The sequence below is a fragment of the Malania oleifera genome, chromosome 10, assembly GCF_029873635.1.
Source record: "Malania oleifera isolate guangnan ecotype guangnan chromosome 10, ASM2987363v1, whole genome shotgun sequence".
In the NCBI taxonomy this organism is placed as follows: domain Eukaryota; kingdom Viridiplantae; phylum Streptophyta; class Magnoliopsida; order Santalales; family Ximeniaceae; genus Malania; species Malania oleifera.
In genome coordinates this window covers 88,079,088-88,141,166 of record NC_080426.1, presented here as the reverse complement: position 1 = coordinate 88,141,166, position 62,079 = coordinate 88,079,088, and the positions used below count along the sequence as shown (strand labels likewise).

The 62,079-nt window shown below is 36.6% G+C and overlaps 1 protein-coding gene across 2 annotated transcripts; it reads right to left on the bottom strand.

The window, feature by feature from the left end:
- Positions 1–23,348: 23,348 nt before the first annotated feature.
- On the bottom strand, positions 23,349–58,650 carry LOC131165482 (uncharacterized). 2 transcript variants are annotated; one of them, XM_058123339.1, is made up of 3 exons: positions 58,055–58,650; positions 24,217–24,341; positions 23,349–23,664 (listed from the first exon to the last, which is right to left on the bottom strand). In XM_058123339.1, exons 1-2 carry the CDS (start codon positions 58,440–58,442, stop codon positions 24,250–24,252), a joined length of 480 nt encoding a protein of 159 aa, XP_057979322.1. In that variant the 5' UTR covers positions 58,443–58,650; the 3' UTR covers positions 23,349–23,664; positions 24,217–24,249. The 2 variants fall into 2 exon arrangements, with proteins under 2 accessions (XP_057979322.1, XP_057979323.1); XM_058123340.1 differs by having other exon boundaries at positions 23,349–24,341; positions 58,055–58,531.
- Positions 58,651–62,079: the final 3,429 nt, after the last annotated feature.

Below are 62,079 nucleotides of genomic sequence, written 5' to 3'. Positions count from 1 at the left end.
ACAGCCACAGCCACCCTTCAGTTCCAGCAGACCTGAGACACCATCAACCAGAACCAATGGCCGAGCATAGCCCCTTCTCCGGCCAGCCCCCCCTCGGCCACATCCAACAGCCGCTGCAACCACCGTAAGTCCCTGTGTAAGTCCTTCTGCTCATGCACACTGCAACACAGTCCGGCCACACACAACCACACGCACTCACGCACACACAGCACACACATGTTTTTTATTTTACTTTATTGTACATGCTTGTGTATTATATTGTGAGATACTGAAGGATTCTTTACTTTTGCAGGCATGTATATATGTATATACCATATTAGTATTATTAGTTGTACATTATTGATTAATAATATTATTTATACATTATTGGTTATAGTATCATTGTCATGTGAATATCATTATTAATAGTGTTGTTATATTATTTGTATATTACCATCAATAATATTATTATATGGTTTGTATATTATTTCTAATATTGTCATCATATTATAGGTTTATTGTTATTATTAGTATTATATGATTTATATATTATTATTAGTCATATTATTATGTAGTTGGTTCATTATCATTAGCATTATTATTATATTAATTATATTAGTATTATTACTATATTGTTTATATGGCATTATTGGTAAGATTATCATATAATTGGTATGTTACTATTATTGGTTATATCATTGTTAATTTATTAAGTATTACTATTAGATGAATTGTGTTAGTATAAACGTTTTATTATTTGTACATTATTGGTAGTATTAAGTACATTGTTTATGTATAAATACAAGCATATTGTTTATTATTGTTAAAATATTATTACTATTATCATCATTATTATAATTAGCATGTTATTGATGTTTTTAGGGTTTGATTGCCTCTATATAGATTGTTTATTAATTTTAGGGTTATGAGTATGTCCATATTATTATCACATTTTAACTTTAGGAGTTGTTACGTTTCCAAATTATTAGTATATATTTTTTAGGATTTTTGATTTGTTTCCATTTTATTGCACGTTTAATTTTTTTAGGGTTTGATTATTTCCATATCATTGTATATTTATTTTTAGGTTTGTCTAAATGCTATAATTTCGTCTTATTTGTTTCTATGTTTGTTTATATTTAACTTTTAGGGTTTGACCTATTGTCATATTTCCTTTATTGTTAATATTAGGGTTTTGTTAGTGTTATGTCAAAGTTTTGATTATTTATAATTAGGGCTTTTGCCTGTATTGGTTAAGATATGTTATTATCATATTGTATAGTTATTAAAATTATGATATATATGTATTATTAGTCTAGTAGTAGTATTATGGTATAGTATTAATATTTACGTGTTATGATATATATAAAAATTAAAGTGGTATTATAATATTGTAATGGTATTTATGTGTTATTAATATTGTGAGATGTATATGTGTTATTATTATAGTAGTATTATTATTACCGGTAATGTATTATCATTATAATATATTAGGGCTATTATCATCACATATTTTTGGAATTTTCAACTATATCTTATGTTTATATTTCATATTGTGGTATCCTAATATTCTAATTTATTACTATTTTTTTATCTTTATTATTATGTTTAAATTATTATATCTATTATCCAAAACCTCCCAAACTAGTATTTTCATACTTAGGAAAACCCATAAAATTTCTAAATTTTGGGAGTGTATTTGATAAAGTATTTTTGATTTTTAATCCCTATGATTTTATTGTGGGGGTATGAGCTTTCGAGCATCACGTACTTTAAGCTTTGAGGGAATCTATATGTATATATTATATTTATTTATTTTTCATATGTATTTATAAATTCATAAAAAGGAGTAATTTAAAGACTTATTAGATTAACTTAGGGATAATTTCATATTAATTAGGTACCGTTCGTAAGAACGGGCACGTAGGGGTTGTTTGTACCTTTTCCTCACGTAACCGAACTCCCGAGCCTAACTTTGGTAACATAGACCCATTCTACCCCTAACGGGGTAGTAATCATGTGTTCTAACCACACTAAAAGGTTAGTGGCGATTCCGACATTCCATATTTTCCTTGAAAATTAAAATTGATTTTTAATTTTGCCGCCCGGGGCATACGCGCTCCCGGGACGTCGCGACAGGTAGTAGTAAAAATTTGATCATTAGCAGCTTTGAAAAATTGAGTATGGGAAGACCAACAATCTGATGGTAGGATTTTTGGATTGATCATGGTCTTATGGGATCCTATATCAATGAATGCAATAGCAAGAATGGGTTTACCGTATTTTTCAAGAAGGAGCTGAATCTGGACATGAGGACTGATATGAGAATATTGAGAGAAGGGAATAGGTTGGAGTGGTTGGACTTGAAGAGTTTCATCTGAATAATAATCAATGTCTGAATCAGAATCTTCTGAATCAGTAAGAACAAGAATAGTTTCTTCAGTCATCTTTTCTTGTTCTAAAAGAACAGATTATGCATCTGCATCGAGTTCTTCATTCTGTAATTGTTGGGCAAGCTTTGCAGACTTTGTCCTATTCATTGGGCATTGCTTTGCATAGTGCCCTTTTTTCTTGCAAATGAAACAGCGAGAAGATTTGTTATGTCCTCGTTGGTTCTTCTTTTTGAAGAATCTGAATCTTTTCTTCTTTCTGTGGTCTTTTTTGGAAAGCTTGTCAGAACCGTAGTCTTTGAAATGCTTCTTCTTTTTAGGACTACAGATGCAATTCTTTTCTTTGCATTTGATCTGCAAGTAAGGCTTCTTGCATTGCTTTGTGAACTTATGATTCTGCTTGATCATCTTTGAAAACAATTGATGAGTATCACATAACTTTTCAAGAAAGGTGAGTGCCAGCTGATGAATCTCTCCTAACGAGATTTCTTTGAGTGGTCGCGAAAGAGAAGCAATTTTTCTCTGTAAATCTGGCTGCATATCTTCTGGCATAGAATTAATGTAAACTTGTCTGAGATTATCATCATGAAATCCATCAAGAAGATAGTATCTCTTAGACATCCTTTGATAATGAAAATCAAGATCCTTTCTTTTTAAAGAACAACATCTCATTTCAAAATATTCTTGTCGAACTGTATTGGCATGATGTCTGGATCACCGACGAATTCTCTGTAAAGTGTACCCAAGGCAAAAGAGGAAATCTGGGATTGAATGAACGTAACTTGTCTGAATTTACCAAGACTTTGAAACCAGTCTCTTAATGTTCCAGTAAATCTAGATGTGAATTCAACGAGAACTGATTGTAAAGTGTTCCCGGTCTTTGAGAGCTGAAAGTCAATCCATGCACCAAATTCACCAATTCGATCTCTCCATTTGGCTGGAGGTAATCCATCAAAAGAGAACCATGAATTATTATTTGAATGGTGTGGAACCGAATGAGAAGTAGTCGAAGTGGCTTCAGGAGGTTCTTCCACAATAGGAACTATGGTATCGGTCTCTTCATGGAATTCCTGGGTTCTGGATGATCCTGGTTCTGTGGGAGATGCCATCATCATATTGGTGAGATCTGTAATCTCTTGATCTGAGGAGGAGGACGATGTTTCGATTTCAATGGAAACATCACTGTTATCATCAATGGGTATTTCAGGAACAGGGTCAGCAAGGAAGGATGGAGATTAATCAGGTGATACAAATAGACTTTTGAGCTTTTGATCAGCAGGTTTAGGAGGCAAAGGTTTTGCCGGAATTGAAGATCTGCGAGCAATGGGAGCTGATGGAATAAGAGAATGTCTCTTAAGAATTTCAGCAGTGGACTTGAAATGCTTGGAATAATCTGGTTGTTGGTAGGATGAAGTCGGTGTGACTGAGGAATGAAAGAGTATGATGGAGCATATGGAAAGGCTTTTGGTATGTAGGTTAGTGAGGGAGTTGGACGATATTCTCGTTCAATTTGTGATACTTGGTCTTTGAGTCTTCTGATTTCTGTTTCCTTTTCATTGAACATTGATCCAAAGTATCCTACAGAAATGAATTGTCTGAGTTCAGTATCAAGGCAATCAATTCTTCTTTTGAGATCAACATATAAAGCTTCAATTCTGGAATCAAGGTTGTCAAAACGTTGGTTCATCTGAGCGCCATGCTAGATGAGTTTGTCAACTTTGTGATCAATGGCAGTCAACGTTGTATTCTGGGTTCTAGTATTCTGAGTTTTCCAGTTTAGAAGTTGTTCAGCTTGTGATGGAAGCTTTCTGGAACCTTCTGGTTGAACTTTAAAGGGTTGGATGAAAGGTCTAGTATGAAGGTTAGAGTCTGTGTATGATCTTGGTTCCAAGGGTGGAAACTGTTTGTCATAGGGAGAAGCCATGAAACAGGGAATTGGCTGAGATTGGGGTAGTTTGGAAACTGGAGTTTGGTAAGGTTCTGGTTTAGGTTCTTATGGAGGAAGGAGTCCTTCTTCGCGAAGAATCTCAAGGGCTCTATCATAAATCCATAAAGGCTTTGGTTTTGGATCTGGTCGTCGGATGCCTATCCATGGGCTGGATGGGTCATCAGGTTTTCTGTGAGGAGAAAAAGGTTTACAGGATGGTTTTGTTTCTCTCTGGTAAGGTTGGCGGCAAGTGCAGTCTGGATCGCACATAGCTGGATCAACGTCCCATATGAAATGTCCTTCAATTTTGTCGGTATAGATGGGGGATCCGTCTACTTCAACCTGACTGACTGGAATGTCATCTTCGAAAGTAACAGGCTTTATCATTAAAGATTGGAACACCGGAGGAGTGCTAGATGAAGCCGTATCTTTTGGGTTGAACACCGTCTTTACCGTTCCATTTGGAAGTCTCTGGAACTTAGGATCTGAGAGATGGATGGGTGAAGATTGCTGATGAAGTTGTTCATAGCTGGAAATCCACTCCAGAGGAATAAGTTGTTTCAGTTCTTCTCTAGGGATCTGTCGTGGGATCTGAAGAATGGTAGGAACATCATCTTCTCGTTCAGCAGTAATTAGGATAGTGTCCTCAAACTGTCCTGGAAGGGGGAGATTAACAGCATGATCTTGAAGTCTGTAAATGAGTTGATGATGCAGGGTAGCCATGTAGGCTGATGAGACTTGTGGAGCACCAGTAATCTGCAGTTGAACCTTTATGCAGTTCCTCAGGTTCTTGTCTCTGAGAGGAATATTGAAGTTGGGAAAGAACGTGAGACAAACGCTACCAGCTTGGAGAGTGGTAAGCGATGTGCCAATTGGTGCATGCTCATACTGCGTGTAGGTTGTGTTGAGTAAAGTGATCCTGACTGTAACAAGAAGTCCTTTACGGCCATGGAGTGTCAGAAAGAGTCTAACAGCACTAAAATGGAGATGGGTGTAGCCTTCTCTAATCCACTGGTTGATGAGATCTTGATCAAGCTCAAGATCGACATATTGTTCTTTGGAGGAGGCTAGAATGAGACACTTGTCAAGAGCTGTAGTCTAAATGAACTCCTTGACTTGAGGTCGGTTATGAGAGATGAGAAGAGTACGAACTTTGTTGGCTAGAGATTTCTTTCTTCTGAAAATATTATAGGGATTTACAAGAGGAAGAGAGGTTTCCCGAATTTGAGCAGAGTCAGGAATATAGGAATATTCTACTAGGTTGGTAATTTTGGAAGAAGTAGTTTTCTTGATGAAGGGAGGAAGAGAGATGGAAGAAGAAATTCGAGCAGGTGTAATTTCTGAACTTTGTGAATGAGAATCTATGGTTTGCAAGTTTCCCCTTTGAGCTATTTGTACCTCGTTCTTCTAAAATTTACTTATATGACCTTAACTTTCCTGGACTCCAGGGAAGGACATGGCTCTGATACCACACGAGAGTCAGGAGCCCCAAGACCTTCCAAAGGAAAGCAACCAATCTATGTGTTGGAGATGTGGTCCTTGATTGGTTGCTTTCCTTTGGAAGGTCTTGGGGCTCCCAACTCTCGTGTGGTATCAGAGCCATGTCCTTCCCTGGAGTCCAGGAAAGTTAAGGTCATAGAAGTAAATTTTAGAAGAATGAGGAACAAATAGCTCAAAAGGGAAACTTGCAAACCATGGATTCTCATTCACAAAGTTCAGAAACTACACCTGCTCGACTTTCTTCTTCCATCTCTCTTCCTCCCTCCATCAAGAAAACTACTTCTTCCAAAATTACCAACCTAGTAGAATATTCTTATATTCCTGACTCTGCTTAGATTCAGGAAACCTCTCTTCCTCTTGTAAATCCCTATAATATTTTTAGAAGAAAGAAATCTCTAGCAAACCAAGTTCGCACACTTCTCATCTCTCATAACCGACCTCAAGTCAAGGAGTTCGTTCAGACTACAGCTCTTGACAAGTGTCTCATCCCAGCCTCCTCCAAAGAACAATGATCTTAAGCTGGATCAAGATCTCATCAACCAGTGGATCAGAGAAGGCTTCACCCATCTTCATTTTGGTGCTGTCAGACTCCTTCTGACACTCCATGACCGTAAAAGACTTCCTGTCACAGCTAGGATCACTTTACTAAACACAACCTACATGTAGTATGAGCATGCAGCAATTGGCACATTGCTTACCACTCTCCAAGCTGGTAGCGTTTGTCTCACGTTCTTTCCCAACTTCAATATTCCTCTTAGAGACAAGAACCTAAGGAACTGCATAAAGGTTCAACTACAGATTACTGGTGCTCCACAAGTCTCTTCAGCCTACATGGCTACCCTTCATCATCAACTCATCTACAGACTCCAAGATCATGCTGTTGATCTCCCCCTTCCAGGACAGTCTAAGGACACTATCCTGATTACTGCTGAACAAGAAGATGATGTTCCTACCATTCTTTAGATCCCACGACAGATCCCTAGAGAAGAACTGAATCAACTTATTCCTTTCGAATGGATTTCCAGCTATGAATAGCTTCATCAGCAATCTTTACACATCCATCTCTCAGATCCTAAGTTCCATAGACTCCCAGATGGAACGGTAAAGACAGTGTTCAACTCGAAAGATATGGCTTCATCCAGCACTCCTCTGGTGTTCCAATCGTTGATGATAAAGCCTGTTACTTTCGAAGATGACATTCCAGTTAGTCACGTTGAAGCAGACGTATCCCCCATCTATACCGACAAAATTGAAGGACATTTCATATGGGACGTTGATCCAGCTATGTGCGATCCAGATTGCACTTGCCATCAATCTCACCAAAGAGAAACAAAACCATCTTGTAAACTTTTTCTCCTCACAGAAAACCTGATGACCCATCCAGCCCATAGATAGGCATCCGACAACCAGATCCAAAACCAAAGCCTTTATGGATCTATGATAGAGCCCTTGAGATTCTTCGCGAAGAAGGACTCCTTCCTCTAGAAGAACCTGAACCAGAACCTTACCAAACTCTAGTTTCCAAACTACCCCAATCTCAGCCAATTCCCTGTTTCATGGCTTCTCCGTATGATAAGCAGTTTCCACCCTTGGAACCTAGATCATACACAGACTCTAACCTTCATACCAGGCCCTTCATCCAGCCCTCTAAAGTTCAACCAGACGGTTCCAGGAAGCTTCCATCACAAGCTTAGCAAGTTCTGAACTAGCAAACCCAGAATGCTAGAACCCAGAATACAACGTTGACTGCCATTGACCACAAAGTTGACAAACTCATCCAGCATGGCGCTCAGATGAACCAACGTTTTGACAGCCTTGATTCCAAAATTGAAGCTTTATATGTTGATCTCAAAAGAAGGATTGATTGCCTTGATACTGAGCTCAAACAATACATTTCTGTAGGATACTTTGGATCAATGTTCAATGAAAAGGAAACAGAAATCAGAAGACTCAAAGACCAAGTATCACAAATTGAACGAAAATATCGTCCAACTCCCTCACGAACCTACATTCCAAAAGCCTTTCCATATGCTCCATCATACTCTTTCATTCCTCAGTCACCACCGACTTCATCCTACCAACAACCAGATTATTCCAAGCATTTCAAGTCCACTGCTGAAATTCTTAAGAGACATTCTCTTATTCCATCAGCTCCCATTGCTCGCAGATCTTCAATTCCGGCAAAACCTTTGCCTCCTAAACCTGCTGATCAAAAGCTCAAAAGTCTATTTGTATCACCTGATTAATCTCCATCCTTCCTTGCTGACCCTGTTCCTGAAATACCCATTGATGATAACAGTGATGTTTCAATTGAAATCGAAACATTGTCCTCCTCCTCAGATCAAGAGATTACAGATCTCACCAATATGATGATGGCATCTCCCACAGAACCAGGATCATCCAGAACCCAGGAATTCCATGAAGAGACCGATACCATAGTTCCTATTGTGGAAGAACCTCCTGAAGCCACTTCGACTACTTCTCATTCGGTTCCACACCATTCAAATAATAATTCATGGTTCTCTTTTGATGGATTACCTCCAGCCAAATGGAGAGATCGAATTGGTGAATTTGGTGCATAGATTGACCTTCAGCTCTCAAAGCTCGGGAACACTTTACAATCAGTTTTCGTTAAATTCACATCTAGATTTACTGGAACATTAAGAGACTGGTTTCAAAGTCTTGGTGAATTCAGACAAGTTACGTTCATTCAATCCCAGATTTCCTCTTTTGCCTTGGGTACACTTTACAGAGAATTCGTCGGTGATCCAGACATTCATGCCAATACAGTTCGACAAGAATATTTTGAAATGAGATGTTGTTCTTTAAAAAGAAAGGATCTTGATTTTCATTATCAAAGGATGTCTAAGAGATACTATCTTCTTGGTGGATTTCATGATGATAATCTCAGACAACTTTACATTAATTCTATGCCAGAAGATATGCAGCCAAATTTACAGAGAAAAATTGCTTCTCTCTTGCAACCACTCAAAGAAATCTCGTTAGGAGAGATTCATCAGCTGGCACTCACCTTTCTTGAAAAGTTATGTGATACTCATCAATTGTTTTCAAAGATGATCAAGCAGAATCATAAGTTCACAAAGCAATGCAAGAAGCCTTACTTGCAGATCAAATGCAAAGAAAAGAATTGCATCTGTAGTCCTAAAAAGAAGAAGCATTTCAAAGACTACGGTTTTGACAAGCTTTCCAAGAAAGACCACAGAAAGAAGAAAAGATTCAGATTCTTCGAAAAGAAGAACCGACGAGGACATAACAAATCTCCTCGCTATTTCATTTGCAAGAAAAAAGGGCACTATGCAAAGCAATGCCCGATGAATAGGACAAAGTCTGCAAAGCTTGCCCAACAATTACAGAATGAAGAACTCGATGCAGATGCATAATCTGTTCTTTTAGAACAAGAAGAGATGACTGAAGAAACTATTCTCGTTCTTACTGATTCAAAAGATTCTGATTCAGACATTGATTATCATTCAAACGAAACTCTCCAAGTCCAACCACTCCAACCTATTCCCTTCTCTCAAGATTCTCATATCAGTCCTCATGTCCAGATTCAGCTCCTTCCTGAAAAATACGGTAAACGCATTCTTGCTGTTGCATTCATTGATACAAGATCCCATAAGACCATGATCAATCCAAAAGTCCTACCATCAGATTGTTGGTCTTCCCATACTCAATTTTTCAGAGCTGCTAATGATCAAATTTTTACTACTACCTTGATTTCTAAAAGGAAAATTGGGATTAAACTCCTTCCTAATTGTATCATTTGGACTCATGTTATCGGTAGTCCTCTTCCTCAAAAAGATGTTCTATTAGGATGGGACGTTTATTGTCTTTTAAAATCCTTAAGGATTCTTCCCACTGGAATTAAGTACAAAAGAGAATTCAAGCCTTTTACCCAGACAAACAAAATCTATTCTCTTTCGTATTCTCCTCCAGATTTTCAGCCCATTTCAAAACAAACTTCTGAAATTATGTGCAGAAAGTCATGATCTGTTCATTCATGATCATCCACTCTGGAAAAACCCACACTTTTTCATCCACATTCCCTTCAAACTCAATGAAGATGTTAGTCCGACCAAGGCTACCCATCCGGGAATGACTCCATCAGACCTCAAGCTATCCAGAGAAGAATGCTATTCTTTATTAAAACAAGGTCTCATTGAACCAACCAATTCCTCTTGGGCATGTCAAACATTTTATGTTAAAAAAAGATCAGCAAAGATCAGAGGAAAAAAGAGATTAGTTATTGATTACAAGCCGTTGAATATGTTCATCAGGGATGATAGGTTCCCTATTCCAAAAGCCAGAACACAATTCATCCATCTTGTTGAGGCAGAAATATTTTCAAAGTTTGATCTAAAAGGTGCTTTTTGGCAACTCAGCATTCACCCAGATGACAGATACAAGACAGCGTTCTGTATTCCGAATGAACAATTCCAATGGACAGTTTTGCCCTTCAATTTAAAGATTGCGCCGTCACTGTTTCAAAAGGCGATGACTAGGATTTTTAATCCTATCCTGCCCAGTACCTTGATTTACATTGATGATATATTATTGTTTTCAAAAAGTCTTGCAGAACACCATCACCTTCTTGAACATTTCCACTAGCTGGCATCACAGTATGGGATAATGTTATCAGAAAAGTAAAGCGTGATTGGACAAAAAGAAATTGATTTTCTGGGGATGAAAATTTCCTACGAAACTATCTGTCCAGGTCCACATCTCGCAGAGCAATTATTGCAGTTTCCAGATGCTAATCTTTCTGGCAAAGAAATTCAACAATTTCTTGGCATAATTAATTACATTAGAGATTTCATCCCGCATGCGAGTCATTATACCAGCTCCCTGTCACAACTGTTGAAAAAGAAACTACCCCTATGGGGCCCTGGCCAGACACATGCTGTCAAGTATTTGAAAAAAGTTGCCAAGGATCCACCGCCTCTGACTATTCCATCCACCGGCAATCTTATCCTCCAGTCAGACGCCAGTGACCATTATTGGGGTGCCCTACTTTTTGAAGATAAGGATAACAAAAGAGCATATCGTGGACACGCAAATGGAGAATTCAAAGATTCCTAGAAGCACTTCACACTGTGTTTAAAGAGATTATTGAGGTGAAAAATGAAATTCAAAAATTTGACTTCTACGTCAGATCAAAGCACTTCACAGTCGAAATGGACAATTCATCTTTCCCAAAGATGCTTGAATTCCGAAACAAGATTCTCCCTGATCCATAGATTCTCAAACTGAAAGACTGGTTTTCCCGATATGACTTCTCTGTGAAGCATATAAAAGGCGATAATATTGTCCTCGCTAATGTGTTATCTCGCACCCGAAAAACAATCTTCCTCACATCTAAACACCAAGCCATACCACTGATTTTCATGGCCTCATTCTCATCATCACCTCCAGATATCCTCTACCTCAGTGCTTCTACCCAGATACATTTCCCACCAGAAATACCTCCAGAAACCACTGATGTCTCCAAAATCAAGTTCTGTGCAAAACCCTTCAGTTACCACTATGCTCAGATTATTGGCCATCACCAAACCTTCCCAGCATATCCATTCCTTAATCCCTACGTCATCAAGCCGTCATCCTTCAATACTCATGTACTATGGTATCTATGGTATCTTTCTGTTTTGCATGTACATGCTGTATTCCTCCCTCTACAAGAGACGTATACCCATCTTCATGATCCAGCCAACCAGAAGTCCCTGTTCTATACCTTCCTCTAGCTGTTTGATCCGCTCTTCACATGGAGAAAGAAACTAGCTACCCTCATGGGTGACCATAACCTCTGGAAGATGGGCCTAACTGATGCAGCCGCAGTACACAGTATCTTCATTCTACATAGGCCGTATTTCTACAATCCGATCAGAAGCCTCCTATGGTCCCAGAATCAAGCCTATGAATGGGATACGCTGTACAACCTTTCTACATGACCAAGCTACAAACCCTCACTGCTGAACCATCTCTACGAAATGAATGATCTGAAGTTATGTTCCGAGCTCGTCACGGCAATTCCAGACGAGATTCCTGCTCCAAAGCCACCTAATAAGGACCCTCCTAATCTAGATCCTATGGATACAGATGATGAAGACAACCCATGGAAGCAGAAGACCTACTACCATCCGATCCATGGACAGATCACGGATGAAGACTACATCAACCTCAACCTCTCGCCATCTCACCGAAGTCTATAATGGCAGGCCACATCTACTTTATGTATTATTATCTCCTAAAGTCCACAATGTTGGGCTGCTGTTGTCTACTTGTATCATAAGTTTGCTTGTAAGTTAGAGTTGTTGGCTTAAAGTCAAGAGTTTGTTGCATAATTAAAGGTGGTGGGTCACTCCCGCCAAATGCAGCCGCCCATGTGCTGTCACCTTTATTTATGTCTGTTGTCAGTCATCTTTGTCAGTTGTCAGTCGACGCCAAAAAAGTCTTCACTGACTTTGCTTTATGTTATCGTCCATCTTTATGTCTTTATTATGTTTGCTTTATGTCTCTTTCGATGTTTGCTTATCGTGTAAGCTTCGAGGTCTCAGAACCTCTATATAAGGGACTGCCTTCCCTTTTGTAAGGCAGAACAAGTTTGGAGAACAAGTTTGGGAAAAGCAGAGCTAGTTTGTAATAAACCCCTCTTTGTGTTCTTATCCTCTATGGCTTTCTAAATTCCTTCTTCCCCTAAAGGCTATTTGTCCGAAGGACTTCTATCTTCTACTTCTATGAACTTGTAGTTTCTTTATGATATTACGAGGGATATCTTTACAGTGGATACCCGTAACCTGCCGAGTCACTGTGCTGGAGCAAAGCAAACTTCTGGTTTAACGAAACTGTAATGGGTTCCTTGGAATGATCATAACATGGCACCGAGTATGCTCTGTGCTTGTCTCTAAGAGGATCCTGCACATCAGAAAGGTTGTACGGTCCCCGAAGACCTCCTCTGGTAAAGCATTTGGTTGAAGGACCCGAGTTCTCTGTTTGAGTGGCCGTGTGGAAGGCCTGTGTTGGAGATGTGGTCCTAGATTGGTTGCTTTCCTTTGGAAGGTCTTGGGGCTCCCATCTCTCATGTGGTATCAGAGCCATATCCTTCCCTGGAGTCCAGGAAAGTTAAGGTCATAGAAGAAAATTTTAGAAGTAATCATTTTATTAATAAAAATAGTCAAATTAAATAATCTTAGAAAGATAAATTTTTATAAGCTCGGCCAAAATTATATAAAATTATATTTAAACTATATAAAAACTAAAATTTAAAATTAAAATAAAAAACTTCAATTTAGTTAAAAAAATAAACAAACATTATATACATACATACATACATACATACATACATATATATATATATATATATATGTTTATTATACTAAATTAGCAATATAAAAAAGTAAATTATTCTATAACAAAAAAATCTAAATGTTTTTAAAATAATATGAAATATTTTTAATAAAATAAATTTTATACGTAATGTAAATCATTTTATGATAAAAATATTTGAATTAAATAATCTCAGAAAATTAAATTTCAATAAACTCGGCCTAAATTATATAAAATTATATTTAAATATATAAAAATTAAAATTTCAACTTAAAAGGAAAAACTTCCATTTAGTTAAAAAAAAAATAAGACAAATTTTAAATATAGATATCTGTTTTATACTAAATGAACAAAAATTAAAAAAAAGTAAATTATTCTATAACAAAAATATCTAAATGTTTTAAAATAATATGAAATATTTTTACAATAAAATAAATTTAATCAATTTAGATAAACTTATATTCATAAAATATAGTTTAGATATGTTAAAGTTTAAACCTTTTAGTGACAAAAAAAAAAGGTAGTGTATGCATATCATATATAAAAGTTAAATAGTGTAGAAAATTTTATAGGCAAAAAATTATTATCTTTTATAAGTAAGACAAGTACTTTCAAAAAAATTAAATTCAATAATGTTGGATAAATATATATTTAAAATTTCTATTTTGAATTGGTCGAGCTTTGGACCTAAAAACTCAGTTCACTCAAAAAATAAAATAAATGCCATGGTACTACAGATGTTAAATAAAATGTACATCCCAAGATAAAATGGGTAAATTCATCTAATGTCCTCTAAAATTATTATAAAGTGTCTAATATCATTTAGGTAAATTTTTTAAATGGACCTGTAAAATTATAAGTACTCTCCAAATAATGAATTCTAAATTCATTTAAATTTTAAAAAAATCATTATTTGATCATTAAATAAATAAATAAACCATAATATAAGTTATTAGGTAGCAAATTACTTTAAAATTTGTAAAAAAGTTATTAATATTTCTATAATAAGGAGTCAACATTGAGATTTTTTAAAATAAAAAAGAATGACAAATCTAATTATTATTTTTTTACGTATAATGTTAATATATATATATATTTTTTATTAGAATATTTGTATCATATTATATCTTATATTTTTTTTATATTTACATTGTCAGACACCCCAATTTTAACTAGACCATTTTCGAGAAAATCCGGTATAATAAAAGTTGACTTCAAATCCCAGAAATGGGAGGATCCGATTGAGTCCCATTTTATGTCGAATCGAGTCCTGTTTTATTTTAAATTGGAGTCCCGTTTTAAAATCGAGTCCCGGTTATTTTCAAAGATGAGTTCAGGATATTTTTAGAATAGAGTCCTTTTAGGTTTTTAAATCGAGTCTTTTAATTTGGAAATTGAGTTTTTAATTAAGGTCCTTTTAAATTTAAATTGAATCTTTGAATTTTCAAATTGAGTCCTTCAATTTTTAATTGAATAGGAATTTTTAAACTAAAAATTTTTAGAATGAAGTTTTTAAACTTCAAATTGGGTTTTTGAATTTTTCAATTGAGTCTTTTATTTTTAAACCGGGTCTTTCGATTTTAAAATCGAGTATTTTATCGAGTCATTTTGTTTTTTGAGTCCAAGTGTTCTCAAACTTTTGAGCTTTCAAAATCTTAGAGTGTTTGAAATTGGGTCTTAATATCAAAATCAATTTGTGTTTAGGTATTAAAGTCATATCCTGATGACCGCGTTTGTTTTGGTTGAAATTGGTCAAAATTAGTCAACTAGTTGGTCAAAATTGATCAACTGATTTGGTCAAAATTAGTCAACTGATTTGCTCAAAATTGATCAATTTATTCGATCAAAATTGGTCAACACGGGAGTGCATACATCATTTATTCAGGGAAGAAAGCACGTGTGTGCACATTGGTGATTAAGGTTTGATAAATAAGTGATTGGTTTGTGGTTTCAATATATACATATCTCAAAGATTTTTCATCTTTCATACTCATATATCTACTATTTTTATTGAGAAGAAAAACCTTAGTTCATTACTTGAAATTTTTATTTTAGAAAGGATTTTACTAAAGGTTGAATATTTCTCGATATTCAAGTTTTTATTTTTATTTAGAGACTTAATATTTTGTTATTGCAAAAACTTTTTGATTGAAAATTCTAAGAGCTCCTAAATACATATTCCTGGGGGATATTTTCTGAAAATTATTAGACAAAGTCTTTGGAGCAAAACTGATTTACGTATATTCTTACAAAGATCATCAAGTTGGATTAAATCTTTGAAGTTGAATAGTCATATTTATATTTATACAAAGATTATAAAAAGGATTCATTGACCACATCGCATAATCTCATTAAGCTTCATGTTTTATCATATGATTATGTATTAGGATTTATCTTGTACTCACTAGTTTGGTTAGAAGCATTCTGAGTTTTGCAAAAATTGTATTCGTTATATTGTATTCACGGTTCAGGTTGTGAACCAGGGTTGAGGAGGAAGCTACTCCTCTTGTAATTAGTGGACTGTAAAGGGAAGCTCCGTCCCAATTAAAGAAGTAAGGATTAGTGGAATCATTGAGCGGGTTGCTCAAGGCAAGGACGTAGGGCGGGTTGGTTGAACCTCGTAAAATCACGTTTGCATCTCTCTTAGCAATAGCTCTTTTAATTTCCGCGTACATTTATTTATGTGAATATTGTGAATGTTTTGAATATATAGTAGATCTACAACGTAATTGGGTAAAATAGGTTGATTGACAAAATCACTCATTAGGTTGATTAATTGAAAAACATTGAGGTTGTTGTAAGTAGCTTGCAAGTTTGTAATTGAAAGTTTTCAAAATTAGAACTTAAAGGACTTAATTTTTAAAATACCTAATTCATCCCTCCCCCCCCCCCCTTCTTGGGATAACATCGAAATTCACATTTGGTATCAGAGCGAGGTTACATAGACTTAACCGTTATTTTTGTAAAAAAATCACAATGGCACACATCGATGTAACCCCATTCGGTGAGGGACATCCGTTCACTAGACCATCAATTTTTTGCGGTGTAAATTACACCTACTAGAAACGAAGGATGAGTATATATCTTTTAAATGTTAATTGGAAAGTGTGGAGAATAGTTTCTAAAGGAAATCATGTTCCTAAGAAAGTAGTTGTTAAAGTTAATGTACCTAAAACTGAAGATGAATATACAAAGGATGACTGGAAATCTGTTCAAATAAATGCTACTACAATAAACCTTCTATACTGTGTACTAGACGTTAATGAGTTTAATAGGGTGATGGCTTGTGAAATTGCTAAAGAGATATGGGGAAAATTAGAAGTAACGTATGAAGGCACTAAAGAAGTGAAATATGGCAGGATAAACATGTTTACTAGTGAATATGAGGCATTCAAAATGAATGTTGATGAATCTATTCAATCCATGTACACTAGATTCACACAAATCATGAATTCATTAAATGCTCTTGGTAAATCTTACCCTACTTATGAGTTGATTAGGAAATTCCTTAGGGGACTACCACCAGTTTGGGAAGCTAAAGCTACAGTCATAGCTGAAGGAAAAAATCTAAAAGAAATGTCAGTAAATGAATTAATCGGTTCACTCATCACTTATGAGCTAGCAATAAATGAGAGGAAAAATGAGTAGAATAAAGTAAAGAGAGTTACAGCTCTTAAGGCATCGTCTAGCAACTCTAGTGAAGGAAGTAACTCATAATCGGAAGATGACATGGCCTTGTTGACTAAGAAGTTCGGAAAGTTCTTGAAGAAGAATAAGAAGTTTGATAGAAAATTTCGAAACTTAAAATCAGAAAAGGGAAAGTTAAGCAAGAAGAAATAGAATGATGATCTGCCAACTTGCTACACCTGCAGAGAGGTTGGACATATCGAGCATGAATGTCCTAAACTAAAGAAAGCCTCCAATGAAAAGAAGAAGGCTCTAAAAGTCGATTGGGACACGCACAACATAAGCAGTTTAGACACTGAGTGCAATGATGATCAAGTAGTCAATCTGTGTCTAATGGCACATGATGACCTTGAGGTACAATCATCTTTCTCAGCATCTTCTTATTATTCTAGTGATTCTGAAAATGAAAATAGCATGTTTTCTTATAATGAATTGCAACAGGAATACTTGTACACTCTTAAAATGCTTAAGAAAAAAACTAAGAAAATTTCTAATTTGAAATGTAAAGTAAAAGATCTCTCAAAGCTTATTGAAAAACAGAATGAGTCTCATGCATCTGTGATAAAAGAAAAAGATTTAAAAATTGAGAAATTGGAAAGAAAATTGAAAAACAATTCTAAAATTATTCATAAATTCACAGAGGGTCAGAGTAACTTTGAAAGGCTCCTTGGAGCACAAAGAAATTCCTTTGATAAAGAAGGACTTGGTTTTAATGGAAAGGAAAATTTGAAACAAAAACATTTTTACATGGGTTATTTTGTAAGAGAATCAAAAGCTTATACTCCATCGAAAGACTCCTATAAATATATTACATGTTTTAAATGTAAAAGGATAGGTCACATAAAATTTGATTGTCCTTTTAAGAACAAAGATGTTAAAATTAAAAAGGTATGGAGAGTTAAAGGAGATTCAAGCACTAACTCCCATGGACCCAAGAAAAAATGGGTACCAAAAATAGTTACTTAAATGCCTATTGCAAGTATGCTTGAGATCATCCTCCTCAAAGGATAGATGATATATGGACAGTGGATGTTCACGACATATGACTAGGGATAAAGCTAAATTCGTATCCATCACTCCAAAAGATGGAGGATTTGTCACTTTTGGGGACAACGCAAAAGGCAAGATAATAGGAGTAGGTAAAGTTGGTAACGATCCATCACTTATTATAGATGATGTTTTACTGGTTGAGGGTTTAAAACATAACTTATTAAGTACAAGTCAACTGTGTGAAAAGGTTATAGAGTATCCTTAAAACATGACAAGTGCATTGTTGAATATAAAACTGATAACAAAATTCTATTTACTACTGACCGTCATGAAAATGTATATACCACCAGCTTTGATAACTTAACTTCTCAACGTGTGATATGTTTCTCTGTTATGAATGAGATTAGCTGGATTTAGCATAAGAGACTAGGACATGCAAGCATTGACTTAATATCTAAACTAGCTAAGGGAGACTTAGTTAAGGGATTGCCTAAGACAAAATTTGTGAAAGACAAAATATGTGATCCATGTCAGTTAGGAAAACAAACAAGATCTAGTTTTAAGAAAAAGAAAGTAATCTCTACTACTAGGTCACTTCAAATGCTACATTTAGATTTATTTGGTCCAAACCCAATTTAGAGTTCAGGAGGAAAATCATACGCTTTTGTTATCATTGATGATTATTTTAAATATACTTGGGTACTATTTTTAGGTCACAAAGAAGAAATGTGTGAACAATTTATTAAACTGTGCAAGAAAATTCAAAATGAAAATGGATATATAATCACAAAAATTTGGAGTGATAGGGGTAGAGAATTCAAAAATCAAGGTATGGAAGAATATTATGATTCATTAGGAATATCTCATAACTTTTCAGCTCCTACAACATCACAACAGAATGGTGTAGTTGAAGGAAAGAATAGGTATATGCAAGAAATGGTCAGGATCATGCTTAACGAACATGAGCTACCTAAGTACTTTTGGGCTAAGGCAGTGAACACCGCCTATTATGATCTAAATAGAGTTATGATTAGACAATCTCTAAATAAGACTCCTTATGAATTATGGAATGACCATAGACCAAACATCTTATATTTTCATGTCTTTGGTTATAAATACTTTGTGCTTAGAGACAATGAACATTTAGAAAAGTTTGATGTGAAATCTGATGAAGGTATTTTTCTAAGATATGTCTTAGATAGCTAAGCCTGCAGGGTATATAATAAATGAACATTAACCGTTGTAGAATTCATTCACGTAGTATTCGATGAGTCAAATCCATTTGCTCAAAAGACTTATGAGGATGAAATTGAGATAAATAAGGAATTTGAAAATTGTCCAATTGAAGATAATTTAGATAAGAGAAATGAATTTAAGGAAACATCTTCTGAAGATAATCAAGTTGAAAAAGAAGTTAGTGAACTACCTATAGAATGGAAGTACATAAAGAATAGATCAAATTATAGGAGAACCATCACGTGGAGTAGCTACACGATCCTCACTTAGAAATGTGATTAGTTATTTTTCTTTCTTATCACAAGAAGAACCTAAGAATGTGAGTGAAGCAATTTAGGATGAATCTTGAGTGATATCTATGCAAGAAGAATTAAACCAATTTGAGAGGAATAAAGTCCGGACATTAGTTCCTAGACCTAAGGATAAGACAGTTATTGGAACAAAATAGATATATAGGAACAAGAAAGATGAACATGGAATAGTTGTTAGAAATAAAGCAAGACTTATAGTTCAAGAATATAACTAGGAGGAAGGCATAGATTTTGAGGAAACATTCGCACATGTAGCTAGAATGGAAGTCATTCGAATGTTGTTAGCTTATGCTGCTTTTAAGGATTTCAAACTGTATCAAATGGATGTCAAAAGCACATTTTTAAATGGTTACATAAGTGAAGAAATATATGTAGAACAACTCGCAGGCTTTAAAAACCATGAAGTATCCAAATCACGTTTATAAATTGACTAAAGCCTTATATGGTTTAAAGCAAGCTCCTAGAGCTTGATATGAAAAGTTAAGCGGTTTTCTACTAGATAATAAATTTATCAGAGGGAAGATAGACACAACACTTTTCATAAAATTTAAGAATGATAACATGCTCCTAGTACAAGTATACGTAGATGATATCATATTTGGAGCAACAAATGAAGAGTTGTGCAATGGGTTTGCAAGTTGTATGCAAAACGAATTTGAGATGAGCATGGTGAGAGAACTTAATTTCTTCCTAGGACTTCATATCAAACAAGCAAATCATGGAATTTTCATAAATCAATCGAAGTATATTTGAGACTTGCTCAAAAGGTTTAATATGGAAGATGGTAAAATTCTAGGAATGCCTATGAGCTCTTCAGTAAAATTAGACAAAGATGAGTAAGGGATACCAGTAGATGTTATGCTCTACCGTGGGATGATTGCTACTTTACTATATCTGACAGCTAGCAAGCCTAACATAATATTTAGTATATGTTTGTGCGCAAGATTTCAGACTACACCTAAAGAGTCCCACTTATTAGCTGTCAAAAGAATACTTAGATACCTGATTGGAACCATTGAACTTGGATTATGGTATCCTAAGTATACCTCCTTTGAGATTGTTAGCTATTCGGATGTTGATTTTGTCGATAGCAAAGTAGATAGAAAAAGTACGAGCGACACATGTCATTACTTAGGACATTCTTTAGTATCTTGGTTTTCAAAGAAGCAAAATTTAGTTGCTATTTCCATAACTGAAGCTGAATACATAGCGGCTGAAAGTTGTTGTGCTCAATCGCTTTACATGAAGTAACAACTTATGGATTTTGGATTACACTATGACACAGTTCCTATAAGATGTGACAATACAAGTGCAATAAACGTCTCAAAGAATCCTATATCATATTCACAAACTAAATACATAGAAATTAGACATCATTTCCTTCGTGACCATGTGCAAAAAGGAGATGTGACACTTGAATTTGTATGCACAAATGAACAATGGGCAGACATATTTACGAAACCACTTTCGGAGGATAGGTTTATCTAAATTAGACATGAATTAGGTTTTATGCATAGTAGAGAAGTTGCCTAGAGTTACATTAGACTACATAAGTAAGTGGGAGCAACTACAATTAAAATTAACATTTGGTTAAAATTTTCACATTTGGTTAAAATTTTCACATTTGGCTAATTTTTTTTTTTTTTTTCACATTTGGTATGTAAATTAACAAATGGTTATTTCCTGTTAATTTTTTTTTATGGATACATGACACATGTTGATGAGCACATAAATTTTTGGACTTTAATGGACTGATTTGCTTATCCATATCTATGTAAATTGAAATGTTGTGTATGTTCACATTGAAATTTGATTCAACAACACAGATATACCTTAGAAAGGGGGAGAAATAAGTTGAGTACCACAAGGGGAGATATAATCTCACAGTACAATTTTGACACATAGGGAAAAAAAAATTTACAAAGATAAGATATATTTATGTTAGAACAATTTTTTATATACCTTTTTGTGGATGTCAAAAGGGGGAGAAGTATATAAGTAAATACTAGCAAAAAGTAGTTTTGAATGAAAGGGGGATAAGTTATACTAGTAAAAATATTGCATATTCTACAATGTGTATGAACTTCATTGTGTGTGAATTATATTGCTAAATTCTAATTTATGAATTATCTTAGGGGGAGCCTTGTTAGGCATAACCCATTTTTTGCTTGTGTAATTGTCATCATAAAAAAGGAGGAGATTGTTGACTCTATGAGTCCAATCTTATTTTGATAATGACAAATCACTTAGTATTTGACATGTGCAATTGAGTTTATGAACAAGATCATAATTTAGAATGAATGAACCGTAAGCTTGATATGGAAGTCACGAGGAACCTAAAGTGCATATCACTTGATTCAATCCATGGAACTAGAAGAGTAAAAGGATGAAGAAGTAAGCTTCAAGTTCAAGATCTTCAATCAGAATGAGTATTTAGAATTGAATGTATTTACATATTTCATATAATATTATTCGAAACTCAAATACATCCTAGACTGACCTTAGGATTCATGTATTTCATGAAAGATCCATTTATATTAGTTCTAGGTTGAACAAATTTTTAGAGGCAGATTTTAGAGGCCTCATCGACGAATCCCATGGTCTCGTTGACGAAAGCATGAAGGCAACTCGACGACGAACAATCTGTTCTATCGATGAAAAAATACCGAGAGCTCAAAAATCTCAGAAAATGCTCTTGTCAACGAACTTATGTTCACGTTGACGAACGAGTGTTAAGCACTCATCGAAAAACGTGTTTCTCTCGTCGACGAGCTCCTGGCGCAGAACAGTGTTTCAGTGAAAATATGGACAGATTAACATTTAATCTCCATGATCCAACGGCCAACAATTAATCTGACGACGAGAACATTTTTTAAGCATTCCCAAAACCTTGAAAATATAAGAAGCAAGATTTCTAGAGACCTATTTTCACATCTTGTGCTAAGTGTGCCTGCCTCCATTCAAAGATTTTGCCAATTCTTTACTGCATTCATACTTTTGGGCAAATCATCTCAACTTTTCATTGATCACATCGCATAATCTTATTGAGTTTCATGTTTTATCATATGATTATGTACTAGGATTTATCTTGTACTCACTAACTTGGTTAGAAACATTCTGAGTTTTGTAAAAATTATATTCATTATTCTGTATTCATGGTTCAGGTTGTGGACCGAGATTGAGGAGGAAGTTACGCCTCTTATAAGCAGCGAACTGTAAAGAAAAGTTCCGTCCCAGCTAAAGGAGCGGGGATTAGTGGAATCTTTGAGTGGATTGCTCAAGGCGAGAACGTAGGTCGAATTAGTTGAACCTCGTAAAATCGCATTTGCATCTCTTTTACCCTTAACTCTTTTAATTTCCACGTACATTTATTTATGTGAATAGTGTGAATGTTTTGAATATATAGTAGGTCGACAAAGTAATTGGGTAAAATAGGTTGATTGACAAAATCATTCATTAGGTTGATTAATTGAAAAGCATTGAGATAGTTATAACTTGTAAGTTTGTAATTGAAAGTTTTCAAAATTAAAACTTAAAGGACTTAATTTTTAAAATACTCAATTCAAATCCCCCCCCCCCCCCTCTCAGGATAACATCAAAATTCACAAAATGATTATCCATCTTAGGATTCACACAACCAGATATATTTAACTTAGGCTGCATTTGGAGCATAAATTTCTAACATTGAATTTAAATTTATACAGATTAGATAAAATTTAATATAATTTTATAATACACTTTATTCAAATCCACATAAATCAAAATCAAAATTCTCCCCCCCCCCCCTCCCAATAAAAATAGAAAAGACAAAATAATTTCTTCTTTTAACCTCAAAAATTAAAGAATTCATATTATTTTTTACTAAGTAAATTTTTTTAACATGAAAAAAAAAAAATTCAAGAAAAAAATAAGATAATAATTGGAACTTTCCTAGATTAAGAGAGAATAGATCAGATTTTCCAAATTAAACCCACCCAAGCTGTTGAATTTTCAAAAACTTAAGCTGATAAAATGAATTACCACTATGCTACAATAATATCACAACTTGACATAAAAACCACAACAGTAGTTGGAACATAAAAGCATCCATTGTACATGACGCGCGTAACGCAAAGAAGAATGGGTAGGTCACACAGACTTCCCTCACCCAACACAAAACACTACCACCAACAGAACAGACAGACAGGTTAAATTCGTATGTACAGAACAGTATTACATTGACCCAGTCTCACCTGCCTTCCGTTTTGGCTAAATCAATAAGCTTCTCCGTTTCCTTTCCCAATATCTACAAGGGCAATCGAGCCTGCAATTCCAATCACCAAACAGCCATCACATTTAGAAAATTAATTATATCTGATAACTGGGGTTGCGTTGTATGTGCAGTGGAGGGAGGCCAAGTTTAAAGGAGAGGAAAAGAGAGAATGGAGGGAAAATAGGAGACAATGAGCCGTTGAGTAGGAGTATAACTGCAAAACTTTTAAAGATAAAAATATGAAAAGAGTAAAAAAAATAATAGTTTCGTGAAAAAATTGTGGAGGAAAGATGATGGCTCAATAAGATAAGACCCTACAAACTTCAACACAATTCAGCAAGTGTTTCATGTACTAAAATTGGAAATTTGCGCCTGAACCGTGTATGTTGAAGCTGTACCCCTGAAAGCACACCAAAGCTAGGAAGTAACTTTCGCATTTTATGTCCTGCCAGTACCCATATTATATAGGTCCAATTTATGATTGAACACAGAATGGGTCATTGCAAAGGAACTCATTTCCCTCCCCTTATGTCCTACCTGTACCGTAATAAAAGTTAAATTCAGGACTTGACACAAGAACTGGCGATTGCCAAGGAAACTCACCCCAGCAACCAATTTTTATCAAAAAGGTGCAGTTCATCCTTCCTGGTCCTTTGACTGACTTATGCTCTCTGAATCACTCTGCACCTTCACCTCAACCTCCATCATTGGAACTGGGGGAGCAAAATCTGCAACAAATATATATACACACACACATATAAATGTTAGTTAAAGTTCAAAAACATTAACAAAATATTAGCATGAGCTTAAATTTGGAGCTAACTAGCTAGCAAAATAAGCCATACTCGAGCTGAATTGTACTCCCCTCACAATGCTTGCAAGCTGACTCATTTAAATATCTCGCTAACCAACCCATTAAGAGATCAATAGTAGGCTCATGATCTAACTCAATAAATATGGTCAATATTAGGCTCACAAACATATTTGATTTTAAAATTTTAAGAAATATTTTCACTCAAATTATCTTCATCATATTTTTAAAATTATTTTTGATAAATTATCTGCATCACATTTTTAAAATTATTTTATTAACTTATCTTCATCATATTTTTAAAATTATTTTAATTTTATGTTTCATTCCTTAATTAATATTTTAGAATTACATACGACGCATCCATCTTAACATTTACATTTCACAACTATTACTTTTTAGATATGCTTGTTTCTCACCCAACATTCTAATCCATACAGCAGAGGTAGAACAACCATCCTATACAATCGTTCTTTTAAATTTAATAATATCCTCTGATCACACAAAGATGCTGAAGCACTTCTGTATTTTACCTAACCTACTTTTAATTCTTATGTATTACATCTCCATCAATTTCTCCCACAGCTTACATAAATCAGTAGCGCTGCAAATTTCTCGACCATAAAATTTAATTATTTTCTCCAATATTCCTCCTAAAATGACTAAAATTACATCTGATCTCGACTTGCTTCTACTTTTCTATAACTTCCTTCCATAATTGCATCTTAGATTCCACTCCACCTCTGGCTTCATCGATCAAGACAATACCAAACACCATGCATGATCATGTTAGATATGCCTAGTAAATACATCCGTAACTAAAGCAAAAGGGATGAGGACAAAGCAAGCCCTTGATATTGGAAATTTCCTATACTCTTCACTTATTGTCCTAACACTCGTTACCTAATTGTAGGGGCATTTTCTTTGCATTTTTTCAAAATTCTTAGGAATGTAATACCCCATGGCATACCAATTCCCACGTTTCTTTTGGGACTAGAATCTAATGTGGCAGTAATTCTCACATTCCTCGGAAACAGAAATTCTCACCAAAACATAGTAATCTCATTATTCCCCATGGATAAGTTTCATGAGATCCTACTTTCAAGACAAAATGCCCCTATAATATATATATATATATATATATATATATATATATATATAGAGATAGAGAGAGAGAGAGAGAGAGAGAGAGAGAGAGAGATAGAAAAAGAAATGTATTAAGGAAGAGGAAAAGAGGTACAGGCTAAGGAAGGACAAAAAATCCTCAAAAATAAAAGACACAGCTGAAGAAGGAATAAAACAAAGGAAAAGATTGGGGGGGGGGGGGGGGTGTGGGGGAGACAGGACTACCAGGGCTTAATTAAGAAAGCCCCCTCAACCAACTGCTCAGCTTAGCCTTTTAGTAAACACAAGAAAACCCCCTCAATAATCCCCTGCCATCACAATTCATAACACCACAAATTAGCTAATTCCTGCTATCCTTTCTTTGGCACCCATCCAAACAAACTTCATTACTTCTAGTGTCAAACAGCCATAACCACATCTTATACAAAAGTTGTTCGGCTGCTGCATCCATCCCATTAATTTTCCTCTGCAGGAATAGGCAAAACCCCATTCATAGACTGTTACTCTTTTCCCTGACCATCTTCCCCAAAAACAGGAACCTCCAGACCCTTCATCAGAGATGTAGGTACATAAATCAATCCCCAAATAAATTAGATGATTCAGACATATGCCGGGTTGTCCCCAAATTTCATCCAAAAGCATACCATCATCACACACAAACTCACTTGCTACATCACTTCCATCACTCGACATATCTCCTCATTGTTTTCTCACCTCACCCTCAATATCCTTGTCTTTCAAATCCCTCTTTTGACCATTAAACATCAACCTGCATTGCTGACAGGCAAGTACAACCTCACTGCTCCAACCCTTATATTGCTGATTCCCTTCTCTCTTAGTCTCCCCCCCCACCTTCCCGCTCCCACAAAAACACGAAGATTAACCTAAACATAATCCCTGAAAACTTCCTGAGCCTTCATGACCCTCTACCCCCATTGATATTGGGCAAAAGATGGTCACTATCTGATCTCTTATCATGCCTACTTTTCTCACCCATAAAATAGTCAAAATATCATCTAACTTCCCAGATCTGACTCGAGCATACTGGTTAATCCTTCATATATGTTCCAGTTCCAGTTCCAGTGCCAAGTCTTTCCCCAAATGAGGGGATGACTGATGGAAAAAACATGCAAGCCATATATCTTAGTCACATTCCACAAGGAGTACACTTCATTCACCACTGCAGAATCAGTCCACCTCCAAAAGAATACCACAATTATGTTGCCTCTCCCAGGGTCCAATGTGGAATATTGCTTCGATTTTGACGTTTGATCCATCAAGACACCGCGACATTGACAGTAGTCTGCTTAGAAAGAAAACTATGCCAACTCAATGAAATATACACAAGCCCAATACACGCAACCCGAGCCTAGTACCTGCAAAAATCTTAACAGATGAAACTAATGGGTAGTCTTAGGTGACCATAGCCCCTCATTACTTGGGCATACCTAATGGAGATAGCCCTCCAAACATATTTTGACATGGTAATTGATGAATATCCACAAGAATCTTGTGAGAAAATCTTGCCATGGTCTTGTCCTTGTTATCAAAATTGGAGATTCAAATTCAAAAATCGTTTAAGAATTCAGTCTTCCTTTTGCTGCATTTCGCTCAAAGGGTTGAAGGGAGATAGTGCATCAAGCTGTTAGCACAAGGAATCTTGTAAAAACTTATGCTTTGCCAGATATAATGATTTTTCAGAAATGATGTTCATTCAGAAATGATGCTACAACCATCTTGTGCCCAGTTTGTGTGGTTGTGTGGTCTTATCCTCTGTCAGAGGACAATGCTTGAATTACTGCATCTGCACTCAATTTTTAGGACATGTCAATCATTATAGTGACCAAACCTTGGAAGAATATTTGAAGATGAAATGTCATTCCATCAAGAAGGATATAAAGAAGCACCATAATCGCATATCTAGAAGATTCCATGCCATCAATATTATGGACAATATAAACATAAAGTCAGCATTTCTCAACTGCCTACCCACCTCACTAAGAGATGAAACATCAAAGCTTATTAACAACAAAGGATTTGCACTCCTAACCTGCTCACTTCGAGAACTTCTTCCAGAATTCTCTAATTACCTCATAGAAAATGTGCAACCAAAAGAAATTCATCAATAATATCATCTCTACAAGGAAAAAGCTCAGTGCAGCATATGAATGTTCAAATCTCCTCAAAAATTGCCAGGCTGGCAAAGACTGCTCTTGCCCAAGTAAGAAGAAATGCCAGTTCAAAAAATTCAAGTTTGAAAAGAGGCTGAAGAAATTCAGGAGAATCCTCAAAAAGAAAAAGCTCAAAGGCAATACTGCAAGTAGGTGTTTTATTTGCAAAAAAGGGGAAAAAGGGAGGTTTTTCCAAAGATTATCTGAACAAGAAAAAGAGATACAAGGTTCTCAACCAAGTCTCTGTAATTCTTGGCAAAGAAATTTCAAATCTTGAATTAGTATGTTCCATCCAAAGTCCTGAGTCATTGGCAATCAACTAAGACTCCGAAGATGCTAAAACAGAAGAGGATGGATCACAGTCCCAGTCCTCCTTCAAATCGGATAATGAACTACTGCAAATGATGCCAGAAATCCAATTCACATTCTCAGAGCATGTTCCAACAAACACTTACAAAAAGCCTTTGCTCGTTATCGCCTTCTTTGACACAGGCTCAGCAGCCATCGTCCTGAACCCCTCACTCCTCCCCAAATCATTATGGCATCCACACTCCAAAACCATAAGAGCAGCAAACAGAGATAAGTCTGTCATTAACTAGATTAGCAAGTCAGTTCTCATCAAGCTTTTCCTCAAATTAACCATAAGCACCAAGTCTTTGGATCCACCCTACCGAAAAAGGACCATATACCTACTAAAAACACTCCCAAATTTCAAGTACAAATGTTCTAATCCACTTGGGTAAAATCCTGACTTCTCTGCCAAATTGCCTTTCAAGAAGAATGAAGATATTAACACAAAGGAAGCCACATACGCATGAATGAAGAATAGATGAAACCTTGTCACCATGGGCATGTGAAGCTTTCTACATGAATAGGAGAGGAGAACAACTTTGTGGAAAATTAAGACTAGTTAAGCCACTAAATTGCTTTCTTAATGATGACAAGTTTCCTCTCCGACAGAAACAAGTATTATTCCAACAGTTATCAAATGCAAAGATCTTCTTTAAATTTAACCTAAAAGTACAATTTTTGCAACTAGGTATCCATCCAAAAGAAGGCCAAAAACGATTCTAGATCATCATTATCAGTGAATGATCACGCCCTATGACCTCAAGACATTCCATGATATTGTTCAAAAGGTAATGGGGAAAATCTTCGAGCTAATCACCCAAATCTCTCAAATTACATTGACAATACCCTCTTCTCAAAAGATGACCAAGAACATGAGAAGCTGCTCCAGCAATTCCACTTTTTGGGGCAACAGCATGGAATCATTCTCTTAGAGAAAGAGATAGAACTTGGTCAATACACAATTGAATTTTTGGAGATGACTATATCGGGCAATATGCTCTTCAATCTCACGTCACCTCTCATTCAGATAGCTTTGCACATGAATCAAGCTCTCTAAGACAAATTCAGCAATCATTAGGTATTGCAAATTACATGTCAAGTTTTATTCCCCATGTGGTCCCAATCAAACCAACTCTTTTTGCCCACTGGAAGAAAAACCCTTCACCGTGGAAACCAAGCCACACTAAATCAATCCAAAACCTCAAGAACATTGCAAAAAACCATCTCCCCTCCAATCCCATCAAACGAAATTAGAATCCTAAAAAAGATGCCACTGCTGAATATTGGGTTGCATGCTTGTTTAAAGAAATTCAAGGGAAATTATGCCGTTACAAAAGTGGATCCTTCTAAACCTTCAAACAACACTCATTCCACATTCAAGGAAATCTTGGCAATCAAAAAAATCAAGAAAATTCCACTCCACCTACTGGGACATCATTTTTGCATAGAAATGGTTGTGCCCTTTCCTAGGGATGCTACAGCTCAATACAAAATCCTCCCACATCCTCAGTTGCTCCAACGGGCAAATTGGTTTTCCAAAGGGATTTCAAGGTCTAGCTATTCAAGGGAAAAAGAATGACCTTGCTGACTTCTTTTCTAGGCCAAAGATTGTCCCTCACATCCTTCCCATTATCTACATGCTCACCCCCCAGCTCATCAAGTTTTGGGAATCCCAAACAGTTATAGGACCTCTTGAATAAAATTCAATAATTGTCCAGTACTCCCTTCACATAAGAAACACAAAAAGATTCAAACAATTCGTCCTCCTCTAAAACCACGGAGCTTCTTCCCTCTTTTAACCAAAAGTTTCATCTTGAGTACACTTATCTAAACATATTCATAAGACCTCTATGAGTTTGGCAAAAGCCTCTTATGGTATCTTTTTGAGTTATATACGGTTTTGTGTTCCATGCACCCAATCTTGTAGCATATCCATTCCAATGCCAAGATAGTCTAGTCATGACCCATTCCCAACTTCATGTTAAAAAATGGCTACCCTAGTTCCTTTCCCCAATGAGTGTATTACTTTAATGGAAAAAGTACACAAGCCATGTATCTTAGTTGAGTTCCACAATGAGGAAGATTTGCTCTCTAGAACAATTAGTCGACCTCTAAAACACCACAATTACATGGACTACAATCCCATGTGTCTATGAGAAATCTTGCTTCGATTTTTACATCTCTAAACCATCAAGACACCATGAAATTGATAGTACTCTCATTAGAACAAAACTATGCCAAGAAAAGATCCAAGCGCACAAATCTTCAAGAGAAGAAACCAATCAGTAGTCTACAATGACCATGGTCCCCCAATTACTTGGACATACCTAATGAAGGCAACGCTACAACCAACCTTGTGTATTAGCAACAACACCACCAACCAAATGAAGAAGGAATCTTTTCAAAAAATATATATATTTTTATCAGCAAAGACCCTTTATTAGAGAAAAATTGGGCATCAAGAAGATGCCTTTCAAGAATAATGCAAAAAAAAACTAAAACAAACACGTCTCTGAAGTACATCCAAGAAATCAAGAATAACAGGGAATTCCATCTCAAGCCACCCACTATACCAACTAGAGATCATAGAAATCTAGTTATTTTTGATAGCCTATAAGGAAGAGACCGTCCCATCGAAAGCCCTTCTATTATTTTCTTTCCAAATGGCCCAACAAAAAGTTGAGCAAGAGAAAGGATCTTTTGAGCTTGTTGGCTCAAATCCCTTTCCAAGCCCAAATTTTAGTCTCAACCGAAGCTGCAATGACCCATTTCTACTTGACCAAGGAAATGGCCAAACTCCAAAGATTCCTAATCTAGAGGCAATGAAGAAGGATGTGATCCACAAATTCCGCTTCTTCGAGGCATAGGAAACACCTACTCACAGTATAGATGCCTCTCTTTGAAGGTGGTCGAGGGTGAGATCTTCCCAAAGAAATCTCCCATGTGAAAAAAGCAACCTCGGAAGGGGCTGTCAAGGAAAAGAGTTGATGCACTCAATCGGGCAACTAAGGTGGGAGATAGGAACACCAACTTTTTCCACCACATGGCTAATGCACATCAAAGATATAATTTATTGACAAAAGTGGAAGCGGATGGTGCGCTCCATGAGGAGGGAAATATTAAAAGTGGTATTTGCAATTTCTACAAAAATATATATAATAACAGTGCCTTTGAAAGAAATATGCATTGGTACCTAACAGTTTTAACAGTGCCTTCTTATGCCCTTGAATCAAAGATATAGCCACTGGGGCTTAACAGCTTTAATACGGAATCTTTCAAAGGCAATGGACCTCCAAGAAAATAATGTCATTCCCATCTCTTGCCTTCAACCAAAATAGTAGTCATTAGATCTTTTTGAAAAATAATGTCATAGTCATGTCCTATTTAGCAAAAGGAATCTTGCAAAAAAATTAATGTTATGGTCTTGTCCTTGTTGGCAGAAAAAATCTTATCAAAAAAGATGTAATGCCAAAGATAACGCTTTGTCAAAATTGATGCTTTATAAAAAAATAATACTATAGTAATCTTGGCGCAAGTTTGTGTCATCTTGTCCTCTATCAAGGGACTACTTTTAGTGGAAGCTTTTATTAATTTAAATAACTTTTTTGAGACCAAAATACACTATAAAAGAGGGGGTGTATAGTGTTTGAGGCATGACTAATGAGTTTGTCTCAACCTCTATAAAGTGGTTTAGTCTTGAGTCCTTATTTGAAGCCCTCCTAGTTCGTATCTCTATGTTTTGACTAAAAGCCTCCATTCTTAAGTTGTCATTGTTTTCCTATTTGCCTTATTCTTCGAAAGACCAAATATGCCAATTTCATTGATCAAGTGTTAACACTACATGATCGCTAATAACTCATCTACAAAGATGCCATGCATTGCAATGTATTTTCATTCATGGATGGTTATAGGGAATTGGGAAAGAGCGAAGAGTGGTCATCATTGACTATTAAGACTAGTTCTTATTATCAATCCATAACTCAAAATTCACAATTATGGCTTTAGAACCCATCACAATCTTGTGCCCCCCTCCCCCCCCGCGGGGGCGCGAGTCTTTGTCAAGTAATATTTCCTATATGAAGCAAATTATGCCCCACAAGATAGCAAAATTCCAATCACCCATTTTCCATAATCAACCCCAACAATTTTTCACACAAGGTCCTTCCCTGCTCTTCATGTAGACACTGAAAAAGCTCATTGGTCCTTCCTGTCCCAAACATGTAAAAGAATATGTCTAAGGGGGTTGCTTAAACATCTCACGATCTAATGAAAATACCTTCCTCTCACTCTCTTTCCCCAACTTATTCCAACAGCATCGGGAACTAAGATATACCCACATCCATTTTAAGGCATTCAAGATCTAGCTAACACTCCATAGGAACTTCCAGTAATCTCTCACATTGCTCTTTTGGACTCTCACCTCCAACAATATCAAAATGTATGGATTGGCACCATGGAAACCAAGTTTAATGTCGGGGTATATTTCTAACACTCCATCCCAATTTCAACATGCCTTTGGATGACCCCCGAGTTGTTATATGCCCTTAAGTCCAAGTTCAAATTGCAGGCACGTTGATCATTCATGATTCATATGCTGCTACCATCCATCACCAAACAAGCATTAGGGTCTAGGATCATGCATTTAATCTTGTCAAGCCTACTCTAGCATGTTCCCTACCCACCCATTTTCATTCAAGTGGCTTCAAGCTCTCTCCCTAATTGCAAATGTGTTCCCCCACAACTTTCTAGAGAACAATTTGTAAAGCTCCTCCTAGACAAGTGGATAACAACTTATGAAAAGCTTCACTATGCTTGCTAGCATATGCAAACCTCTAATCCTTCTTTCATCAAAAAGAATGTTGTGTTTCCAACAACATTCGCTTAGAGATCAACGGAATCAATAGTGTAGCAGCCCCAATCAAACATATTGATGCTAACTCAATCCCGATCTATTACTTCAAGGATTCCAAATTAGGTCATTATTATAGGGACGTAGACTATACAAGCAGAGCATGCCTCAATGATAAGGAAGATGATGATAATACTCCGTGAAAAAGGAAAAGAAGTCTACTTGGTAGAAGTCAAAAGAAAGGTACAAGGCATGAGACCTAGAAGTTGATATCAAAGTAATTGATTGTTGTCGTCGTTCTCTACCCAAAATCCAAGAACAAATCAGACCTTCCTTTCGCTCTATGCAAGCCACCCCCTAAAACCTCATTTACCTTCCATATTACCAACTAGCCTTGTCCATCATACATAAAGAAGGCACCCTGGCCACCGCCAGTTCCTTGCAAGCAACCCGAACCATCCTCAAGACATCCAATCTTAATGAACCCAAATGCTTTTTTCCCTAAAGAACTTGAGATATCAAAAACGAAACATCAAGTATGTTTGGAAGATCAAGAACCCAACCCAATTAGACAACGTAATATGAAGATCAAGAATCAAACCCAATTAGACAACTTGAAGGGAGTATGAGATCTCTCTTGCAACACTAAATTGGCAAGCAAAAATTCACATTGCCCGCAACAGACTTCTTTGGCAGGTAGCCTCAAAAGCAAGACAACCTTTGCAAGAAATGCACAAAAGCTCTTCACATTTGGTAACTATTGGAACAATGGATGCTTCTATGGAAGAGGAAACTTGTCATTGACAAGAAATTCATTAAGAGGCTATGGGTAATAAACAAAATTAAGTTTCCACGAGCTTGTTCTGCTCTCTTATCCTCATAGAAAGCTTTACATGCCAAAATGCCTTAAAAGTTATTTAATGAATGCAAGCCGCCGACACGTCAGTGCAATATGTAACCCTAACCGGTCAACGAAAGCCGTCAGCGATCTACCCTCCCACAGTCGCTGGTGCACTGCCTGTATTCCACGTAATGTAGCTGCTCATTCACACAACCTAACCTGCTATAGCTTTCGTTCAATCACCGACTACCTGGAACTGTTCTCCACTCGCAAGTCCCTCTCGCTATTGTGCTCCTAGATAGACCACCTTACGCTGCAGTTACCACTCATTGTCAAAGCTGATGTTTGCCACTCATCATCAACATTGACACCGCCGCCCATAGTTCGTCGTTACTGTACTTCTTCGCCGCTGAGCTTTGTCTTCGTTTGCCGCTGCCGTTGCCGACGCTGCAGCCGTTTTCTTTCATAACTGCAGCCATCCAACCGACAGAACTGACCGCTGTCGTCTCCTCCACTCATTGGGAGACTCGTTGCTACCGTTCACCATTGCCGTTGAGATTGTTGTCACTGCTGTTGCCGAAGGAGAAAATCATTGCTGCTGTTTGCTGTTGCCGTGGAGATCGTTGCCGCTGCTGTTGCCGAAGGAGAGAATCCTGTCGCTGCTGTACATAGTCGTCGTTATAACATATCTTTGCCGCTGCCATTGACTTGGATGCCGCTGCCGTTGCTGCACTGCAGCCGCTGTCCTCAGAACTGTAGCCTCTCCAACGGACGGAACTAACTGCTACCTTCTCCACCATTCACTGAGATACTTGTTGCTGCTATTCGCCGGCTGCTCTTGACAAAGGTTGGGCTTTTTTTCCCTCTTTTTTTCCCTTTTCTCTTGTCAGATGTGTGGTTGAATCCGCTGTCCAAAGGGTTCGGACATGGAGGCTGCCCCTACACCTATATGGCACCAGCCGCACCACCGCTGGTGGGGGTTGCCGCTGTTAAAAAAACCTTTGTTTAGGCTATGGCTAACACGTCTAATTCATCTTCAGGTTTTAAACCACCTATGAGACATCCAGTTGAGATTCATGGTGAAAAAGGATTTGTTTTTTCTGAATCTGAGATGATTAAGGCTGCTGATGACTTTAAGAACGCTTTGGTGATTAAATTTACAAGATTGAGACCGTCCATTGATGTTGTTCGTCGAATCGTGGTGAAAACTTGGGGTTTGTTGGAGGTGCCGACTGTGAGTGTGATGGATGACTTTCATGTGCTGCTACAGTTAAGAAGTGAACGTGATTTTATGCATGCATGGTCTCAGGCAGGAAGAATTTTGGCAGGGGCATCGTTTCATACATTTCACTGGACAAACGACTTTGATTTGCAGAAGGAACCTCCTTTTGCAACCCAATGGATTTTTCTTCCAGTTTTGCCCCTTCATCTGTACAGTTCCGACTGCTTGCAAATATATGCGACTAGGTTTGGAAGGTATTTGGGTACCGATCATGCAACATTGTACAAGACCAGGGCGTTGGGAGTTAGGATGTGCGTGGAAGTGGATTTATCAACGGAACCAGTGCAACGATTTCCCATTGTTGTTTCGGCTAATGGATCTATTTGGCAAAAAGTTAAGTATGAAAAACCTGCGTTCTATTGTTCCAATTGCCACAAGCAGGGGCATACCTCGCAAGTTTGTAGGATGGGATTGCGTTATTCTGTTGGGAAGGAGGAGAATATGGATAAACCTGCTTTGGCTCCAAAGAAAATATGGCAGGAGAAACAGAGCATCAAAGGAAAAGAAGTGAGTCTTTCGGAACTAGTTCCGCCTACAAAACTTATTATGAGGAATATAGAGTTTGAACAAGGAGGGGCCTTGACTTCAGGTGGAGTTAAATATAGGCTAGCGGATACTATTGTTGAGGAGATGCAGGAGACTGTGACTCAAGAGCTCGGCTCTGAAAACTTGGATGATGAGGAAAAAGCTGAGGAGATGGAATGTGAAGCTGATCCGCGGAGTGCTGTCATTGCTTTTTAAACTATATCTTCAAAGATAGTTGCTTGTGATGTTGCGGTTGATCATCGTGCCGAAAATGCGATTGCTTATATGGTGAGTAAAGGCCCGACAATGGATGTGGAAGATGGTCAGTGTGGTATTGTTTCAGAAGTTTTGGCTCTCGAAGGTGAGGGAATGATGGTTGATAAAGGAAAATTAAAGTTGAATGAATGTGATTATTCGTCGGATAGGGAAGAAACTAGAGATGAAAATTTGATGAAAGCAAAAAATTATGAGACGGATCCAGGAGTTTTAAGGTCGTCAAAGAGAAAGAATTAGGGGAAGATGGGGAGTGGTGCTTATCAGGACACACGGGTTGTAACCCGTTCCTTAAAAAATTCTTTATGATTGACACCATTTTAGTGTGGAACATAAGAGGGTTGGGTCGTTCTCGGAGTCGACCGAAAGCTATTATTCGAAAGTTTCATGTTGCAGTGGTTTCTATTCTTGAACCGTTTCATAATTCGGTTGCTATGCCGAGGTTAGCTTCTTTTTTGGGTTTTCAAAATTTCTGTTGCAATGAAAATTCAGGAGGGAAAAAAATATGGATTTTGTGGAAAGAAAGTTATCAGGTGGAGATCATTCACTCTTCGGACCAAGCCTTGTCGGGTTGGGTATGTTTTAAGGCCAGAAAAACTTTGGTTTCTTTTGTCAATGCTAAGTGTTCTCATGTAGAGCGATGTTTCCTTTGGGAGGATCTTCAGAGTTTATGTGATGGGGAGTCTCGATGGTTAGTGGTTGGAGATTTTAATGCCATTCGTAATGATACTGAACGTATTGGAGGTAATCAACATCCTATGGTGGTGATGTCAGAATTCAATAATTGTCTGCAATATTGTGGACTTCTTAAGATGAGATTTCAAGGTCGTATTATGTCCTGGTACAATGGGCATATAGGGAGGTCTCGTAGTTGGGCAAGGCTTGATCGTGCTTTGGTTATTGTTGCTTTTGAGAGATTATTTCATTCAACTTATATGGAACATTTGCCTAAAAAATCTTCTGATCATTGTCCAATGGTGGTTCATTTGTGGGGCCCTCAGGTTCCATATGGTCCGTCTCCTTTTAAATTCCAAAATATGTGGTGCTCTCACAATTCTTTTTTGGGCTGTGTGGAGAAGGTGTGGAAGTTGCCGAAAAATTCATGTGGTTTATTTAAACTAGTGGCAAAGCTTAAAAAACTGAAGAATGTGTTAAATACTTAGAATAAATAGACCTTCGGCCGAGTGAATCTTAATATTCAGGCACTTGAAGAAAAGTAGAGTTTTTTGAGTTTCAACTACAAGCTCAATTCGACCCGCACGTTGAGGCTAAATTTTTTAGTACCAAAATGGAGTTGGCGGATTAGGAGGCTAGAGAAGAAGCTTATTGGGCTCAGAAAGCTAAGAAGAAGTGGCTTCTTGAAGGAGATCAAAACTCGAGGTTTTTCCATGCTTCTGTTAAGCAGAGATGTATGCACTTGGAAGATGAATCTATTCTGTCTTCTTCGGAGGAAATTCACCAAGGGGCTATTAATTACTTCCATAATTTTCTGATTGAGCAAGAGGTTATTCATGCGGAGTTGGAGCCTCTTATTCAACCACTCTTAACTAGAGAGGAAAATTCCATGCTCACTACGAATCCTATAGTTGAGGAAGTTCGTGCTGCGGTTTTCTCTAATTCCGAAACATAGCTCCCTTGGTCCTGATGGATTTGGGTCTGGTTTCTATATAGCTTGTTGGGATATTGTAAAAGATAATGTTGTTGAAGCAACGACTTTAGGGGGACGGTGCTTCCTAGGTTCTATTCGTCTTCTTTTATTGTGTTGATTCCTAAAGTGTTGGATCCAAAGATTTTTGATAAGTTTAGACCTATAAGTTTGTGTTTTGTGGCATATAAGATTTTTTCGAAGATTTTGGTAACTCGGTTGACAGGGATTTTGCATAAGATGATATCAGGAACAAGGAGCTTTTAGTCCAGGGGCATAGTATTTTTGAAAATATTACTTTAGCCCAGGAGATGATGCATTCGATCCATAGGAAAAATTAGGGTGACAATGTAATGCTCAAGATTGATATGGCCAAGGCTTACAATAGAGTTAACTGGGGTTTTCTTTTAGACGTCCTTGTAGCTTTTGGTTTTGAAGATAAATTTTGCAGGATTATAACAAATTGTATTCAGTCTCCTTGGTTCTCTATTATGCTTAATGGCACCTTCAAAGGTTTTTTTAAATTAACGAGGCAATTACAACAAGGGAATCCTCTCTCACCTTACCTCTTTATTTTGATGGAAGAAATCCTATCCAGATTGTTGCAACATAATTATATGTCTAGCAAGATTGGAGGATTTTTTCATCCAATTGGTGCTCCTATTGTCTCTCATCTTCTTTATGCAGATGATTTATTGATTTTTTATAATGGAGATGCAAGGTCCTTTCGGAATTTGTTGAAGACTCTTGAGGTGCATGAAAAATGATCGGGTCAACATATTAGCAAGGAAAAATCTGCTGTTTTTTTCTAAGCGCATCAATATTTCAAGGCGTCATGAGATTATGAGGACCTCAAGTTTTCTTGAAGGATCCTTTCCTACAACATACTTGGGAGTTCTGCTTGTGTCTGGTCAGCTTAAAGCAAGAGATTAAGATCCTTTGGTGGATAAAATCCAATCAAAGGTGGCGGGTTCGAAGCTTAAGCTTTTGTCGTATGGTGGTAGGTTAATTTTGTTGAAACATGTTCTGTCATCTATACCATCTCATTTGCTAGTTGTGTTTGATGTTCCTTGCTCTACCTTGAAGAAGGTAAACTCTATTTTATCATCATTCTTTTGGGGAGAGGAAAATGGAAAATTTAAGCGTAAATGGCGGGCTTGAAAGAATTTATGCGTTCTTTAGTTGGAAGGAGGTTTGGGAATTAGAGATTTTAAGGTGCGAAGATCTCTTCATATGGAGTTTGTTTGGCATTTATTGAAAATGTATAATTTATGGACACAATTTTTTAAGGCTAAATATGTTAAAAAAGGTCATCTTTCTCTGGCTAGCAACAATACAGTTTGTTCGAGATTTTGGAAGTCCTTAATGAAGGTTTTGCCGAATGTTTGTGAGAATACCATTTGGAGAGTTCGTGATGGACAAGTTTCTTTTGGTTCGATTGCTGGCTAAATTCTAGACCTCTTTGTTTAAGGGTTGAGAACATTTCCTGTCCTCTTATTCAGGTAAGAGATTGCTGGGATGAGAATGGGTGGAATTTTGAGAGAATGCAAGATCTTATTGGTCCTGAGTTGTTGGGAGACATTTTGCTCTCGTTGCCTATTAAGAAACAAGGTCTAGATGTTCTACTTTGGAAGCCAACCTTGGATGGAAATTTTTCATCTTCTAGTGCTTGGGATATTATCAGAATAAAGCCAGACAAATATCCAGGTATGGAGTGGATCTGGCATAAGTTTCTCCCAAAAAAATTTTAGTGTGCATGTGGAAGGCACGGTTCAATTGTATGCCGATGGACATGTGTGTTCAACGTTGTGATATTTATCTTGCTTCAAGATGTGATTGTTGTCTTAACAAGAAGATTAAAACACTTGACCAAGCGCTAAGTTCAGGGGAGGTGGCTTTGTTTGTTTGGGAAAGAGCTGCTTGCATTTTGGGCTTACCGAAATGCATTGCGGGAACCTGGTGGGGGCGTGTCTTTCATTGGTTTTCGTTAGCAAAAAAATCTTCTCAACGTGGCATTTGTATTGGGTTGATTCCCCCTTATCATCACTTGGCGACTTTGGCAATTTCGGTGCAAAGCCAGGATGGAAGGTACGGTGGAGTCTAAGGAGGTGTTTTGGCATTCCATTTGGTTTTGGATTAGGCGTATTTTGGTAGAGCACTCTGTTCTGCAGTCTGAATATGGGGGGTTTGAGTTATTGGATATTCCTTGAATAGTACCTCATAACATTAGAAGACAGTGTACAATTGTTTGGGAGAAACCACAAACAAGTATTGTGAAGTTGAATGTAGATGGAAGCTATAGAGGTAATCTGGGTCCGTGTGGGGGAGGTACCATTCGGGATTTCTCTGGCAAGCTCAAAGGTGCCTTTTCTTCTTATTTTGGCCAAGGTATGAATAATGAAGCTAAGCTTTGTGCTTTGCACATGGGAGTGTTGTTATGTAAGGATCTGGGTTTTTATAACATTATGATTGAATGTGATTCTAAATTGATTGTTGATTGGTTCAAGAAAGATAAATGCACAATGTGGTAATTATGGGATTTTTGGGAGGAGATTATTTCGAAACTTGAAGGTCATCAGTTCTCTATTCAACACATTTATAGAGAGGGTAATCAAGCTACTAACTACCTAGCACGTCAAGGTGAAGAAGGTATGATATTTCAATTTGAGGAGGGGGATGAGCTTTCGAGAAAGCTTAGAGGTATATTAAGACTTGATAGTCTTGGCTTCCCTAACATTAGATGTTAATGTTTTGTTTTTCGCCCTTTCTTTCAATTAGTTTTATGCAGTTTGCTTGGATGTTTGAGTTAGGCTTGTTTAGTTTGGTCTTTTGGTTAGTGTTGTTTAGTTTGATTTCGTTCTGTTTTGGTTTATGTTTGTGGTTTGTTTTTGGGAGAGTTTTTTTTTTCCTTATTTGTAATCTCCCAAAGGCTTTGAAATGTAACCACGGTTTTCCTCCGCCACAGGTGAGGGTTTATTAATAAATTTGGGATGGGGCCACTATGTGGGTGACTACCGACTCTTTGTTTAAAAATAAAAAATAAAAAATAAAAGTGTTTTACACGCCCATGGTGGTGTTGTTTCTTCCACCAACTCTTCATTCTAAAGTTGCATCATTGTCAGTTTCAATGCCAAGTTAATTGTTCCTTCAAGAGGAAAGAACAATTTTTGGCTTGACCATACTAGCTTTGATACCAAATGGAACAACAAAAAGACAATTACAACTCAAGAATGAAGGCTTTCTATTCACACAATGGATAAAATACAAACTAGGTCTTCAAACAAGGACTCAAGACTAAGATAATAAAGCTCAAGACAACTCCCAAATTATGCCTCAAAAACACTGGCTGTCCCTCCTTTTTATAGGGGTGTTCCCAGCTCCAAGGGTTATTCTAAATACTAAAAGCTTCCACTCCAAGCATTGTCTAATGGAGGATAAGACTGCACAAGCACACCAACTGCCACAAGATCACTAAAGCATTATTTCTAATAAAGCACCATTTCTTCGAGACGACTCCCCAATTATGCCTCAAGAACACTAGCTCTCCCTCCTTTTATAGGGGTGTTCTCAACTCCAAAGGGTTATTCTAAATACTAAAAGCTTCCACAACAAGCATTGTCTAACGGAGGATAAGACCGCACAAGCACAACGATTGTCACAAGATAACTAAAGCAATTATTCTAACAAACCATTTTCTCTAGAAAAGCATCATTTTTGACAAAGAATTATCTCTAGAAGGAAAAATAAATAAATTGCATGTATCAAAAATTTTCAAAAAAAAAAAAAAAATGATTCCATTAAGGTGGGTTTGAATTGTTGGTTTTACTTTACATTTTGCAATAAGCATGAGCATGTCTCCATTTATTTATTTAATTGTTTAAATATTTGAATTTTGAACAACACTTGAATTTGATGCTACTATATTATCTTCTTTGTAGATCATGAATCTAATGACACATGATTTTCATAAAGTAATTTTCACTTAAATTACTATTTTTTTTTAAAACAACCAAATTCAATGGCATCATTTTTTTTCTTTTTGTGAAATAGCAATATTAGTTTTTCAAAAATATATATGACATAAAGTTCTAACAATTCAAGGTCGGACTGAGTTTGCTACCATTTTTATGTGATTAAATTATATGTTTGCTCCTTCGTCATTATGAATTATTGAGCCCATTCTATGTAAGTTTTATCTTTATAACTAAAACTTTAATTTATAGTTCAAAAAAAATTGATTACGTTTATTTTCTAAGTTTTCTTAACTACACAAATTTTGATCTTATTCTTACTTTCTTGCATGATGAGTGCATGCTTGAGTATTATATATTTTGAATTTATTTATTTGTTTCTCAAATTTCTTGTCTCTAGTATAGCCATGTTAGAGATATGTTAGTTGTGTAGCAATATTTTACTGAACTTATTTAAATATTGTCATATTTGGAAATATATTAAAGTGTGGGAGTTACAATGTTATAATAGTTATAATATTGTTTGAGATTTATAATATTTTGTAAAAATTGTAGCTTGAACAATTGAATTAGAAGGTTTTTTCTGCTCCCCATTTGTGGTCTTGACTTGTTTATTTAAATGGGAGATGTATATGTGCATATATGAAGCTACAATATTATTTTTCACTATTTTCAGTAGATAACATTTGAATATTTTATTCTATTTCACTACATATATAGAAAAAAATCTATCTATTTTTCCCCAATTATATGATTACGTGACTTTTGTAAGGCACAAAAATTTATTATCTTCAATTGTGCGAGTATTCTATTCATATGTGAAATAGACAGCAATGCATAGATATGTAATACCCACTCACTTTCTATCTTTATTTCCTATTCCTGCTGCTGTGGCTAACCGTATTGAGAAACTTCAAAGGAATTTTTTATGGGGTGGCATTGGTGATGAACCAAAATTCCATTTGGTTAAATGGGATACTGTTTGCTATCCCATTCCTTCAGGTGCTTTGGGGATAAGGAAGGTAAGACAGCTTAATGAAGCTTTGCTTGGGAAGTGGTTATGAAGATTTGGGACAGAGAAGGCTGCTCTTTGGAGGCAAGTGATAGAAGTGAAATACGGCTGTGAATGGGGTGGTTGGTGTACTAGGCCTGTTAATGGTCCACATGGTGTTGGCTAGTGGAAAAATATTAGCCGGGGATAGTCTTCTTTTTCTTGCCACGTTCTATATGATATTGGAAATGGGTCTAAGGTGAAATTTTGGCAAGACCATTGGTGTGGTAGCTAATGAGGTTGTTGAGGATGTCAAAAAGATAAGAGGGGCCTAGTTTTGAAATTGGATTATGAAAAAGCTTATAACCACCACGTTAGTGGGGATTCCTTGAGTAGAATGCTGGACAGAAAAGGTTTTGGAGCGAGTTGGAGGGCATTGATTAAGGGGTGCCTTTCACTTGTCATCTTCTATGTTCTAGTGAATAGGAAAGCCAAATCCTAGTTTAGTGCCAATTTAGTGTCTCTCTAGGGCATTTGATTTGTAACATTTTTCAAGACTGCCTGGGATATGGTACCCACATGGAAGTCTAACATGGAGAGAATGTTCATACTTCTAGGAATGAAAGGATTCCCACAAAATATGAGCATCCTTTTCCCACCCTCCACCATGGGTTATAGTTTCATGGCAACCCTACCTTTTGTACCAAAGTGCCCTCACTATTTTGACGGATTGGACAACAATGCCCCTATAATACAGTATGATCACACTATAACTATATTTAAAATAATAAATTATTAACAAAATGAAAGTAATATTATTATTGTGCTATAATAATTTCATATAATGCTTAATATTTAGATACTATATTGCCCTAAATTATTTTGGTTAATTGATTATTTAAGTGTTGAGGTTTCTATGTTGAAAATACAACTATTCTCCACCGATTACACACATGTCAAGGGTATAATGGCCATCTTGAAATGCTTGTCAAGATTCCCACGTTAAACCAAAAACATTGACATGTAAATCATGTGTACATTCATGGGAATCTTGCAATGTGAACTAAACAAAATGTTCCCATATGGTAGAATCCTTTTCCAAAAATGAGATTCCCAAAAATTTCATTACATGGGACTATTTTTTATTATGTGAAGAATCTTGCACTGTGAACTAAAAAAAATAATCCAACATGGTAGAATCCTTTTTCAAGAATGAGATTCCCAAAAATTTCATTACATGGGAATATTTTTTATTATGTGAACCAAACGACCCTAGGGGTCTAAGGGGCATGATCCTCTTTCCTCCCTCCTTTCACTGTCATGGTTGATGCTCTGAGTACAATGATTGACTGGAGGATTGATAGAGGCTGCATGGAAAGGATCAAAGTGGGCCACAAGAGCTTATTCATATCACATTTTCAATTTCTCGATTACATCATTCTCTTTCTTTCCAAGGATTTGGGTTGCTTTTCCAATATGCTAATTATTTTGCAGGTTTTTGAAAAACCGGCATGTCTTAGGCTTAATCTCTCTAAAAGCGATATTGCTTGTATTGGTATCAAACCAAGTCTTTTGCTTGTTTAGTTAGTTGGGGTGTTCTGAGCTATCCAATCACTTATTTAGGTGTCCCCTTACGTGATAACCCTACTACTGATTCTTTTTGGGACCTGGTCTTTGTAAGAGTTTCTAGGAAGTTGGATGGTTGGAAAGGAGGCTTTTCACTCTCGGGGACCAACATTACTCCATTCATGCTCGTGTTTCTTCTATACCCTGTACTACCTTTCCCTTTTCAAAATTCTTGTGTGAGGGGCTCATAGATTAGAGAAGTTGATGAAAGATCACTAGTGATTAGGAGTCCGACAGTGTGATAGACATCATCTAGTTCGTGGAATGATTGTGAACAAATCCAAAGGGGTACAAGGTTTGGATCTAGGCAATTTGCCATCCAAAAAAATTTCCTTGATGGGGAAGTAGTTGTGGTGCTTCCCTTACCTAGCTCTATTTGGCACAAAGCAATTCATAGTCTATGTTGAATAATTGGGTAAAATGGAAGATCTAATGTCAATGCTAGGTCTCTCCCTCTATTTATAATATATGTCAAGTAGAATACCAATGATCATAATACCCTTACTAATTCACACTAACATAACTTCAACACATACTAATCATGCTAAACTAAATAACCATTAACACTCCCCCTCAAGCTAGAGCATATATATCATATGCTCCTAACTTGTTACAAATGAATTTCATACGAGCGCCTCCTAAGGTTTTAGAGAACAAATCAGCAAGCTAAAACTCATACTTCACATGAGTGGTTGTAATGAGGTTCTATACAAGTTTCTCCTGAATAAAGTGGCAATTGACTTCACTGTGCTTTGTCTACTTATGGAAGACTAGATTGGAGGTAATATGAATAGTAGCTCGATTATCACATATAAACTCCATAGGTTGAGAAGTGGAAAACCTAGTTCTTCCAACATGTTCTTCAACCAAACAAGTTCACATGTAGCGTGTGTCATAGCCCTATACTTCGACTCAGCACTTAACCTAACCACCGTCGTTTGTTTCTTACTCTTCCAAGACACCAAATTACCACCAACAAAAATACAATACCCACTTGTGGATCTTCAGTCAAAAGGCAACCCGACCCAATCAACATTTGTATATCCCTGAATATGAGTGTGACCCCGATCCTGATAGTTCTCCATGTTGCACCTTTGAGATATCTCAAAATGCAAATTACCACATCTTAGTGACTTGTTCTCAGGGAACCAAGAAACTAACTCACAACACTTGGTGCAAAGGATATATCTAGTCAAGCGATTGTGAGATAATTCAACCTTACAACAAGTACCAGTACCGTCCTAGGTTAGGCAACAAATCACCCATATCTAGCACTAACTTACTATTGGGATGCATGGGTATATCAATAAGTTTGGATCCCAACAGCTCAGTCTCATCTAAAAGATCAAGAACATACTTCCTCTGTGACAAGACGGTTCCCGTAAAAGATCTCAATACTTCTATAACCAAGCATGCTAATTAAAATCGCAATCTGGATCGTAATATCGCACAATTCTACGATCCAAATTCACCCAAATGATACAAGTAGCAAAAAAAATCATAATCAAGTAGAATCATAAAAGAATTGGTAGAATCGTAGATTCAGAATTGTAGAATCGTAAGTAGAAACGTGCAGATCCTACTCTATTACCTAAATTGGGATTTTTTTTTCCTTTTTGGGCTTCAATAATGTGGCCCAATACATGTTTTTATTTGCCCAACAGCCCCAAAAGGTTTATGTTTGGTCCAAAGTCTTCTAAAACTGGGGCAAAATGGCTCCCAACCTCCCATCAGTGAAGAGATTCAGTAAAATCTGCACCTGACTTCCCTGGAGTTCGACACCTCATTTCTCTGCTCATTAAAATTCAACAACCCAACACCTGAATTTGTCTCCTGTTCGACAACCAAAGAGCCCTCCATCTGGTGACTGGTGTTTGATCAGCAGCAGCTAGCAGTCTTGCCGTTTGACCAACTGTTCTTTGGTGTTTAACAACCAGAGGTCCTAGGTTTCAACAAAAACTCAGTCCTTAGTCCTCAATCCTCTTCCTTCCTTGATGTTCAACAAGAACACATCAGTCCTCTTCAACACAAAGTTCTTGTTTGATCATTAGCAGCCAAGAAAAGAGCCAAGCCAACTGGCCCAACAGAGCTGCAGAGGTATGCTTTGAAACAATTTTTTTGCTTCTTGAAAAGACTCAATAGTGAGCACTATTTTTCTTCTCCTCCTTTTCTTGCTCTTCTTCTTTTTTTTCTTTTGATTGTTTGAACTTTTTATTGTATTTTTCACTTCTTATATTTACAAAGTTACTAGCCAAGCTTTTAGTCATAAAACTTATCATAAAGTTCCACATATATAATGTTTTAATATTTATTTTACATTGAAAGTAGAATTTTACGATTCTCGATCCGATTCTACAATTCGATCCTGCAGAACCCTCCAAAGATCCCACTTAGAATCCCAACCTTGTAACCAAGAAGTACTTCAATGGTCCCAAGTCCTTGATCTAAAACTTACTCTATAGGAAAAGCTCTAGGTCTTAGATGCCTTGATGATCATCACATGTGATCACAATGTCATCCACATACAAAATCCTGCCATATGGAGTACTGCACACTGTAGGAGGCCAAACTCAAGTGCTACACCACTAAATCGACCAAGCCATGCTTTGGGAGATCGCTTTAATCCATATAATAATTTCTTAAGCCAACACACTGAGCCTAACTCCCCCTAAGCAACAAACCCAGGCGGTTGCTCCATGCAGACCTCCTCCTGAAGATCACCATGTAGGAAAGAATTATTCACATCTAATTGATGTAGAGGTCAATAACAAGTAGTGGCTAAAGAGATGAACAAATGTGTCAAGGCAAGTTTAGCAATCAGGAAGAATGTGTCTAAATAACCCAAACTGCACACCTAAGTATATCCCTTAACAACAAGGCAAGCCTTCAAACGATCCACAAAACCATCAAGATTGACTTTCACATTGTACACCTAATGACAACCAACCACAAACTTATCAGAAGGAAGAGGTACCAAATTCCAAGTATCATTATAATGTGGCGCACACATCTCTTCAACCATTGTAGCCCTCCACCCAGAATGGGATAAGGCATCAAAAATAGATCTTGGAAGAGCAACAGAAGATAAGAGTACTAACAAAACAGTAATACAAAGATGACAAGAAATCATAACAAACAAAATTAGAGATTGGATGTCGGGTACAAGTGTATTTACCTTTCCAAACAGCTATAAGAGGATAAACATCATAGAAAATAAAATCATCTGACGAGGGAACTAAAGGCATAGTAGTAGAAGCTGGAGGCAGCTCTCCTCCCTTTAGTCATCGTGTGTGTACCAGCAAATTGAGATGATCAAAGTCACAAGAACAACTCAAACTAGATGAAGCTATAGGAAGATTGGGCACAGATAATAGGTTGGGATCTAGAAGGCAAGGTAGAGAAAGGAACCCATCAAGGTCAATAGAACTCAACGAATTATATTATTGTGTGGACTCAAAAAAGGTGACATCAAAAAAGACAAAAAAAAAAAAAAAAATCGATGCAAAGGCTATAACATCGATATCCCTTTTGAGTACAGGAATAGCCCAAAAAAATACATTTGATAGCACAAAATCCAACTTATCCGTTCTTGGAGTCAACTGATGGACAAACGGCACACAACAGAAATATACAAGGAGGAAGGGAGATCAAAGGAACCTTAGGGAAGATAACTGAATATGAGATTTTACCACCAAGAACAAAAGATCACATTATATTAATGAGGGAGCAAGTTGTGAGCACAGCATCACTCCAAACTTTGGGGACATTCATTTGATATAATAGGATATGAATGACTTCAAGAATGTCTGTTTTTCTGCTCTGCAACTCCATTTTGTTGTCGAGTGTGGGCACAATAGGACTAAGGGATCATTCCAAAATTAGTAATATAGATAGTGAATTGAGTATTGAAGTACTCCTTAGCATTATCATTACGAAGTGACCTAAATGGCATATCAAATTGTGCCTTCATTTGAGAACAAAAGGCACAAAAGATACCAATCAACTCAAAACGATCTTTCATTAAATACAAAGTCATGCAGGAGTACTAATCAACAAATGTAACAAAGTACCGAAACCCCAACTTCGACGTGACATGACTGGACCCCAAACATCGGAACAAATTAACATGAAAGGACTAACCACCTATTTGTCAACCCGCTAACACAATGATGTTTTTCCTATTGACAAGCCACACATTCAAGATTAGACACAAAACTCAATGTTAGAACTAGATGTTTCAACTTGTCTAAGGACGAATGACCAAGGCAACAATGGATTTGAAGTGGTGTAGCGGCGATTGCATAGGCAATGGGAGGAGAAAGTGACTCAAAGTAGTAAAGCCCATGAGCCTCACATCCTGAGCCAATTCTCTTCCTCATCTTTAAATCCTAAATAACCACAGAATCATAAAAGAAGGTGCCAGAACAATTTAACAACTTTGCAAGCTTACTAACTGACATGAGATTGAATGGGGATTTAGGATTGTATAAATAGAAGAAAGAGAGATGGAAGGAGTAGGATTTACTATTCCTATCCCCTTAACTGCAATAATGAACCCAACAACAAAGGTAGTTTAAGGTAGATTTTTACAATACTAGAGGGCAAAAGAGAAGTCTGTTGCACTTGTTATATGGTCAGTGGCAGCAAAATCGATAACCCAAGGACTAGTGGGAATGATACTAGATGACATAAAAAAATTAGGATTACCTTTCTGGGCAAAAGATGCAATGTGATAAGATGCTTGTTGAGACCATTGATATTGTAGAAATCTTGAATACTCCTTTGATATAGTTAGAGTATGCAGTTCACTGAAACAAGTAACTAACGAGGGAACCATACTTTTGAGATTTGCAAACTCCATCCCAAAACTCACAAACGCAGACCAATGATAACAAGATTAATTATTGCAGCAATCGGAACAACCACAAACAAGGCGACTCACCATGAACAAGTCACAAATAAATCAATACAAGGCTACCACAGCACCAAGAAACACAAACACAATACAATTCATTTCATCACGCAGTACGCCCCACCTACCCAGGAATATATTATAGAGAACAATCAGCAACGCTAAAACGACAAAACACTCATACTTCCACATGAGTGGTTGTAAATTAAGGTTCTATAAAAGTTTACATAGTTTGATTCCCTAATCATAAGTGGCAATATGTGACATACTGTGCTTTTCTTAATTATGGAAAGTACTAGATTGGAGGTAATATGAATAAGTAAAGCTCGATTATCACATATAAACTCCAATACGGTTGAAAGCTGGGTGACAAACAAACCTAGTAATATCTTGACCAACATGTTGTCACTCACAACAGTCTTACACAACTCGAGCTCGTTACGTCGTCCATAGCCCTATACTTCTGACTCAACAGCACTTAACCTAACCCACCGTCGTTTGGTTTCTTCTTACTCTTCCAAGACACCAAATTAACCAACACAAAAGTACAATACCCACTTGTGGATCTTCAGTCAAAGGCAACCCGACCTCAATCAACATTTGTATATCCTGAATATGATGTGACCCCGATCCTGATAGTTTTTCTCACATTTTGCAATTGCACCTTTGAGATATCTCAAAATGCAAATTACCACATCTGATGACTTGTTCTCAGGGAACCAAGAACTAACTCACAACCCTTGGTGCAAAGGATATATCTAGTTCCAAAAAGCGATTGTGAATAATTCAAACCTTACAACAACAATACCTAGTACCGTCTAGGTTAGGCAACCATCACACCCATATCTAGCACTAACTTACTTTGGGATGGCATGTTATATCCATAAGTTTTGGGGGGGGGAATCCCAACAACTCACTTCTCATCTAAAATATCAAGAACATACTTTCCTCTGTGACATCACCGGTTCCCGTAAAAGATCTCAATATCTTCTAGAACCAAGCATTAACCCTCAACTAAAAACTACATAACAATCTAGGGCACCTCCAAATCGGCGCATAAACGTCATCATACAACCTCACCAATGTTCCCTACGCATCCCCACAAGCACGAAACTCAATACACCCCAAACAGGATACCACGCTCGACAAAAAACAACACCGAAGAAATACATACACTCTAAAAGTTAGAATCATAAAAGAATTGGAGAATCGAGATTCAGAATGTAGAAATCGTAGTAGAAACGTGCAGATCCTACCCTAGTACCGAAAGTGGGATTTTTTTTTTTTTTTCCTTTTGGGGCTCAATAATTGGCCCAATACATTTTTTTTATTGGCCCAACAGCCCCAAAAGGTTTATGTTTGGTCCAAAGTCTTCTAAAACTGGGGCAAAATGCTCCCCAACCTCACCATCAGTGAAGAGCATCAGTAAGTCTGCACTGACTTCCTGGAGTTCGAACACCACTCATTTCTCTGCTCATTACAATTCAACAACCCAACACCTGAATTTTGTCTCCTGTTCGACAACCAAAGAGCCCTCCTCTGGTGACTGGTGTTTGATCAGCAGCAGCTAAGCAGTCTTCCGTTGAAACCAACTGTTTCTTTGGTGTTTTCACAACCAGAGGTCCTAGGTTTCAAACAAAACTCAGTCCTTAGTCCCTCAATCCTCTGCCTCCTTGATGTTCAACAAGACATCATTCCTCTTCAACACAAAGTCTTGTTTGATCATTAGCAGCCAAGAAAAGAGAACCAAGCCAACTGGCCAACAGAGCTGGCAATAGGATTATGCTTTGAAACAATTTTTTTGCTTCCTTGACAGACTCAATAGGAGCACTATTTTGTCTTCTCCTCCTTTTCTTGCTCTTCTTCTCTTCTTTAATTTTCTTTTGATGTTTGAACTTTTTTAATTGTATTTTTCACTTCATATATAGTTACAAAGTCTACTAGCAGCTTTTACGTCATAAAACTTATCAGAAAGTTCCACATAGATATGTTTTAATATTTAATTTTTACCTTGAAGTAATTTTACGATTCTCGATCCGATTCTACAAATTCGGTCACTGCAGAACCCTCCACAAGAGCCACTTAGAATCCAACTCTTGTAACCAAGAAGTACTCTATCCAATGGTCCCAAGTCCTTGATCTAAAACTACTCTATAGAAGCTCTAGGTCTTAGATTCCTTGATGATCATCACACTGTGATCACACACACAATGTCTCACATACAAATCCCTGCCATAATGAGTACTGCACACGGTAGGAGCAAACTCAATGCTACAAAACACTAATCGACCAAGCAATGCGTTTGGGAGATCGGCTTTAATCCATATAATAATTTCTTAAGCCCACCCAGTGAGCCTAACTACCCCCTAAGCAAACACACCCAGGCGGTTGCTCCATGCAGACCTCCTCCTGAAGATCACCATGTAGGAGAATTATTCACATCTAATTGATGTAGAGGTCAATAACAATAGTGGCTAAAGAGATGAACAAATGTGTCCAAGGCAAGTTTAGCAATCAGGAAGAATGTGTCCTAAATAACCCAAACTGCACACCTAAGTATATCCATTAACACAAGGCAAGCCTTCAAACGATCCACAAAAACCATCATGAATTGGAAAACGTTCACATTGACCCGAATGGACAACACCACAAACAACTTTATACAAAGGAAGAGTAACCAATTCCAAGTAATCAGATAATGTGCGGCACACATCTCTTCAACCATTGTACGCCCTGCCAACCCCAGAATGGGATAGGGCATCAAAAGAGATCTTGGAAGAGCACCATGCGATAAGAGTACTGTCATAACCGTAATAACAAAGATACCAAAATCATACAAACCAAAAGTGAGATTGGATGTCGGGTCCAAGTGTATTTACCTTCCAACCCGCATATGAGGATAAACATCATAGAAAATAAAATCATCTGACGAGGGAAATAAGTCATAGTAGTAGAGCGGGGGCAGCTCTCCTCCCTTTAGTCCATCGTGTGTGGTAACCATCAACTTAGAGATGAGCAAAGTCCAAGAACAACTCAACTAGAATGAGCTATAGGAATAATTGGGCACAGATAATAGTTGGGATCTAGAAGGCAAGGTGGAGAAAGGAACCAATCAAGGTCAATGAACTCAACGAATAATATTATTGTGTGGACTCAAAAAAAGTGACAGACATCAAAAAGACAAAAAAAAAAAAAAAAAAAATTCGATTGCAAAGGGCTAACATCCGTATCCCTTTTGGAGTACAGGATGCCCAAAAAAATACATTTTATGGCACAATCCCCTTATCCGTTCTGGGAGGCAACTGATGGACAAACGGCACACAACAGAAATAAAACAAGTGAGGCATGGGAGATCAAAGGAACCTTAGAAAGATACAACTTAATATGAGATTTTTACCACCAGAACAAAGATCACATTATATTAAATGAGGGGAGCAAGTTGTGTAGGCCAGCATCACGCCAAACTTTGGGGACATTCATTTGATAAATATTATATGAATGACTTCAAGATGTCTGTTTTTCTGCTCTGCAACTCCCATTTTGTTGTCGAGTGTGGGCACAATAGACACGGGATCATTCCAAAATTAGTAATAGCTAGTGAATTGAGTATGAAGTACGTCCTTAGCATTATCAGTACGAAGTGCCCTAAAGGCATATCAAACAAATGTGCCTTCATTTATTGAGAACCACAAGGCACAAAAGACCATCAACTCAAAGACTATCGTTTCATTAAAACAAAGTCCTGCAGTAGTATACTAATCAACAAAATTAACAAGTACCGAAACCCAACTTCGACGTGACATGACTGACCCCAAACTCGGAACAAATTAACTGAAAAGGACTAACCACCTATTTGTCAACCCGCTACAACAATGATGTTTTTCCATTGACAGCCAACACATTCAAGATTAGACCCAAACTCAATGTTTTTTTTAGAACTAGATGTTGTCAACTTGTCTAAGGACGAATGACCAAGGCACCAATGGTTTGAAGTGGTGTAGCGGCGATTGCATAGGCAATGTAGGAGAAAGTGACTCAAATAGTAAGCCCATGAGCCGCCATCTGAGCCAATTCTCTCCTCATCTTTAAATCCGAATAACCACAGAATCATAAAAGAAGGTGCCAAACAATGTTAACACCTTTGCAAGCTTACTAACTGCCATGAAATTGAATGGGGATTTAGGATTGTATAAATAGAAGAACGAGATTGGAAGGAGTAGGTTTAACTAATTCCATCCCCTTAACTGCAATAAATGAACCCAACACCAAAGGTAGTTTAAGGTAGATTTTTACAATAACAGAGGGCAAAAGAGAAGTCTCTGGCGCACTTGTTTATATGGTCAGTGGCAGCAAATCCGATAACCAAGCGACTAGTTGGGAATGAATACCTAGAGGACATTCAAAAAATTAGGATTACCTTTCCTGGGCAAAGATGCAATGTGATAAGATGGGGCACGGGGTGATACCATTGGATATTGTAGACATCTGAATACTCCTTTTATATAGTTAGAGTATGCCGTTCACGAAACAAGTAACTACGAGGGAACCATACTTTTGGATTTGCAAACTCCATCCCAACTCCAAACGCAGACCAATGATAAAAGATTATTGCAGCAATCGGAACAACCACAACAAGGCGACTCACCATGAACAAGTCACAAATAAATCAATACAAGGCTACCACAGCACCAAGAAACTTAAGACACATCCCCAAGAAACCAACACACAACACTGCAACAATTGGAGCAACCATAAACAAGGTAAACCACCGAAACTACCACGGACAAGTCACCAACAAACTTATATGACATAGTCATAGCCTCACAAAAACAGCTTATGAACAGTGCCACTGCCATAAGAGACTCACCAATAGCCTTTACCAACACCGAGCAACAACTAACGGATTACCATGAGTACATGGTAAAAAAAGATTGGATCTTTGAGTAAAACACATGCCCAACAGCTTGATATTATGGTCTATGGAAGGGATTATAACATTGAAAAAGTGGCTTCATGCGCTGGCATGTGGGGTCACTCCTATCAGCCTTTGACCGGCACATGATGGCGCGTGGAGCACTGTGTAGAGATAGGATTTCAGTGGAGAGCAGATCAGCAATGTCTATGGATGACTACGGTGTTGTTTTTGCAAAATCTATAGTAGATTTTGTGTTCCTAAACTGGCAGCGTCACCCAGGAAATTTCCAGCAACTGTCTGACATTCGGCAGCTGCTGGCTGCTTTCAAGGGCTACAGTGTCGCTGAAAATTCTTCTATGATGGTATACATGAAGCGGATTTAGGGTTTTAGGCTTCGATTTGATGGTCGTTGTAACAATTAGAGTTTAGGTCTCAGAATCATGAGCTGATACCATGTTGAATAATTGGGTAAAATGGGAGCCCTAACCTCAATGATAGGTCTCTCCCTCTATTTAAGTACAATACCAATGACCATAATACCCTTACTAACACTTATTAATACAACTCTAACAAATACTAATCATGTTAAATGACAATAACCATTAACAGTAAATTTGCTTCAAAAAAGTTGGATGCTAAGATTTGTGTTAATGAACCCATTCAAGTCCTTGAAATTCTGTCTCATATACATCACTCTTTTTTCCCCCATGCTTGATACAATGTTGGTAATGGGGAGAGAATCCATTTCTGGTAGGATCACTAGTTAAGTGAGGCTCCTTTGGCTACTACGTACCCTCGCCTCTACTGTCTGTCTTCTTTCCATAATTCACCTATCTCTGATTTCTTTTCACTTGCAAGAGAGAGGGCATTTCTAAGATTTTCATTTTGAGGAACCTCAATGAGAGAGAGACCAATGAGCTTACCCCATTGTTCAATGTGCTTAAATCTTTTCAGCTCCAATTGAGGAGGGAAAAATGAGTATGGGGCCTAGATTCTTCTTGAATTTTTTTTTTTCTAAATCCTTCTTTTCTCATCTGAATCACACTCTAAATGCTACTCCTTTTGTCCCTCAAATCTTTCATTTGGAAAGGTTGAACCACTTCTAAGGTTAAGGCCTTATTGTGAACAGTGGTCTTGGAAAAATTAGTTTCAATGACATGCTTCAAAAACAAAGACCTGACAAATTTTTACTGCCTAATGTTTGTCTAAATAAGAGTGTAGAGACCTGTTTGCATTTTTTCTTACATTGTCATTTCTATGGGACATTTTGGAGTAAATTGTCTAGCATTATTGGAGAGAGTTGGGTGTGCCCGTGCTCCAGGGAGGTGTTTTGTTCTTTGTTGATTAAAGGGGGTTTGGAAAGGGGAAGGAGAGAGAGACTTTACAGTAGTGCTCACAGTGGGCTTGGGCAAATGGTCTCTTTCGAAATTTACCTCTATCAAATCAACAACACAACTGGGTCGATTTACTCAAGTAGAGCTGTTTTGTAACCCTTTTTTCTCTAGTTTTCTAGTTTGTTCTTTTATGTTGTATTGGGAGGATATCTTATCCTCCTTATTTTCAGTCTTTTTTTTTTTGTCACACTCCTTTTCTCTCCCTCAAATAAAATTTATTATTAAAAAAAAAAAGGCATGGAAACTATTATTAACATAACATACCATCAAAAAAAAAATTTAGTAACATGGACCATGGTACTCTAACTAGTAACCAATAGCATAGCCAAAATCAAAAAATATAGAAAAATAGGCTTTATAAACAATGAATTGAGTAAAAAAATATATCAATAAGCTAATACAACTAAAAGCTAGGTAACAAGGAATTGGCATAGAGAAAAAACCAATTGCTTTATATGAAGATATAGAAGATTTCAGTCTATCAACAAAATAACCCAAACAAAGTACTAAATTAAAAAAAATAATGCCACATAGATTACACAACCAAAGCTAATCCTAATTATAATCCTTTTCCTCTAAATATTATTATTTGGAAAGCTAAGGTTCCTTCCAAAGTTAAGGCTTTTATTTGGACACCTGCTCTAAATATAATTAACAATGATGATTTGTTGCAAAGGAGGTCTCACTAGAAATTATCCACAAATGTGTCTTTTCTTAGTCAACATAGTAGTGAGTGTAGTTTTCATATGTAATTGTTTGTTACTTGGTGCATCTAGAATTACTTATTTGATATGCTTGGTATACAATGGGACGGCACAGATTTTTTGGAGGGATTTTTCCTTCAGGTTTGTGGGGTTTTTGGAAATACTAAGGGTAAGCTGTTGGGATTCTGTGCTTCTTTTTGGTGAATTTATTTGAAGGGGGACACAGATTTATGATCATGCATTGACTGCATATCTTTTGTGGAGAAGGTTTGTTACTCTTCACTTCTCAGCTTCCAGGGCTTTTTACTTTTGAATGAAGGCTACACTTTATTAGCTTTTGTTTTCTTTGGCTAAGAAGATATCTTATGCCACTTCTTTGTACTCTCTCTCTTGTATTTTTCTTATTAGGGAATTGGAGGGCCACTGGATCTTTAATGGCTGCTGAGGAAAAGTGACGAGAAGAGAAGAAAATATCAAATAAATATTTGATGCAATCATGGATTTTAAACTACAACAAAGCACATATCAAATGAGGGAATAGTAGAATTAAACTACAGTTTTTAAAATAAAAAAAAAGTACCATCAATCTCAATTGGTTGATGTACTAATTTTCTCGTTCAAAAATACTTTGAAAATATAAATTATTAATTTCTTTGATTGTATCTCTACAATCAAACAGTGTAAATAAATAGATAAATAAACAGAATAATAAATAAGACAACAACAACAAACGACACTTTATGTCCCACTATGTGAGGTCAGCTACATGAATCTTTTTTTGCCAATTTACACGATTATGAGCAATTTTTGCTAGATTTAGGGCCATTAAATCCTTACTCGTTATCTCATTCTTATTATTTTAGATCTATACCTACCTCTTCTACTAGCCCTCACAATAACTAACTCACTCCTCATAGGCGCACTATTTGGCTTGCATTGCTCATGCCCAAATTATCTAAACTTCTCACTTGTCTTCTATAGGGATACGCCTAACTTACTGCAAATATGTTCATTCGTCAATTTATCTTTTAACGTTATACCTCACATCCACCTTAGCATTCTCATCTCAGCAACTTGTACTTTCTGAATATGTTGTTTCTTAGTTGCCAAATATTCTTATCCATGTAGCATAATTGGTCTTACAGCTATCTTATAGAATTTTACTTTTGAAGCATTCTCCGATCACAATAGTAAACCCAAAGCACTTCTTCATTTTACCTAACTTGTTTTAACTTTATGTATTACATTTTCTTCAATTTCTCCTTCAATTTGTATAATAGATCTAAGGTATCGAAATCTACTATTGTTATTAATTTCTTGACCACCAAGTTTAATCTCTTCTACAAATGTTGATTATTCTCTTTTTTGACCAAAGAATGCTTAACTAAGCATCTTAGTTTCTTCACTTCGCATCATTTTCAAGAAGCAAACAAACTGCAAAATAAAAACCCCAAAATTTGCTTTTGTGCTGCCTTTCCCATAAACCAAACGAAACATGTATCATATGCTCACATTTCTTCTATTTTCCTCCACATTCTTCAGGCCGCCAACTGCCAAGCAAAGAAAATTTCTCTCATTTAATTCCTTGCACTTTTTCCATCTAAAACCAAATGAAACATACATAATATGCTCTGATTTCTTCTATTTTCCTCCATATGCTTCAGGCAGCCAACAGCCAAGCAAAAAATTAATTCCTTGCACTTTTTCCATCTATCAACGCATAAATAAAAACCATACGGTCGTGTATACTCCTAAAGTTTCCCATTAAGAAATCTAAGTTAAACCCCAAAAATTCTTCCACTTCCCCACCAAACAAACCACAATTGGAAGCCCCAAATTCCTCTCTTTTCTGCGTTTTACCCTAAAGCCCCTGCCCCAACGACCCACAAGCACAAACTTGAAAAGAATTTCCTACCAACCATAGAAACACACCCAAATTTTCCTTTTTTCCCGCATTTCCGGATAAAACAGCGAAAAAAAAACACAGATTTAATTGCGAAGAGAGAGAGAGAGAGAGAGAGAGAGAGAGAGAGAGAGAGAGAGAGAATCTAATACCTTCGATGAAAAAAGCGGAGCAGGGCCAGCCTCGTGGGGTGGTGAAGGAGAGAGATTCCTCGGGGTTGAGGGTATTGGCGACCTTGCCGATAACCTCGACGAGGTTTGGGCGTTTAGGGGGGACCCAGTAGGAGGATCCCGGAATGAAGGGCAGCCAGGAAGGCGCCGAGCGTTGCGCGATGATTCGATGGATCACGTCCTCCAGCTTCCTGATGCTCAGAACCTCGACGTCTCCGCCTTCCGACTCCATGTCCACCTCGATCAGCTGGGCCTTGCCCGACTGGTGCGACCGGTTCCGCCGGGGGACGACGCAGGATGAGGAGGCGGCGGCGGCAGAGAATGATGATGAGGAGAGGCGGATGAAGCTTTGTGAGAGAACTCGCGCCATGGCTTCAGAGACGAGGGAGAGGGACAAAGAGAACAGAAAGGCGAGGGTTAGAAGGCGAGAGGTATATATATGGAGAGAGCTACAGAGAATGAATTTGTAGATGAGAGATGCCGGAGACGCGGAAAGGCGGCGGACTCCAGGGCGATAGTGCGTGAGGAATGGCACGTGGCTGGGCAGAGCGGGCGTCGTGCGTGATCTTAAAATAAACAATAATAATAATAACAATAACGAAATCATAGCTTACTACACAATTTTACAAAATTTATTTTGATTCTTATATTTTAATTAATAATTTAATTACAACTTTATCTTTATTAAATATAATTAAACATAGTCAGTTAAAATTTTTATCCAAAATAAGTTAATAGTATTATACTATGCTAAGATTCTTATTAATCACTTATTTTAAATATAGAGTAAAATCTAGCAATACTATTTCACTTTTTAAAATATAACATTTTACTCTTAAGTTTTTAAAAAATACCACAAAATCCCTGTGAAATTTAATTTCACTAACAAAATAAACCTTCTGATGGTTAAGTATTAGTCAACTGTTAACTATAGTGAAAAAAATAAATTTTATCCTTAATAAAATAATAATTTTATACTTTCAATCAATTTTGATAAGATAACTTACGAAAATAACATTAATTCAATAAATTAAGTTAAAAACACTGATCAATTAATTATGCTATGTTTAGAAAATTAAATGTATAAGTGAATCGAATGCCCAATGATTAATTTGGGTCAATCGATTGGCATAAGCATGATAACATAATTAAATTATTATTTTAAAAAATAATAGAAATAAATAAATAATTCTAATAATTCAAAAAATACAAAATATTGCTATAAACATTTCATGAAAATTAAATGATTAAATATATCTTTAATAAATAAAATATAGTATAAAAAATCAGTTCGAATCAAATGGTTGGTTGAATTATGGTTTACTTTTTAGATGTAATTAAATATCATATTTAATAACATAACAACTTGATAAAATTAGAAAATTTTGGTAAATCGTCTCAAACATTGTTGAACCAATTAATATAAATTTGAATTTTCTTTATCCATTTAGCATTCATATTTGTTGACCTTATAGGTCGCACATAGTTTTGATAATGACAAATACTGATATTTGATGATTGTCAAGTGCTTGTGTAGGCTCAAATAAATATCCCAAGGACACTTGAGGAAACAAGAAGATTGCGAAGATCTGTAATTTGAAATTGTAATTCATAATCAGTCTGTAATAATTTATATGGGTCTGTAATAGTAACTTAGGTTGTGATTGTATGTTTATCACATGCACATCATGCATACAGGATATAGCGTAAGCTCAACTAGACCATAGCAAGACCCTAGGCTCCAACACTCACAAACACAGCATAAAATATATGAGTGTGTTATAATTGTGCTAAAAAATTGAACAAAACTAAGCAAGTTAAGAGGGCTCAGGCGACCGAACCTTTGGAGTACAAAACTCCTCGGGCACCTGAACTTTGAAAGTCAAAATGTTGACCAGCCCTCGGGTGACCGAACCCTAAATACACACATCTTCCCCGAGCGCTCGAACCCCTTGAAAGGGACTGTTCACCAACTCGGGCGTCCGATGGTTTTAGTTCAAATATACCCCCGGGCGACCAAACACCTCTGTTCGGGCCACCGAACAATTGTTTAGGCACCCGAAGTTATGTAGCTAAGCTACTGACTTCAATTCGAGCTGCTGAACCTGTAGTCGGCCGATCGAACTTATTTGAAAAACTTTTTAAGTTGTGTCTTATCGGGCGACCGAACTTAGGTTCAGCCACCCGAACCCCAGCTAGTTAAAATTAATTTAACCACAGTAAAACTGGGTTAAATCGGGCTAATTGGATTTCAATTAATTAGGACCTTTTTAATAATACCCATTTTGTCATGAACGGTTATATTTTTTCACCTGGCTATAAATATGCATTCATTTGCATAATTAGAGGAAGTTTAGCTAAAAGTGATTAAGCCAAATTCTCTTTTTTGAAAATTCACCCTTTGCCCAAATACTTTCAAGCTTACATCCACTTGATAAAATCTAAGTTTGTAAGAGCTTCTCTTGTATTTATGTGATTATTGTCCATTGCTAATACTCCCATCTGTGTGTATGCTTAAGACTATTTCTCTATGAGCTTAACTTAGGTTTATCCCACAGATTTCTCTATTATAAATCTTGTGTGGGATTAAACTGAGAAAGCTTAGAATATTTGCATTCCATTGCAAGTGTCCAATAGCTTTATTTTTTGTGTGCAAAGATTTCTCAAACAAGCAAGTGTTATTCAAACTAGTGTTGTGCATCTTTCATTGAGGAGAATCCTTTTGGAACTAGTTTGATCATCAGTTTAGTATACTTGGAATATTGATGTGCTACTGAAATATTCGGTTTAGATTCCAAGACTCTGCTTGGGTTGAATACGATTGTGCATCATACTGATTATACTGTGTTGAATACTCTTGAGCTTCATATTGAGTGTGTTGAGTATTGATTGAACAAAACTAGCATCACTGAGCTTACACTATATGCATGCTATTGATGTGTACGTGATTGTGCGCATTTGGGTACAAATCTGTTTTACATGAAAACACTTTTCTGTCGTACCATTTGATTGTAAAATCTGAGTGTTTCTAGGCATGGCCTGAGGGGGCAGTAATCCAACCCGATAAGGATTGTTGTAACGGTTGAGGTCAGCCCCTTGAATTGACCTAGTTTGTATAGGTGCCGCTCCACCCATTTAAGTGAGCAAATTATAGTGGAAATCCTTGTACTTGTTAGCTAAGGCCGGGACGTAGGCAATTGGTCGAACCTCGATAACATTTTTGTGTGTCGACTTTACTTCACAACTTTCTGGTGCATGTGTGTTTGATTAAGTTGGTTTATTGACTTTCTTGTATACATTTACATTCTTGCACTAGATTGACCCTAGGATTGAGAACATACTGGTGTTAGAACATTTACCTATAGATTAAATTAAAAAATATCAATTCACCCCCCCTCTTGGGATCACGGTAAAGCTAATAATATTTTACACACCAAAAAACTAACATTCAATTTTATAATTTTAATTTATAAAGAATGAATTTTAAATTTTAGTTTATCTTTTTTTTAACATCATGTTTGATAATTTACTTGAGATTGAACTATGTTCTATTTTTTTTATGATGTGTTTTGTCATTAATTTTTATGAAAAGTACATCTAAAAAACATTTTGTAGTATTATAATTACTAGGTATTTTTATAATTTATTAGTAATTTTTATTTGATATATATTTTAAAAAAAAATTAAAATGATAATATATTTTTTATTATATTAATGTTGATTTGTTGATCAAAAGTGGTTGGACTAGATAAATCATTAATTTAAGAATCAATTTGTTCTTTAAGTCACTTAGTTTTCAAGATATTATGACTATTTTTTCAATTTAATTCAATAAACATATGTTATTTCAAAATATCATTTTATTATGACTAAAATTATTTTTTTTCACACATACTAAATGATGATTAACAGTCAACTAATGGAAGTTCATTTTGTCAATAATATTGAATACATAACAAATTTTGATCTTTAAAACAATCACACGGGCACCAACTTTAACTTGTAAT

Bases quoted from the DNA above. Each gene is read 5' to 3' on its own strand.
- LOC131165482 (XM_058123339.1), bottom strand. From the start codon at position 58,442: ATGGCGCGAGTTCTCTCACAAAGCTTCATCCGCCTCTCCTCATCATCA. The intron at 24,342-58,054 runs GTATTAGATTCT...TATTTGTTGCAG, and splicing joins CTCCGCTTTTTTCATCGAAG to ATTTTGCTCCCCCAGTTCCA.